Source organism: Lactuca virosa, chromosome 8 (assembly GCF_052849685.1).
Source record: "Lactuca virosa cultivar CGN04683 chromosome 8, Lactuca_virosa_CGN04683_v6, whole genome shotgun sequence".
NCBI classification, from domain to species: domain Eukaryota; kingdom Viridiplantae; phylum Streptophyta; class Magnoliopsida; order Asterales; family Asteraceae; genus Lactuca; species Lactuca virosa.
The window spans coordinates 152,085,597-152,157,685 of NC_136433.1; the positions used below are offsets into that span (position 1 = coordinate 152,085,597).

The following is a 72,089-nucleotide window of genomic DNA, read 5'->3' on the forward strand; positions in this document are numbered from 1 at the left end:
AATGGATTCAAGGGCAATTTTTGCATTTAATTGGTTAAGGGATCTTGGGATGGATACAGGTTTTTGTGGTGTGAAGCTGGTCATAGGTTTTTGTGGTGTTAGGAGAACTGTTTTTGAACATTCTACGTTATCTTTTATTACTGCTTTGTATGCTTCGTTGTATGCGGCTTCTGCTTCATTTTTTGTTTTGTAACTTTTGTGAATAATATTTCTTCCAAGAATATATGAAGTGGCAATTCCCCAATTTTCATATACTCCTTTGTTTTCTCCGTTGAAAATTACGTACCATTTCTTTATATTTTGATCTGCTTGAAGTGGTGGATATTCTTCTGGATTTTGTATTATAGGTTGTTTTTCTGACTTGAGCATTGTTTGTGGCTGACTATCATCGGATGAAATTTCTTGAATGTCTTCTTTTGGTTGCTTCGTTGTTGAACTGCTAGCTGCTTCTTCTTTTGGTACTGATTGGGATGATAGAATTTGTATTGTTTGTCGTAGTTGTTCTTTTTCTCGTCTGACTGCTTCGAGTTGTCTGACTAATGATGCTTCTTGCTCTTCTTTTTGTTTGAACTGGTGTTTGATTTGCTTCATGATTGCTTCCATTTCAATGTATCTGTGGTTTGAATATTTGCGTCTCTTGGGTACCTGAATAATTGCTGATTTTTGTTTGTTTCAAATGATGATATGAAAATTTTCATATCAATGTATGCTTTTGGTGATATATTCATATCACTGTATGCTTTTGGTGATATATTCATATCACTGTATGCTTTTGGTGATATATTCATATCACTGTATACTTTATCATTGTTTACTTCAGATGGTACTTTCATACCATTGTATGCTTTAGCAATGTATATTCCAGATAGGTTAGATATGAGGTTTCCCTCAAGTTCTATTAATACTTTTTCCATAGGATTATGTACCTGCATCTGAATCAGAATCAGTTGTATATGCATAAATATCTATGTCTGAATCTATATATGAATCTTCTATATCTGTGTTTTTATTTTTTTTTTCTTGCAAAGTTTCCATATTAACAAGTTGTGTTTGTTAGAGTGGTTGAAACATTGCGTATTGTTTTTAAATTACGGTTTTGTGATTTTTTGTATTTCTTAATTCCTTCTTGTAATCTAGATATCTTTTTTAATTGATTATTATATTCTTCATTTACTGATTGTAATTTTAATAAATAATTTTTTTTCATATGATAAAGCATTTTCTAAATGTTGAATGGTATTAGAGATATTAGAATTTATTTTCCAATGGTTTTTTAATATATTAGTCCAAAGCATGTTATCTTTTGAAGAATTAATTTGTACTTTTGAACTCATTTTAACAAATTACTAAGGTATCTGAAAGAAAATTAATTGAATTGTTAATATTTTTTATTACTATTTTTAAATGATTAATTTCAATTTTTAATCTTCCAATTTTAACTAATTGATATGCAGTATGATTTTTGTTTTTATAAATTAGTTCGTGTACTTCAGATTCTTTTTCTTTTAAATGTTTTGTGGATTTTTCTAAATCTTTCCATAATTTTTTAAGTAGATCAACTTTATATTTATTATCGTAGCTACAATATATTTTGAGTTTTATTACTCATAATTTTTATTTTACCATGTGAAAGGTCGTTTAATAGTAAGTGGTTTTTCTTTAAGTAGCTGTTTTTTATTAAGTGGTTCTTCTTTAATAGTTTTTATTTTTAAATATTTTTCAAGTAGATTTTTCTGTTGAGTTAAATTCTGTAATAATTCAGGAATTTGTTTTAATACAATTAAACTTTCTATTTCTATAATATTGTTTAATTTTTGACTAATTATATTTAGTTTTTCTCCTACTGATTTATCTTCTTCAGGATTAAGACCGATGTTATATATTGTTCCTTGTGGTAAATTTTGTGGTATTTCTATAATCATTTCTTTATCTGGTATACATGGTTTTGTATTTTGATATGATCCTTCAAGTGTTTTAGAATATTTTAGGGAATTACTAGATGATTCTGTCATATTCTTAAACTTAATGATCTAATCATTTCTTTAATATCTTCTAGCTTTTCATCGTTATTTTCATTAGATGTTGAAGGCTGACATTCTGAAATAGAAGATCTACCTATTATAGTTGAAAATGGAGGTTCTATAATTGGACTTCTTTTTATTAACGGAGTAGTTATTATTGGTTGAAAATTAGTTTCATTGAATATTCTATTATTAGTCATATTTGGTGATTCAAGGGATAATAAAGGGGTAAATAATTTATCTATATAAATTCTATCTTCTGTTTTAAATGTAATACTATGATGAGAATTTGTTAATGCATAATTTATTTGATATGTAATAGTAAATGGATGATTACCTTTTATCATAAAATTTTGTCTTAATAATTTATATCGTACAGTAATACTATTACTTAAATTTTTATCTTTAAGACTTAATCCTAATTAAGTATTGCTTGAGTTAATTTATTAAGACAAAATTTTTATCTTTAAGACTTAATCCTAATTAAGTATTGCTTGAGTTAATTTATTAAGATAAAAATTTAAGTAATAGTATTACTGTACGATATAAATTATTAAGACAAAATTTTATGATAAAAGGTAATCATCCATTTACTATTACATATCAAATAAATTATGCATTAACAAATTCTCATCATAGTATTACATTTAAAACAGAAGATAGAATTTATATAGATAAATTATTTACCCCTTTATTATCCCTTGAATCACCAAATATGACTAATAATAGAATATTCAATGAAACTAATTTTCAACCAATAATAACTACTCCGTTAATAAAAAGAAGTCCAATTATAGAACATCCATTTTCAACTATAATAGGTAGATCTTCTATTTCAGAATGTCAGCCTTCAACATCTAATGAAAATAACGATGAAAAGTTAGAAGATATTAACGAAATGATTAGATCATTAAGTTTAAGAATATGACAGAATCATCTAGTAATTCTCTAAAATATTTTAAAGCACTTGAAGGATCATATCAAAATACAAAACCATGTATACCAGATAAAGAAATGATTATAGAAATACCACAAAATTTACCACAAGGAACAATATATAACATCGGTCTTAATCCTGAAGAAGATAAATCAGTAGGAGAAAAATTAAACATAATTAATCAAAAATTAAATAATATTATAGAAGTAGAAAGTTTAATTGTATTAAAACAAATTCCTGAATTATTACAGAATTTAACTCAACAGAAAAATATACTTGAAAAATATTTAAAAATAAAAACTATTAAAGAAGAACCACATAATAAAAAACAGCTACTTAAAGAAAAACCACTTACTATTAAACGACCTTTCACATGGTAAAATAAAAATTATGAGTAATAAAACTCAAGTATATTGTAGTTACGATAATAAATATAAAGTTGATCTACTTAAAAAATTATGGAAAGATTTAGAAAAATCCACAAAACATTTAAAAGAAATTTATAAACTAATCCTAAAATGAGTAAAAGAAAAACAAATATTAACCCAAATAGTACCTTTATTACAACCAAAATACAAGAAAAAGAATTAGTTTCATATATAGATACAGGAGCTACTTTATGTTTTGGAAGAAAAAAGATATTAAAAAATTGGGAAAAATTAGAAAAACCATTAAAAATAACAATTGCTGATAAATCAATTCACAAAATTTGGTTCGTAGGAAGAGATATAGATATAGTAATTGAAAAGGCACCATTTAAAACTCCAACTATATATCATTTAGTTATAAGAAATAATTTCCTTAAATTATATCAACCATTTATACAAACAAATGACGATATAAGTCTCAATCATCCAACAAAAGGTATTATAAAAACTGCAATTATCAAACATTATGATCTTATTAAAATAATCAAACAAGAGGTTGGCTTTCAATTACGAATATTACTAACATTTGCTAAAGAAATTGCTGAAAAACAACTCGAAGAAGTATGTAGCGAAAACCCGCTAGATCATTTAAAAAATAAAAATAATCAAGAAATAATAATATTATTAAAAAACCCTAATGATGAAGTTAATGTTCCAAATAAAATTCCATACAGCATAAAAGATGTTTCTGAATTCAAACAGGAATGCATTGAACTATTAGAAAAAGGAATCATTCGACCTAGCAAGAGTCCTCATTCAGCACCTGCATTTTATGTAGAAAATAATAATGAAATAAAACGAGGCAAACGAAGAATGGTAATCAATTATAAAAAAATGAATGATGCTACTATAGGAGACTCATATAAATTACCACGAAAAGAATATATTTTAGAAAAAATAAAAGGAAATACACATTTTAGTACATTTGATGCAAAATCTGGATATTGGCAGTTACGTTTACATGAAAATACGAAACCACTAACCGCTTTCTCATGTCCTCCTCAGAAGCATTATGAATGGAATGTCCTTCCATTCGGTTTAAAACAGGCACCAGCAATATATCAGCGATTCATGGATGAAACCTTAAATGGTTTAGATCATATTTGTCTTGCATATATTGATGATATAATTGTTTTTACAAAAGGAAACGAACAAACACACATTGATGCAGTCATCAAGGTTTTACAAAGAATTAAAGAAAAGGGTTTAGTTTTATAAAAAAAGAAATCAAAACTTTTTCAAACTACAGTTGAATATCTCGGTTTAAAAATTGGAGAAAATGGTCAATTATCATTAACAGACAATATACGAGAAAAATTAAATATGTTTCCTAATAAACTTGAAAATAGAAAACAAATACAACGATTTCTTGGTTGTTTAAATTATATTGCAGAACAAGGATTTTTAAAAAATTTAGCAAAAGAAAGAAAAGTTTTACAAAAGAAAATATCAGAAAAAATACCTTGGTCTTGGACCAATACAGATACTATTTTAGTACAAAATATAAAACAAAACATTCAAGTTCTCCCTACTTTATATAATGCAAAAATAGATGATTTCTTAATTGTAGAAACAGATGCATCACAAGACACTTGGGCAGGATGCCTAAAAGCAATTATACATGGAAAAGTATTATTGGGACTAGATAACGAGGGAAACCTCATATCTGACCCATCAAAAGTATACAGTGATATGAAAGTATCACCAAAAGCATACATTGGTATGAAAATACCATCTGAAGTAAACAATGATAAAGTATACAGTTATATGAAAATATCACCAAAAGCATACATTGATACAAATGTATCATCTGAAGTATTAAAAACAGATAAATATGAGCAAAAATTATGCAAGTATATATCGGGAACATTTTCCCAAACGGAGCAAAATTATAGCACACATGAACGAGAAACACTAGCTTGTCTAAGAACGTTGAAGAAATGGAAGGTCGAGCTTCTACAAACAAGATTCGAGTTACGAACAGATTCCAAGTATCTACTTGGATTTTGGCGCTATAAATTACAAGAAGATTATTGCCGTGGACGATTGATTCGTTGGCAATTACAATTACATCAATTTCATCCTTATCTCAGATACATCAAAAGCGCAAACAATCATATAGCAGACACTTTGACAAGAGAATGGAAGCCATCATGAAGCAAGAACAACAACAGTTCAAAAAATCCATTCATGAAAGAAACATTGTGAACACCATTCATGGAGGATTAACATCAGCCATGACATAAGCAAACATTTTCAAAAAATATCTGTCCTTTCGAAGGCGGGAGGAATGGTGTAAGCAATGACGTATAAAGCCATTATTTATTGAAGACATTATTGAAGACACGTGTCCTTTCGTTGTGGAAGGATATATTTTATAATTTGTATATTATTTGTATTTATTGGTATTTGTCATTATCAGTAGATTAAGTGTCATATGTCGATAGGTTATATGTCACTATCGAATATGATGTCTAGTTTGTAGGATATGATTTAAAGTGTGTAACCCTCAATAGTCTAGGGGGCTATAATGTAAATAGGTTTGTCATATTGCAATCAAACGATTGCGACTCAATTATTGTACTCAGCTCCTTTGAGCCTATAAATAGGGCCTTTGCCCATATGGAATAAACAAGCTAAGTTTGAGTGTTTAAGATTTGAGTTGATCTCAATCTTCTTCTGTTGAAATAGCTCGTCTATTTCTGAATAGCAGAACCCTATCCAAACGCCTCGATAGAGAAAGACATAAATTTCTCTGGAAGGGATCTATCGATAGAGAAATCAAATATCCTCCTACTATTTCTTTATACCATCTTCCTACACATTTAAGATTGTGACATTTGTCATATTTAATAAAATTAATAAATATTTATTACATTTGTTATCATCTAAAAATGGTAGGAGGATGAATAGGAAGAAAAAGTAAGAGGATGAATATGAAGAAAAAGTAGGAGGATATTTAATTTCTCCTATCGATAATATATACAACAATCAATCAAGAATAAATATTTATTATGACGGAATTCACTATGCTCCCATCTTGATTCCAGAATACGAAAATATGAAGAAGAATATGTATTTTTCTCTAACCCTCAAATCTGTTTATGGTGATGTATATATAGGCTGCCAAATGGCAGTTAATAACCGTCTTCCCTCGACTAATTGCTAAAAACCTAAATAACCTAAAAATAATTGTTTTAACAGTTAAAACAAATTTAACAGATTTAATTATTAATATAACAACCTTTGACAAATAATTATATATTAATTTAAGCTATTCATTTTATTAAGACCAGCAAAAAGCTTTACATTGAAAGAAAATGTTTATTAAGACTAGCATAAAGCTTTATATTGAAAATGTTTCATTTTGTTTCCGATCGTCCCACAATGGTAATTTTCATATATAAACTTTCAAAAAAAATACTTTTTTGTAAACTAATATTTTAGGCAAGGTTTTTAAAGCATTTAAACTAACGAGTCAGTAAAAAATCCACCTCTCATGTTATATTTGTAACCGTGTTTTAACAAGACCTGTTGTTAAGATGACTTATACTTTTATATCAGTAGAAACTTAAAGAGTAGGAATTAGACTAAACTCGATAAATAAGATCAGACTTGGCTGTTCTCTAGTCTTTATCAAACATCAATGCAATTATGAAATGGATGCTAATTGTTTATAATATGCATGTTGAACAACAATGATGAAGTTGCATCTTCACAAGTATTTTTCTTTTAGTTGTTAAAAATGTTAGGATAAATTTTTATACTAGTTGACACACATCACCACTTCAAAAAGTTCATTAACACTTATGTAATCTAAAAGTTGTTGAAAGATGAAGCATTTACATCGAGAAATCATTGAACTGATGATCTAGTTCCTTTAACCGACGATTAATTGCTTCATACAAAATACCTACTTGATAGTGTTGTTCATGTGCATGGTCATTATTCCTCATACGAGCTTGAGCCCATCTACTAAATTTAAATGAAGATAAATGAAACATCCCAAAAATACGGTCCAAAAATTTCGTTTTAAAATCATTTAAGAAAACCATAATTCATCAACATCATAATAAAATCACAAGTCATGTATTCCTAAAACATCATATCAAGGTACTGTATCAAAAACCATGTGTCAAAACATCAGAGTCTAAAACATCCCAGACTATAAACTGTGGTGTGTGTCATGCAGTCATCCTGAAACCAAAACTGAAAACTGTAAGCACGAAGCTTAGTGAGTCCCCCCAACTACCACATACCATACACATAACATGCAACTATGAGATACGGGCCCCCCGCCCACTCTCATGGAGATTCGGGCCCCGCCCACACTCCGTTGTCTAGCATGCATACAAGTATCACACAGACAACAAGTATATCTATTTCTATCAAGCAGTCAAATATCTATGCTCAAATAATACTACGAGATTCGGGCCCCGTCCATACTCGGCTACTATGAGATTCGGGCCCCACCCACACTCACCTACTAACATATCACATATACGGGCCGACCTTGGTGCTGTAGACCCGTTCCTACTAAAGGAAACTCACCTCGCAAGGCTAACTGCTGAAATCTCGAGTGAGGAATCTCCGGCGGCTGCTCTAACGACTCCCCGACTATTATTATCACAATAACACTTAGTCAAAACCTAATAATCCTCTTTAGGGTAAAATAACCATTTTACCCCTGGTTAAAGTCAACACTTTGGTCAACGTCAACCTTCTGTTTGACCCAACTCGCCGAGTTGCTCCATCAACTCGTCGAGTCCTAGAATCCTGGAATCGCGATCTAACTCGTCGAGTCTCCCCCGACTCGTCGCGTTTCCAGGCTACTCATAATCACGATTTATCGAATCAACTCTTCTAGTCCTTTCACGGACTCGTCGAGTTCTACCTTAAGCTAAAAACGGGACAACACGATCCAACTCGTCGATTTCTTCTATGGACTCGACGAGTTCCTCTGTCTGTTTGGCCATCTTAACAGATTAAGCCTCTACTCTCCAAATCCAAAGTCCATACTTCATCTACATACTGGAAATGCCCTTTTAACGGTAAAGTTTCCAACTTTACCCGTTGATAACCCTTCTTAATGGGTTTAGCTAAAACCCTAGTTCTTTTAGGACATAGATCTTTGTCCAAAAGCCTTATCACTCCAAACCAAAGCATGAAAACCCAGATCTAGGTCCTAGATACCAAAAGGACGCGTAAAGCCTCAGACTTTCCTTCCATGCATGGCGTTTTGGGTCTAAAAAGGCCACATCAACACCTTAGAGTTTGCATGGGGGCTTCAATGGCATAAAGTTTACACCTTTATGCCTTAACAACCCTTAATGATCCCAGATCTGAAAGGATCCTGGCTTGGGACGTCCAAATCCCAAGGGTCAAGCTTCTTAGACCAAAACTCTCAAAAAGTGGAAATAAGAAGATCTAATGAACTAATAGCCAAGCTAGAAACTTGATTACTAGAAAATGAAGAGGATGGAAGGAAGTCTCTGGATCTACTATCTTCTCCTTTAATCCTCTAGCTCCTTCCTCTTCTTCAAGCTTCAATATCACACAAAAGTTACTCAAGAATGGCTCACACACTCACAAAATGCTCTAGGGTTTCAAGGATTAGGGTTTGGGACTTGGAGGCTAGAAATGAGGCCAAAAAGTGGGCATTAAGATGCTTAAATATGGTGCAAAACCCCGAAATTAGGGTTTCCCTCAGGCAAACCTACTCGCCGAGTCGAGGGCTCTCGACTCGTCGAGTAGCTCTAATAAAATGAATAATTTATGAATAAAAGCGTACCAGAAACCAGACATTACAATAAATCGAGGATATATATATATATATATATATATATATATATATATATATATATATATATATATATATATATATATATATATATATATATATATATATATAGGGGAAGGCTCATGCAAAAATGCAAAGAATATACGAAAATGAAAAGAACCAATCAGGAGATTACACATCATTGCTCATTTCTTTTAATTATAAATCATATTAATTATGTAAAAAGGTTATATATGTAATTTACATGAAAACTGGTATCCCCTCTTTAATCGGTTTTCATGTATTAATTGTACAAGAATAACTTCTTTCATAATCAACAATCAATAACTTTTGAACGTTCATGAATTCAATAAATAACTGAATCAATTTCTAATCGATATCTTTTCCTAATATAATACATTTGAATACCAATGTTATAGAATTCAATTAAAATAACTTATTAGCTATTAAATATGTAATTTCCATTCAAATATAATGAAAAACGGCATCAACGCCAACATACAAAATCTTTAACAACACTGGTAGTTGATGTTGATATTTGGAAATTAATTATGATTAATTAAATGCCATAAAGTAGCTTCTAGTTTACAAAAAATGCATGTTTTCTTGGTTATTTATCGAATATCTAACAATAAGTAGATTCAAAACTAAAGATGATAAGGTACCTAGTGTTGACCATATCCATTTATACATCAAAAACTCTTTCTATATCGGAGATATCACTCTCATCAAAACTCCCAAGGGGCTCTCACATATGTTATAAGAGAGAAAACCAAGTAATATACTATAAAAACACAATTTCTTTGGCATATCTTCCAAAGGATATCGTCACCACCATTATTGGCCAACAGCAACAACTTGCTTCTTATTTTCACCGTTTTCTTATTTTGCAAATTCATCCATTAATTCACGTTGTCTCTCTGTTAAACTTCTGAATAACACATCAATAAAAATAAATCAACAACATATAAAGCAATGAAATTCAACCATGTACATGGTTAAGCAAGAAAACTTACGTTGGGATGCTAACATTGAAGTGCACATATTGATCTCCATACGAATAAAAGGTTTTAGATTTAATGCCTAATATAGAAACAAATCAACAATACAAGTTTGTTTCAACACACTAACTATTAAAAAAATAAACACATTATTTCAAATATAATTCCAAATGAAACAACATTTTAAAAAAAAAAAAAAGTGACGTTATGATTAAGTATCATGATGACCCACATAGTATCCATTTATGTTATCAAATCTCGATCCATAATTTCAACAAGTATGTTATTTGTTTACGATATATTTATGAAATTATGATCCACTTGTTTTACAAAAGTTGTGTTTTGAAGATCATTTTGTTGTTTACTTTCAAAACACATGTTATCATTTTCAGCAAAAGGATCATAACTATAATTTCAAAAAAAGATTAGCATTGATTCTTGACACTTATAATTTCTGGTTTTTTAACCGGGTTTTCATGGACCGACTGTCATAGTAATTCCGGTTCGGCTCCAGTCCGGTTCCGGTTCTAAAGATCATCCCTATGCACAAACATGATGACAAATCAAGGTAAAATACAACTAAACATGCAGAATCTAAAAAAAAGAAAAAAAAAACTAGACAATATATGATCATTACCTTTTGTACATGGTGGGATGTCAAGTCCACCAAGCAAATTACACCATTTGTTTGCAAATAAAACGTAATATAATGGTAAAAAGGGGTATCGATCCTCGGGGAAATGGTTGTATTCAATCACCAATGCAATCTAATAGAACCGGTGAAAATAAACTAACTAACTACAATTAAACTAAAAGGGGGGGGGGGTGTTATGATTGCTTGAAAACTAAAAGACTTGAATAACTAAAAACTTGCAATTAAGCCAGAAAGTGAGATGCTCAAATATTGGAGAGAATTGGTAAACCAAGGCAGTTTAACACAATGAACATTTGTGTGTTTATCATTAGGATTTAACATGAAGCTTATCATTCACCCCAAATTGGTTATACCAATCATGAAGCATGATATGCCAAGATTTCTCATAGGTAGTATGGAGGTTGGGGAAGCCCACAACACACCTTCTTAATCAAAATCAAAGATCCAATTGAAGAAATTGAACCCAAGAAGTTGATTAGTGTTAAGAATGAAGAAATCCCTAATTCCTAGAGGATGTAAATGCTTACACATCCATAAAGGAGTTATGATTCATAAGCTAGAGATGATTTCTACCATCATAAAGCCTTTGTTCTAAGTAAATTCAATGATTCAATGCTAAACCAAAGAAATAAACCAACAACTTCTTATTAAAGTACCAAGCTCATGATCAAAGCACTAAACAAGCATAGGAAATATGAACTAGAATCATAGACATAAGATAAATGATAAATAAACATAAATCCTTCAAAAACCCACAAATATTCAGAGGTTTTAGCCAAGGTCTACCAAAATAGAGAGTTTAGCCACTCATGGCAATTGAACAACAATCACAAAAGTCTAATTGCATAAAGAAACTACCAATAACTTGGAAATATGAAAAGAAATGAGTCTTGAGCTTCAAAATCGCCTTCTTCAGCTCTCCAATGGTGTAAAATCGAGAGTCTGGCTGCTAGATCTGATCCCTCAAGGTTATGGTGTGCCAAATGACCAAAATGCCCAAACTGGGCAGTTGAGCGGGTACCCGCGCGACGAAAATTCCACCCGCGCAAGTGTTGTTGTATTGCTATTGGCTCCTCATTCCTCCACTCCACCCTTCCACTACAAAAGATTCCTTTGGTCCCCTCCATATCCATGTGATTTAAACCAACCAGTCATCATTTAGCTACAAAAATGGATACTCCAAGCCCAAAATAAAAGTTTATGACCTATGTTCACAAGCCCAAAATATCCAAGTCTTTAACTCTTAAGGCTCAAATCTCCTTTTATGGATCCGCCAAGCCCAACAATGCATCAGAAAGTCCACTAAGCCCAACTCCAGTCAAACCACAACCGCAATGAGCTCCAAAACCTTGCAAAATTCCTCATGCAAAATAAAAAAGTCTCTGATACGATCCATGATAAAGAAAATAAAGAATATACAATGCAATACTAATAAAAAGAGCTAAAAATCTAAAATAAACTAATAAAAATAAGGAAATAAAATAAGCTATCAAATCACCCCAAGCTTAAACCTAACTTGTCCTCAAGTTAGAACAAGACTAAAATGAGCTCGGGATGAGCTAAACTAAAAAGGAAAAAGAAATATACCATAGAACTTGGTCAACATCAGTCAACATGGTCAGAATTAGTCCTTCATGGACCCTACGCATCTTCAAAATGTTCTCCGCTTTAGAACCATAAACCACATTGTCAACCACTTGATGGGCGAATAGATCACGGCTGGATGTAGTCGCAGTGTGCAAGACAAAGGAAACAAAGGATGCGCCCAGTGGGGGCACTTTAAATCACCAATGTAGACCATAGTACATGAAGGAAAGGCGCCTCTTCACACACTATGATTCCTACATTTGTCAGACTAAAGTGTATAGTACGAAATAGGGTTTTGCAGCGCGGCCTCCGGGCAAACATCCGGTTTCAGAGGCTTCTCCCTTGTACTATCCTTTACAATCCACCATCTCATCGTCATAGCCTTTTCTCACCAAAAATCAAAAATAAAATAAAATAATAAAAATTCTACTCATCCTAAACCTAAACCTAACAACTTAAATCTTCAATCTTGAGCTTCCGTTATTTGGATTTCAGCCTCTTTGTAGCTCGATCTTTTTTTTTTTGAAGAAAGTCTTGAACTTGGATTTTTGTTCTTCTTTTTGTGTTGCTCTTTTTCTTCATTTTTCTTCTTTGTTTTTGCTGCTTTTCTTTAATCTTCTTGATTGTTTCTTTTTGTCTTCACTTTTCCAATTTCTTCATTTTTTTGTGTTTTCTTCTTGGAAGGTTTAAGGAATTTCACCATGTAACATAGGATGGAGGCTAACATGAACACCTAATGATCATTGACAATGTGTCAAGATCAACTAAAAAGAGTGGGATATGACTCAAAAATGGGTGTTACCGAAAAAACTTGGTCCCAAAAGATGTGAATTGGGGGACCCACTTCAAAGTTCATCAAGCACCTCAATGCAAGGTGTGATAAACAAAATCTATCTAACTATCTACTCTAGACCCCTAGAAAAATGATAACCTATCCTAGAAAGGTGGTGAGAATCTAACTAAGCAAGGCTCAGACGAGACTCGGGAGTACTAAGGGGTACTCACCCCAAAACCAAGATGCGAGTCTTCAATATCTTCCAAATACCTTACCGGGCTAATCTTTGCTCGCACACATCGGTTTGACCAACCACATCCCTCCGCACCTAGACCCAATCAAGCTACCTGCATCTGACCCCCACACAAGCGGTCTCAAAATGGTCTGTGAGGCTCAAAACGTGTCCCATTTATCCAATACAAGGAATTCCATATCAAGATCCGGGACCAATATATGATTCAATACTTATGACTCGGTGATATGGTACCTGTAGGGATGAGAAGACAAGAGATAACAAAAATGCATGAACTTAAACTAGAATGCATCTAAAAAGTATGAAAATTAGAAAAGAAAGAAAGAAAATATGCAATATTTTTTGGATTTTTTTATGCAATTTTTATGAATGTCCTAAATGACTTACTCTAAATGCAACAATATACAACCTAAATGCAATCAAAAATAAAATATAAGAATACCTCACCCCAAGCTTAAAATTAAGCGTTGTCCTCAATGCTTAAGATGAGAGTAAGGAAGGATCATAGCAGGATCAGGGTGGAGGAGCCCCACGAGGGGGGTAACCGCATTCGGGCCGAAAATGATACCAAATATCCTCCATGTAGTTGTTGGCGCGAGCTTGCTGCTCCTTGATGCGGCGAATGGCTGATGTATTCTGGTTGCCCTGGAGGCGCAATGAAGCAAGCTGACTATAGATATCAAGAGGGAGTTCGTGCTCGGGATCGGGCTCATTGTGTTGCTGATAAGAGTTGTTGGTGCATGGAAATGCTCCACAAATAATGAGTGTTTATTTGGTTGTATTTTCCCTTTATTGTATTTATGGTGTAAATACTCTCCCTCCTATATAAAGGGAGAGTTGGTCATGTATTACTATAGCTAGCTTATCTTTTCCTTAGTTAGAGTTACTTTTCTCACAATGTAATTCTAGAGAGAGAGAAAGTTGGTGGTTCTCCCACCCAGGGAGAGTTTCTCTCCCACCATGTTCTTCATGAAATATATTATTCTCTCTTTGTTCTTAGTCTTTTCTTATGAACTCATAATATGTTCTTCGTGTTCATACTTCCAAAAACACGATTAATCTCGAGATATCTTTCTTCCGCACTCACCGTTCGTTATAAAAATGGGTCTCTACAATTGGTATCAGAGTCGTACCTTGAAGATCTCACGATTATTTCAAGGGAACGACTCCCTTTCGGTGATTATCTTGTGATTTTTCCGTGTTTCTGCAAGAAAATTTTTTCGGGTTTCTTAACGGAATTTTTTTTATGAAGTTCGTTCTTAGTTCTATTTTCTGGGTGATTCTATCTTAATAAATAAATTGTTGCTGCTGCTGCTCGTTCTATTTATTGCTGGAAGAAGATGTTCTTAAAAGTTTATTATTTTTGCTGTTGAAGAAATGAAGAAATGGGAGAAGAAATTAATTTTGTGGTCTCCAAATTGTTGAAGAATTTGCTCCAGAAGTTCTTTTATTCTTGGATGAGAAGACACAATTAATGAGCTTATTTTCTTTGAAGTGGTGCTCTTTTTTTACCCAGCAGCTTGAAAATCTTCTTGAGGTATGAAGTTCTTTATTCCTCATTTTCTTGCTGTGAATCTTAAATTGAAGGAAAAATGAACGTAATATGTGTTTGCATAAAGCACTTTGTCCTTTTTGCTCTTTTGGGTAAAGAGTAATTCATTCTTATTTGCCTTCCCAAGCAAAAACCATGTGACATTGTCCTTTCCCATCACCTTTTGTCCCCTAAAAACCTCCTGCACACTCTTCCTTTTGCCTTCCCAAGACCACATGTTGACTTAGAATGCTTTATAAAAAGATTCCCTCATTAAAATATGAATAAATGGCCTTTGCGGTACCAATTTTCATGAAAAAATAGCATTTTTCGTCACCTGTTCAGCCCTTCTCAGCCCCCCGGACCGCAGCCAAAAACTGCTTACCGGAGTCCCCTTAGAAGCCTACCCGCAGCCATTTTTTAGCCTTGATCTGAGGTCCTCTCAGGTCCTATCCGCAGCCTCGGATGACTGCTGATGGACCGCATCCATCTCCCTTGCTGATGAACCGGAGTCAGACCGCAGCCATCCTTCTCTTGCTCGGACCGCAGTCTCGGACCGCAGCCTCGGTCCGCAGGCATTCCCTTCAGGTTCGCACCACAGTCAGCCCCTTTGCACTGTAGCTCGCATCCGCAGTTAGCTGCTCCATCCGCAACTCCTTGCTTTGACTTCGGTACCTGACTACCCCATCAGCGCCCAACTCACCATCCGCACCCAACCCTTCTTCGACCGCAACCACCTCCAACCCTATCCACCCTCTCTCATCCGCAACCACCCTAGAACCCTTCCATCCGCACCCACCTCCTGACCCGCAACCTTCAGCTTCCCTCCTCCATCAGCAGCCTTCAACCCCCTTCCCCCTTCCTCCTTTTCTTCCTTCAGCCCCTCCCCTCCTCCTTCCTTCTTCCTTCTTCCTAGGGATGTCAACGGGACCAAACGGGAGCGGAAATGGTTGCCCCCACCCCCGCTCCCGAAATCCCTTGTTGCCCCCGCTCCCGGTCCCGCCCCCGGATCCCCCGCTTACATAGCCCCCGGTCCCGCCCCCGGTTACCTCCATCGCCCCCGGTCCCGCCCCCGTTCCCCCGGTACTCCCGGTTTATAGTCTTAAAAATGGATTTTTTTTGCTAAAAAATTGCTTTGTTTTAGGCTAAAAATACTATTTTTAATAACTTTTGTATATAAACAAACATGTAAGCCCTTGATAAATCAAGAATTGATCAAACATAAAACATCACTAAAGTTATAAACACATATATATTTTTTATATAAATATAAACGGGGCCCCCGCGGGAGTACGGGACAGAAATACTCACTCCCGCCCCCGGTCCCGAAAATAGACGGGAGTTAATATCGCCCCCGCCCCCGCTCCCGCTCCCGAATTTTTTAAAAAACTAGTCCCGTACGGTATCGGAGTCCCACGGGAACGGGGTCCCGCGGGGGTTTTTGACATCCCTACTTCTTCCTCCTTATTCCTTCCCCCTCCCCCCCTCCTTTTTTTTCCTTCTCATCAGCCCTCCCCTTTCTTTTTAGCCCTCTTATTTTTTTTAAGCCCCCCTTTTTTTATTCAGTTTTTTTTTGTATTATTATTTTTTTTTCAGTTATTTTTTTAACGACAATTATTTTTTTTTAACACCAATTTTTTTTAACGCCAATTATTTTTATTCAGCTAATTTATTTTTTAACACCAATTTTTTTTTTATTTTAGCCAATTATTTTTATTTAGCCATTTTTTTTATTAAAACCAATTTTTATTATTACGCCAATTATTTTTTAACACCAATTTTTGCCACAACCGAACCTTGGATTGTCACATTGGTTCATTTCATGCCGGTTATTATTGGAAGAATACTCCTACCGCAGTCGGACTTCATATTATTTTTGTGATGCTTGCACCGCAACGGCGATTGATCAACAAAGTTGTTTTCGCATTCTTCACATTATGGGATTTTATGACTTGTCGCTCTTGATTTTTGGTTGACGAATCATGTATCTTGAGCATGTGGACTTTATTCTCTATTGAAGACCACTTCAAGTGTTCCGACACCGCAGTTTGGATATATTTTTGGCACAACAGATTATTCTCAGCACAGTTTCAGCAACTATGTCACCCGCCTCCTCATGACCGCAAGAGTATCTCTTTTACTCTGTCTCGTTTCTTATCGAGACCCTTCATACATCTAGGGAGAGCTTCTCTATTAGCTCTTGGTATCCGACACTCTCCATCCGATGATTTGTTGATTTTTGATATCCTGTCATTGGTTATCAAAAATAGGGAGATAATATCATCCGGATTTGGTTATTATGATTGTTTGAGTTTGGATTTTTGAAGATTTCTGAAGACGATTATTTATTTAGTGATGCGATGTGGCACTTCTTTTTGGTCTTTACGGATCAAAATTTTGGCATTACTCGATGTTTTCCGATTCAGATTATTTATTATTTGGACTCTACCACAGGATGATTTTGTGTTCGCATCCGGTTCAGATCTTATGGTTTCACGAGTTTGGATTTGTGATATGTTGAAGACGAAGATTATTTTGGCAATGTGACGTGGCACTTATTTTTGGTCCTTGGATCAAATTTTCGGCATTGCTAGACCATGTTTTTGGACTCACATTATTTTTATCCGGACTTCATTTTATGGATGCTTCATATTTTTAGCAGGTTATTCTTTGAAGAATTTCGGTGTATTATGATTCGAGAACTCGAGATGTTTTTCAGACTTTTGAAGCCGAAGTGTTTCTTTTATTGGATCTTCTACTTGCTCATGGTGACCTCCTTCTTCGGGTGATTATGACTGGTTTGAAGATTTGGATCTTATTTTTTCTACTTCATTGGTTGTGCTTTGAAGCCGAAGACCTTCATTTCAGAGATTCATGACCAGTTTCAGACTGCACAGACACTTCAGAGTTTCAGAGACATTTCAGCACTTGGTTTCATTTTATTACCACACTTGCTAGTCAGATTACTGTATTATAGCCTTATATCACTTATTGGATCTCTCATCATTTGTAAGCATTTAGGGAGAGAATGTTGGTGCATGGAAATGCTCCACAAATAATGAGTGTTTATTTGGTTGTATTTTCCCTTTATGTATTTATGGTGTAAATACTCTCCCTCCTATATAAAGGGAGAGTTGGTCATGTATTACTAAAGCTAGCTTATCTTTTCTTAGTTAGAGTTACTTTTCTCACAATGTAATTCTAGAGAGAGAGAAAGTTGGTGGGTTCTCCCACCCAGGGAGAGTTTCTCTCCCACCATGTTCTTCATGAAATATATTATTCTCTCTTTGTTCTTAGTCTTTTTTATGAACTCATAATATGTTCTTCGTGTTCATACTTCCAAAAACACGATTAATCTCGAGATATCTTTCTTCCGCACTCACCGTTCATTATAAAAATGGGTCTCTACAAGAGTGGTACTCATGTTGTGGCTGAAAGTGTGATCCCGAGGGCTGATCATAATAAGGTGGTGGCAATTGTCGGATCGGGAGGTCATAATGGTCTTCGGCCTCAAATGGACTACCAGCATTGGAATTGTCGACTTGCATTTCATCATCATCTCCTGCATCATCATCGTGTGAATCTTCAGGCAAGAACCAAGTTTCGGGGTCGCTGGTGGAAAAGGCGGAGATGCTAGGATTAGGCAAGATGTAAACTGGTTCCTTGACATGATTGAGCCAAGAAAAATGGTTATGACGGGTAGGATGAGGTATCAGTAATTCCATCTGGGTGAGAGCTATGCAGTCAAGGAGGTAGAGAGGTGGGTCATCCACTGGCACATACTCAGACTCGAGAAATTGAAGGCCCACACCCAAACGAATTAGGGTAATGAAACCTCCGATGCAAATATCGCCAGTAGTCTTTGTGCGGATGCTGTCACATTTATCCAAGAAAAAAGTGGCGAAACCGGGACAAGACCAACGCCGATTGCTCATGCAATAGAGGAAATAGAGCTCGACTGTGTTGATTTGTTCCGGCTCATGACGAGCAAAGATGGAAGTTGAAAGGATTCAAATAAGCTATCAGTACATGTTGAATGAGGGGCAGAAATTTGAGTTTTCCAACAACAAATGCCACTCCTGCTGCTAGAAGGTTTAAATTCCAAACAAGTCAATCCCTACATGATAATTTACCATTTTAGCCCTCTTTTTCATCAACTCAAATACTTAATCATGTCACAACACATGACATAACATATTAGACAAAATGCAACTTATGATTACCCTTAGTTAAGCATAATATGAGTTGGGTTGATCTCAAAATTAAATATATTGAAATAGGTTGATCATAATTAAGTTTCCCAATGAAAGAAAACGGAGTCATTGTTTGCAATTTGCATAATACATTTCAATTCATTCAACATAAGAAGCTCCATTTTTTTTGAATGGTTTTTTCTTCAAATACAAATTTGGATTCACGCACCTACAAATTCATTCAAATACTAAACATCAAAATCCATTTTAAAATGACACCACAAAAAAATCAACATCTTTATCATGAAAACAAGTTGGACCTGCAAATCTGCAATTACATCATCCAAGCTTTGTCTTTTTGTTCATTAAATAACTTAGTATTGAGTTATAAACCATGATAAAATAAATAGTAAGCTTACAGGGAATTCATAGATAACAAGAAATATATCCAAGTAGTTGATTGATAGATATGCATACAAGTGTCCAAAGTTGAAATGAGCCTGATCCTGCTCAAAGTCAAAAGCAACAACAAAAACTGTTAGCACCATAAAGATTGTAAAATTTTATAAATTATTAATGATTTTTTGTAATTTTCTTTGGAATGTTTATAAACATAGGGGTTACAATTGTTGTCCAGGTCCGCCAAAAAAAGTTCAGTAAATTTTAAAACTTATCAAATTTTCATATTTCATTTTAATATGAATTATAACATATTAAGACACCTTTGAACTAAAATTCAGATTTCAATAAATTGATTCTAACATATTTCATGAAATTGATTGCTGGTATTTTGAATTTTGTAAATAAACTCAACTATTCATGCTACTGGTACTTTAAATCACATCCACTTTCTCCAAAAACTCATAGAAATATCACTAGTGGAAACAAATTAATAATATTAGAATTAAAATTGCATTTTTTTTTACAAATTCTGCCATATACACATTTGTCACCAATGGAAACAAACTAATATGTTCTACTTGGCATTTTATTGAACACAAGGTGCGCAGGAAGGAAAAAATTCAAAGTGGACGGTACCACTTCTAGTTATATGAAATTGCTATAAGGAACATCAAATAAACTTTAACTTCACCACGATTAGAACTTCCAATAATGATTATTTCGGATTAAAACTGTGATAACCTTGAACAATATAGTCAAGAAGGGAACAGTTTTTATATGGAAGTAATTCTTTTAATCAACAATCGAGGGAATATCTAGAATGAATGAATAAAACCCGTAGAGAGAACCTATGGAGGCATGCACGACGGTGGCTTGGACAATGGTGGAAATCGATGATGGTGTAGAGAACCGAGAGAGAAAAAGACACAAAATGATCATTGATGAGGGTTTTAGACAGAGAAACTAGACCGGGGATAGCGGATGATCGGCGTTACTAATGTTGTTCTTTGATGGCCGTGCGGTCTAGTTGCAGTTGTAATGAGTCTGTGGTAGTCCGGTTCTTAATGGTGGCAACGTTAATGTCCATGGATAGGGGTGCCAACAGTGCTGAGAGGAGAAAATGATCATCGGAGGCAGTGATGGAAACGCTGGTGGTAACGTTGTGGCGGCTCGAGTGTTAATGGTTACGATGTTAGCGAAGGATGTGGTGTCGGCGGTAGCTTATTCTCCTGTTTTAAAAAAATCCATTTGATAGATTAGGGTTGCTTAAGAGCGGGGAGAGGGTTTCTACGAAGAGAGATAGAGTGCGTGAAAAAAATGTTTGATCAAGTCAAGGTTACAACCGTATGGAATGTTAGTGATTTTGTATCATCAATGTGTATTTAAGTGTAATGGATTGACTTGTTGACCAAAATTCAATCTTGATAAATATTAAAAAAGTAAGGAAGGTGTGGAGTGCACACTTGTTTAAGTTTATTCAAGATTCAAAGTAGACTGTCATTTAGGGGCGAAGCCCCTAAACGAACGGGGGTTCGGGGGCAACGCCCCTAGGAGCGGGGTCCAAGGGGTGGCAGCCCCTGGCCGGGTCCAAGGGGCAGAGCCCCTGGCTGTGGTCGAGCAATATTAAAAATGCATTAGAAAATGCATTAGAAATCTGAATTTTGGAAATAAACCCGGTTTTTGACTTTGTTTTGACCCTTATATAAATAACCCGGATTAGTGACAGGTTTCAGACATCAAACTGTTTTTGTAACAGTTTTCAGACATACAACTGTCTGGTGACAGTTTTCTGATGGAAAGGTTACTTGACTAATTTTTGGTCTTCATTTTGATGGTACACATGAAATTCATAACACCTAGATTCTCTGTTCTTGCTCTAATTTCTGAGTCTTATCGATTAAAGGTTGGGAGTACCACCCAAATATTTTAATCTGAAAGTGTATACACAATTCTCATAATTTCCAAGCCTTTTTCTATACCCCAATTTCTTACATGGAAAACTAAAATTACTGAAAAGCCCATAACTGTTTAAATGCATTGCAAAATGATAGTATTAATTAATAAAATTAAATAATATTAGGTGGCACACTCCTATAGGTTCTTTTCATTTTCACATATCATTTATATTTTCACGTGAACCTACTTATATATATATATATATATATATATATATATATATAGAGAGAGAGAGAGAGAGAGAGAGAGCTAGGTTCAAATGTTTATAGCAACTATTGTGTGCATGTGTACACCAATGAGAATTGAGGAAATAATAAATCATCAAATAAATCATTTAAGGGTATTATAGTAATCTTTGCATATTTAAATATGGTAGATAATTATTATGTTTATTATCCCTTTAAATATGGGATGTCAAAGTCAAAACCAGAAAAAACCCTACAATTGTCGTCTTCAATTTTCTTCCTCCATATCTTTTCAATTGTCGTCTGCAATACTTCAAATACTTCATCGTCGTAACCCTAATTTGTTTTCACGTCTCTGATTCTTCGAAATGTACAGAGCAATCGACTTCCTCATGTTTCGAACACCAAGAAGTCTGTTTATCGGTGGTAAGTTTCTTGCTTATTTTAATATATATCTGTGGCTAGTAGCAGAACAATCTTAGTAATTCCTTTTCTACGTTTTTGATTTAGTGCTTTCATCCACATCTTCACACAATTCCAAGTTTTGGTGTCTTTAATTTCTTCTTAGAAGGTGAAAAAGCATCTGGTGTTGAAGGTTTTGATTCGGGGGTAGGTAAGGGTATAATAGGCCCTGTAGCACAACCTGTAAGTGGAGTCCTTGATTTATTACAAAAACAACGGAAGGTGCAAATGCAATGAGAATGAAAATAGCAGCTGCCATAAATTCAGAAGACCTCCTTCTTCGCAGAAGAGTCATGCTCTTACAAGTATTATTTGTTATTAGTAATTCATGGCCAGCAGCTAAACAATCTTAGCAATTCATTTTCTATGTTTCTGATTTAGTGCTTTCATCCATATCTTCACACAATTCCAAGTTTTGGTGTCTTTAATTTATTCTTAGATATAACTAGTCGACTCAATTATTATATAAATGTAGAAAATAGCTGCAGAAAAAAAATATATGAACTTATAGTCATTAAACCTATAAACAATAGAAATTAAATTTCATTATAATTCTTGAATTGTGTTTCTATTTTCTAATCTTGGTGATATACTTAACCAAACAATTGTTTATTCTCCTTTTACCTTTTTACTAAGTTTAACAATCACAAATAAATGAAAATCTTACTTTCCTTTTCCTCTTAATTTTCCTCTTAATCGGTGACAGTATAACACCAAGAATAAGTCATTTTCAATTTTCATAGAAAACAATGTTTTTTTATTTGTTTTTCTAATGGGAGAAACAATTCACACAAAATCAAAGACAAACAATTAAAGTATGTTTTTTATTCATTTGTATATGTAAGTGATGGTATTTGCTTCAAAATTATTTTTTGTAAATCAATTTTTCTAATGCGTTTACTCTTGAATTTTTGTAATTGTTAATAATGGTGATGGGTCATTCTGCTAGAATTGAATCCAGTTCTATCAGAATGGAATCACGAATTTCAATTTTGTCGGAATGGAATCATGATATTTAATCACTAATTTATGCATTTTCTGCAATTCTTGGTTATGGATTTTGGTGCAATTCACACGTAAATCTAGGGTTTCAAATTTCATTCTTCTTACAAGTTAGATCTGTTTACATCACTAATTCATACCATATTGTGTATATACTGATGGGATTGATTTCATATGCCAACACAGTGAATTATCTTTTTTTTATTTCATATACCAACATAGTAAAGGTTTGATATCATATGCCAACATAGATTGGTGAAAGCTACTCATCTTGCTCGAGAAAATTGTTTAAAAAGGTAATTAATTTGTTTGTGTATTATTTTGGTTCAATTTGTGATTTTGAATTTCAATTTCTATTGTCCCTCGTTATTGTATATTTGGAATCTAAAATTATATTAGCAGTAAGTACGATACTTTTGAATGTATTCTATGTATTCTGTCAGAATATATTCTGCCAGAATAAAATCTATGTATTCTGCCGGAATGTATTCTATGTATTCTGTCATATTCTATGTATTCTACAAGAATATATAAAGTGATAGTTAATTGCAAGTAACATGCTTTTAACCATTATTAATTTTTGTTGTATTTGTGATAGGAATGGCAGGAAGAATGTGTTGAAGACCTAATAGGAATAACTTGAAGAATGAATAAAGTTTAATCATACTCACATTTTAAGAATGTTGTTATTTTTTAAAAATTTTATTCATTTTTTTTATATTCTTTTAGAATATGTATAATTATATTAAAATGTATAAGACTTTTAGTCTATAAAAATATGTATGAATTTGTAATTAAGTTCGGATGTATAAGAATATATTAGGATGTTGTTATTTTTCAACATTGGGTTCAAGAATTTTGTTATTCTTCAATAATATTCTAATAGAATAAAAATTTGAAAGAACATCATTCTAACAAAAAAATATTCTGACAGAATAAAATCGGTTATGTTTACAAATTACGTTAAAATTAAAATTGAATTAATTAAAAAAAATTCAGATTTTTAAAATTAGGAGAATTAATTATCCCTAAAAATCCGAAAATTTCTTTTTATAAATGTAGTTAATTGTCCAAAATACTCTTTTGCTAAAATTTGTGTGATTATATGGTACATGTTATCCCATTGTAATATCATACACTCTCAAATCATGTCCATTGATTAATTCCATCCGTTGGTCCAGATCTGTGAATTCTGGCACACAATAGTTACTAAAAACAAAATAACCTAAGCATATATATATATATATATATATATATATATATATATATATATATATATATATATATAATGACTTAATAAGATAAAACAAATCACCTCATCTTTTACTTTTTCACTTTTTTTTTTACAATAGCACTTTGGTGGATGCAACTAACCTAACACACTGAAGATATCTTGAGGTTGTATTTGTAAATCTTGAGAAAGTAGATTAGTGATATCCATTATTTTTTTCTCCATAATTCAAACGTAGTCATAGTCTCACAGTAACCGATCCAACCATATTCATAAGTGGGGTGCGTGAGTAAGGCTACTATAATCTCCTTGGGTCAATGAATTAAAAATAAAAAATATTTACAAATGATCTACATGAATTTTAGGGTAATTGTATGTCAAAGTGGGGTGCATGCACCCCACTAACACCCTCTGCATCCGCCAAGTCTCATAAGTCGAATCCACGTTTTTTTTTAATTGAGGAGGGCCATAATTAATAATTTTAAATAGAACTTCACACATCGAACTAAGCAATTGAGATTAAAACTGATTAAAATGAGAACACAACTGGTAGCCTACCTTAGCTTCTTGTAATGCTATAATTTACCAACCCAATTGAGATCTCTAACTCATTAGTAGAGATCAAATATGCAATTTGCTCGGTTTATGCAACTCTTACTTTGTACGTACACTTGAAGAAGCAGAAGCACGAATAACATTTATAACAAAATATAACTTAGTAAAAAACTTATACAATGCAATGACTCTTTGTAAAGCATCTATTAATGGTATATGCAATCAATGAACAAAACATTAAACATGCATACATATAGACATATGGAATTGTTAGCATATGTCAAGGGAAAGTAGATGACTTGATGATGTCGATTGTCGCATGTTCAATTTATAAAGTTTTAATTAATATCGATCGAATTGAGACCCAACATCCTAGGCCCTAGCTAGCTATTCATCATGCGTCTGGGTTGGTTCATGGTTGTGGGCTTGTGGCTCATCGGTCATCAGTCATTACCCAATCACTCATGGCACCGGTTCAAGGCTAATATAGCAGGCCACATGCTGGGTGTTGGGATTACGAGTTAGGAAACATATGCGGCCCAAATACTTTTCTCTAATGTACATAATCATCAGCCCAAAAAATTCTATTAGCCCTTTTAATCATATTTATATAATTTTGTATTGATTTAATAGTTTATATATATTTTATAAATAAAATTAGGTTTAACTATTTATTGAAAGAAAATACTACCCAAATATAATAAAATAAGTAAGTAAAGCAATTACAAAAACTTATAAAACTAAATGACTTAGAGTTTTTATATTTTAAAATTATTATTTTTTTTTTTTGTAAAATCGGAAAGTTTTATCTTTTATGTAAACCATTCAACGGAAATAATTTTAATTTATTAAGTAAATTTCATATTTTGGCTAAGTGTATATTTCTCTATATTTTAGGTAATTATTATATAGTTTATCGTGGATTATTATCAAAATGTAATTGTTACTTTGACACTTTAACACGATATGTATGTTATGAATTTACAATATTTACATACTGGACGTAGTTTGTACGTTACATTTAGTACGAGAATCTGTTTTGGGTTGTGAGTTTTGTATTTTTTTTTATCATTTAAGATAGAATTTAACTATGTTTGTCTAAAATATACATCATGGATATAAACTATAATATATATGTATGGTATTTTCTGCATACATTTCATTCGTTTATCATGTTTTATTCCCAATTTGCATTGGCTTTCATGCATACATTCCATTCATTAGACCATATTTCGGGACTTTGTGCATCTTGGTGCATTTGTTGCAATCTCTCGTTGTTTTAACGATGATCACTCAAAAAATAAGAGAAAAATCACCATCTATTCCTACTTGAAAGATTAATAAAAAAGATGGTCAAACAGAAAATATTGCATCTGCTTAAAAAGATGTTGCATTTGTTGTTGCGGCGAAGTCCTAGAACTTATTACTCCAAACATCATGAAAATAATGTTTCACTAGATATTCATGAAATATCAAGTCAAGATTATTATAAAATATTTTCAAACGTATTAAAAATAAGAATTTTTTATTAATAATACCAAAGCCCACTTCTTGTATTTTACAAAAAAAATGCAAGTTTTAAATTAAAACTATTTGTTCTTAAAATAAAAAAGGGTTTGACGGAAATGCTATATCCCTTATGTTATGTATTTTTGAAAAAAAAAATCTCGTAAAAAAGTTTGTTAATTAAGGGCACCTCACTTTATTTTATATAATTATAAGTTTTTATAAAATATAAAATTTTGTGTCGAGCTTTAAGGATGAGACAAAAGAATTAGACTTTGGAATATCATTTTAGAATATATTAAATAAAATCCCATACAAACAACTTTTTATCTTGCACTAATTAAAACAATCTAAGCTTTTTTTTTTTCTCGAGTTATGAGACTAATGTGATGTCCATTGATCATGTCTAGAAAATACAAAAATGCACCCAGTCACCTTTTTTTTTGTACGATCAATCCATTTCTTAAAATATACGATCATGATTAGTGAATGTTGGTGGTTCCAGTATATAAACAATGTTAACTTATTTCATAGGTTTTACTTGAAACTTTTTGACAGAATTGCTATCTGAACTCCATAGGCAAGCTTCCAAGTTGTAATATCAATATCTTCTACTTCATCACGCAAATTGTTTAATTCCCTCAACCTAAATACATAATTTTGTAGTATCTAGTTGAGTGGTAGCTTCTAGATGACCATTTTAACTGCAAGAGGGTGTGAGTTTGATCCCATTATACTAAGACAAGGTTTCAAGTCTATCATAAAGGCTTTTGGTGTTTCTTGTAGATTATAATTGAAAGATAAATCGATTAAACAAAGTAATCCATCGAAATAAAGTAAGCTCTCGATGTGGAGCTCAACCGTTATACATCTTTGTGTTTGTAATATGTTTACTTTATCTTTGTATCTTGACAGTTTTAAACATTTTAAATGTTAACAACTTGACTATTGGGACCTATTTTGGCAAATTGTTTTCTTAAAAATGTACTGTTTTCCAAAATACTTCAAATTATTATTTTAAATGACTATTTCAAATAACACACAAGAGGTGTTTGAGTAGCATGTGACTTATTGTTGAATGATATATACTTTTATTTAATTTTTTATTCTATAACACCATTGTTGGATGCATCGAAAAAAAAAAAAACTTAGGAGTTTTTATTAAGCTTAAAAGGAGTAATAGGGCTCATATGGTTTACCTACTGTTTTGGAAATAGTTTTTGTGAGATTATGTGTATATATATATATATATATATATATATATATATATATATATATATATATATATATATATATATATATATATATATATATATATATATAATGCATTTATGTGATTTTCATGTGTATTGTGAAATCTTCCAACATACTAACATATAATAGCTTAAAATGCAATCTAAACATGAGATTAGTTCACTTTTATGAAAACATAATAATGTTAAAACGTGGTTTGTAACATTGCATGCATGCACATAAGTTATACATGTTCCCGTCATGTCATTTACTCATGTTACATGTTTTAGATGATGAAATATATTGTTGGAAAAATATGTTTAGTATTTCATTATAGATGCAAGGTATGAAAATAAATGATATCAAACAGATACATGAATTATTTATTTTATCTTCAATTTAATGATCGGTTCACCCTTCATTTTGTCAATAATAACTATTTTAACACGTAAAAGTTGATTTTATGTCCTTAGAGTACTTAAAAGAAGGTAAAAAACCTTTTAAAACAAAATATAAGTTTGTAGGCTATATATAGCTTCATTTTCTGTTAAAAAAATACCATAAATAGATAGTCGTTAAAGGATGTGAAATGCTTGTTAAGAAATAGGTACATCAAAAAATATCCATGAAGCTGAGATAAAACACATTTGACATTTATATTTTTAGAAACTTTTAAATATTATTCCTTTCCAAAAATTATAATAGAATTTTCATTCAATATTTTTTGAGGGCCCCTAAACGGTGGAATTAACGGTAACGTCCCAATTCCGTAACGGGAAGTTAACGTTCCAACAAACTACTACCAGAAAAGGGTATGGTCCCGTCTGAGCAAAGTCACCCGATCACTACCAACATCATCTTCCACTACACAATACTATAATAATATCTATATCTATATATGTAACTTCTCCTCGGTGCTTTCAATCAATATTCATCTTCCTCCCGATTCCAGATTAAACCCTAAATCAAAATGCCAATTAGGAACTGGGGGTTTCTTCTTTTCGTTTTTGTTTCGGTTAGTAGCGTAGCTTTGTCTGTTTCAGACCCGATTACTCAACAGAAGTTGGATCAGGTTCTGAACTTGCCTGGTCAGAGTTTTAATGTCGACTTTGCACACTATGCTGGGTATGTTACTGTTAATGACGAATCCGGGAGAGCTCTGTTTTACTGGTTGACGGAAGCTGTTGAGGATCCTGCTTCCAAACCTCTTGTTCTTTGGCTCAATGGAGGTTAGCTACTTGATTTGATGTATTTATTTCAGGTATTCCTGTTTTAAATTCAGATTCTGCGTGATCATTGTAAATCTGGATTTGTATGATGTTAGGGCTTTGGATCAGCAATATTTATTGGTTAAAAAATTACAATAGGAATTCGTATTGATTGGAAGTGTAATATATGTGCTTATTTTAATATTCCTCTGATAATACGAACTGAGTTGCTGATCTAGATTGTTTCTATAGGGCCTGGATGTTCATCAATTGCATATGGGATGGCTGAAGAGGTCGGGCCATTTCATGTCAATAAAGATGGAAAGTCGGTTTACTTGAACCCGTATTCTTGGAACACTGGTGAGAGTTTACAAACTTTTTTACCAAATTTAGTATTAGTTTATTATTGAAAACTTACTTTTAATAATCGTTAACTATTTGCAGTGGCAAATTTGTTGTTTCTTGATTCCCCTGCTGGAGTTGGATATTCTTACTCAAATACCACTTCAGATATCTTGAACAATGGAGATAAAAGAACTGGTATAACTTCAAACCTTTAAGTCACGTTTGGTTTGCAGAGAAGGAATTGGAATGTGAGATTCCATTCCATGAGAGAAATGAATGGAATTGAACTCATATACTGTTGTGTTACAGCTGCAGATTCACTTCAATTTCTCTTGAATTGGCTTGAAAGATTTCCTCAATTTAAAGGAAGGGATTTCTATATAGCAGGCGAAAGCTATGCAGGTAACTTATTGTAACGTATAAGAATAAAAATTATTCATTATAATCTGAATTTGAGATTAAATAGCTACTTAGTTTGACCTCAAAAGTCAATAATATTGTTTCTTCTAGGACATTATGTTCCTCAACTAAGCCAAGCCATCGTGAGATACAACAAAGAAAATACAAAAAGTCCAATTAATCTCAAGGGTTACATGGTAATTTCTCTCTGACCAAATCTTGTTACAAAAGATATTGAAGTTAATCGTGCACAATTTAAAATCTTTTATTTTTGTTGTTGAAGGTGGGAAATGCCCTAACAGATGATTATAGTGATCATGTTGGACTTTTCCAATTTATGTGGGCAGCTGGCTTAATTTCAGATCAAACTTACAAGAAATCAAACGAATTATGTGACAGGGAATCTTTTATTCACCCATCACGTGAATGTGACCAAATAGTTGATATTGCTTATGAAGAAATGGGTAATATCGACGCGTATTCCATCTTTACCCCTCCTTGCACTGCAACTGGTGTCACTAAACGCCTTTTAAGAAGATGGCATGTGAGTATTTCCTTCAATTTGCCTTATAATTTGTGAGAAGGGTATTAATGGAAACATTTTGTTGTACTACAGAAAGTCGGGCATATTGGGCAGAGTTATGATCCTTGTACTGAACAACACTCCACAATTTACTTCAATTTACCCGAGGTCCAAAATGCCCTTCATGTTTTCCACAGCAACACATCAAGAAAATGGGAAACTTGCAAGTACTACTTTTACATAAAGATCATATCTTGAAAAATAACTTATTGAATATGATATCTTACATTTTTATGATTGTTTGTTAATAAGTTGAATTTTGTTTCGCAGCAATGTTGTAAACTTGAATTGGAAAGATTCTCCTATATCTGTTCTCGATGTTCATCAAGAACTTATAAGCTCAGGACTCCGCGTTTGGATATTCAGGTTCTTGATCGTTTTGAAATTTTAAAAAAGTACAAAATCCCACCAATTTTGTTTTCGATTTTTAATTTAATTTTTTGTTATAGTGGTGATACGGATGCGGTGATTCCCGTCACTTCTACTCGTTACAGCATAGACGCTCTCAAGCTTCCGACGGTTAGCCCATGGCGTGCATGGTACGATGATGGCCAGGTAATTCCCTTCATCATCAACAAACCTGTACGAAGATTTGTAGGTCCCACATGTTGGGACCCTGGATGTTTGGCCCATTGATATAAGCCAAACATCCAGGATATATGTGGTCCCACTTTTTGGGACACACATAACATATGTAGGCCATACAGGATCACATGATTATGATATGGGATGTGTGGCCCACATGAGAAGGTCTGATTGGTTTTGAATAATATATAGGTTGGAGGGTGGACACAGGGGTATGAAGGGTTAACTTTTGTATCGGTCAGGGGAGCAGGGCATGAGGTGCCTTTGCATAAACCGAAGCTAGCGCTTGTGCTCATTAAGAATTTCTTAGCGGGAACTTCCATGGCATCATTTGATCAAGTGATTGAGTCCAAAACTTCTGCTTCAGAACAAGTTAGCGGCTTCTAGAACCTTCTCTAAACTTTGACTCTTGTTGACAATATAAAACACGAATAAATGTTGTGACCATTTCCTTTTGGTCTTGAAAGAGCATCTAGTGTTGTTGTTTTTAGGCAAAGAAGTAGTTGATGTAGTTTGTTGAATATATATGCCATAAATTTGATGTTGTGGTGGCTTTTTTCAGAAAGAAAGAAAGATGACTAGCAAAATACCAAATTGTCATTGCAAAGTCTTTTATTAATACAGGATCGCAATTATCAAATAATTTAACTCCCGTATCCCATTCATGATTCATCAACTATTGACCTCTGAAACAATGGCGACGAGAAAAGCTGCATTCCATGCTGTTTCAAACACTAAACTTTGTTATGTTGCTACAATTTGCCGAATCTAACACTAAACTTTCAAGAATCTTGATCTTTTGGTGAAAGGTTCTTCTTTTTCCCCTACATTATTAATTGGTTGTTCAAGATTGCATTTTCGATAATATAAACATCAATTTGTATTCTCAATGTTCATCAAACTAAAGCGATAAAAAGCTTCACTTCAATCAGATCAACAGAAAGTGATGCACTCATAAATCATAATATTAATGTAGCAACACGAATGAAAACAATATTATAATAACTATAAATGCAAGATCAGACGATCAAAGACAAAGTCTGATCTTGGATTTATAAACTGTCGTGATTCTTGGATGAGTAGAAAAGATGTTGTAAGTTGGGATTTGGATCTTGAATTTGTGACTCTAAATTTTGTGAGTCGGTTACTATGGAGGTGATTTTTGAGTTGTAATATCTAAAAATAAAATAATTGTAACTGTTAATTAAGTTGATGTTTGAGCTGTAACTTCTGGAACTATTGGGTTGATGTTTGATCTTTGAGTTGATTAGTTGGAATGTAATAGGGTTTCTTGTCTTCAGTGTGAACTGTTGTATAACTTTTTAGACATAAGTTTTGTATATTATAGATTTTCATCTCCTCTTCTGCAAAGGGACACTTCATATTCATATAATTGAATTCTTCAACTAGAATTATAGATTGTTACAAGATAATACAAAATCCTTCACGATTTGAAATGATTCACATGCACCAATTCCTAAAAGACCTAATCCAAAACTAGTTAAAAATGATTGACGATTCAAATAACAAAAGTAACGAGTATGGCTACACCAAGAAACCAAACAACATTTTTTTTATTAGCAAGACTTCGATAAAAGAAAAAAAAAAGTAACAAACAAGGAGTATATATTACATCAAGGGAGAGCATTATATGCATGCTTCTTTTTTTTAATCTGTTTTGATAATATACGCTGCTTCTTCATTATGCGACTTGGTATTTCTATGGTTGGCATGTGAAGAAATTTAGCAAAATCTTGTCCTGTAACGAGAGCAGTAGGAGTAACAGGTCGACGACACTCATAATGAACAGCGTACTTGCATTTCAAGCACTTAAAGATCATTCTGTATTGCAATTTTTCACCACAGTGATTGCATTTACCATGGCACTCGATCCCTTGAGCAAATGTTAGACGATGTCGGTGACCTTTTATCACAATCGTCCCTCCAAACTTAACATTGACGAAATAGAAGATACATCTCTTATAGTGGGTATATACGGCTTGCTCACACTGAAAGATTAAGGGTGCACATGCAGTATGCATCGACTGAACACAAAAACTACAATGATAGAACCAAGATTCTGGGTTAAATTCGTCCTCACAAATTTCACAAAAGTAGTCGTTAGGATGGTTCTCGACTGGATCGTATCTTAGGGTCAAAGGATGGTCATCGTACTTGTGTCTAATCATTCTAGGCAACATAAAAGCACACTCTATATCCAAGTAGAAATCGCAAGAAGGGCAATAGAATGCGATGCAATTTATTAGGTAATAACCACATGCATTGCATGGTGTTTCCGATAGACTGGATGAAGCATCTATTCTTAAGAGAAGATGGTCAGGGTGAGCTTCATGCGTGATTTCTTTGGGTAAGAATGCACAATTCACATCTACATAATACTCACAAGTCTTGCATCCATATGCGAAACCATTGGAAGGTAACATGCAAATCTTACACCCAAATACACCAAAGAACTTTCTAGTAACATTTGGCATGAGAAAAAGTGTATGGTTTGGATGGCCAGGGTGGTCTTTTATTTTACCGGGTAGCCTAGCACACCACTCATGAAGAACAAACCCACGACATGGATGTCGAACACACATGTAAAATGGTATTTTTGTGATCGGTTTCACACATCCATCACATAATAGTTGAATTTTCTTCAAGGGGTTGTGAAGTAAAATCGAATTCTTATTGAGTGATGTTTGCTTGTCTAAAAGAACCAGTGGGTGATTATGAGTAAGATGTTTGAGCTTTTCACCATGGTTTTCCTTAGCTACAAAGTCCTTGTCATTCTTGATAAAATGGTGCTTGAGAAGGTTGTAACTTTCATCAGGAAATGGACAACGGAGAAGATTAGGATGGTCATCATCTTTGAAATTTTTACAAATCTTTCCACGACCTGATAAATATGACATACTGAAATTTTATCTAATAATCATGAGACCATGAAAAAAGTATATATATATATATATATATATATATATATATATATATATATATATATATATATATATATATATATATGTTACCTGGGTGCAAAAATTGGACGTACTTTGAAGTTGCACAATGAATATGGACATAGTATCGACATTTATCACACTTGTAAACCCAAAAGTAAATATAGAAACCCGTATCACAAATTCTACATCTGGGATAGAACTTGGCTTCTTGATCAATGTCCGGAAATGAATATGTAAGGGTAAGTGGATGAGAATGAGTAAAATTGTCATTAGTAGGCTGTTGGATAAGTAATTTTGTAGGCAACAAAGCGCAATCCTGATGGATCCAAAACCAATAACAAGTGGTGCAATGGTAGAAAGTCCCATCATGTTCATGACCACATGCATTACAACTAGATACCAATTTCTTTAAGTTACGTTGCAGTCGGTGATGGTGGCTTGGGTGGTCCATCTTCTGTTGAGACATGGTAGCACAAATTATATCCATATTGAATTTGCAAATGGAACAATGGTAATTGAAGAAGTTCTTCCGCTTCCGATTGCAAACACCACATGTCCATTCTTGATCAGAATGAAAAGAAGGATGTGGATCTTGAAATCTCTCAGACAAGGTAAGGTTGTGGTTAGGATCATGTAATGGATGGTCTTGTAGGGTTTTGGGGATTTCTGCACAAAATTTGTGTAAAGAGTAGTTGCAATTCTTGCAGGTGTAGTAACACAAATGAAATGAACAGATGTCTTCCTTACACATGTTGCATTGGCCAACATGGTGGTCTTCAACCACAAAATCATCTACATCTTCTTCTTCTTCATTATGGTTTGGTTGTAGTTGAACAAGGTTGAGTGGATGATTGTGACTGAAGTGCACAAATTGTTCCATTGCAGCTATCGATGAAATGTCTAGCTACACAAATAGATATAGCTAGCTGGAAACGTGAATCTATATTTCATCATCAGAAAACAAAATAATCATAGACAAATCTTACTAGCTGTCCTAAGTTTATAAAGTAAAAACTATGAGATTGAGGATCACAACTTGCACATTTAGTCAAGTGGTTTCAACATCCAAATATTCAAAAACCCTTTCGAAATATATATATATATATATATAGTTTGAAAATTAAGATAAGTGAAAGAAAATGAATCTGAATACTATACAAACTTGACCCAAGTCATTCAATTTAAAGCTGATAAATAACACCATTTTCCTATCAAATTAATTTAAAATCTTATACATCATATCAATCATGTGACAAAATACTCATCTAAGGCAACCAGATGATCAATTTCCTCTTGCTTATTGAATATCATGGATAAACATTCAAAAGACATACTTTTACCTAGTTAATAGTTATTCAAACTCAATTTCTCCGGACTTTCTTAAAATCGATAACTAAATATCACAATGCCCGTTCTAATAAAAAAAACAATAGAATCGCATATATATATATATATATATATATATATATATATATATATATATATATATATATATATATATATATATATATATATATATATATATATATACCATCTTATAAAGAGTATATGTTTGTGGGTCCTCAACTTTTAAGACATTTATCTTAAAAAACAAGGAGGCTAAAATTGGACCATTGGATCTAAGATGAATGATTATGATGTTGTTATTGGTAATCCATGAGAAATGATTTCAACCAATCACAATAGAGAGTGTAATATTTACTCTCAAACAAACACAGATAATGGAAAAAATGAAACCCGGTTGCCCTAATTTACATTTACCTCTCAATCCGCCGTCACACACATTCAGCCCCAATCTCCTTCTCCTCCTCTCGGAAGGCATTGAACCCAGATAACCCACAGAAATCGGAACTCGAAATCGACTGAATCCATCGTTCGCTCACCCTTCCTCACGACAGCCACCACAGCCAGCCACCTACAAACTCCTTTTGTCGAATCGTCAAATCATAGTTCCCATTGTCGTGTGTGTCCATCGATTTTAGCATGGCTTTCGATTTCATCTACTAGGGATCAAAACAATCTTGAAGTCTTCTAAGAGTGTACCGATTAAACAAGAGAAAGGTTTGGTTTTATGACTTCGTTTGATTTACATTTCAGAAAATCTGGAACGTAACATCCCAAGAACCTTGAACGAACCATCGTTGCTTTTGTGTCTTGGTGTTTTAGATCTTTAACAGGTTATAATTCTGTTAATTGTGTTTTAACTGTTAAGAACCCTAGACCATCTGACCATGTCCCATATGCTTTTTGCTGTGAGTTTCTTTTGTGTTTATGCATAGAAAAAAAATTCTCCGAAAGAAAACAAATCGTCACCATGAAACCAATTACCATATGCTTGCTGTGAGTTTTTTCTTTGAGTTCTGATGTTGATGAGTTTCTTTTGTGGTTATGTATATGATTTTTACAGATCTAACACCACCAATCGCTTGAAAATTCGTAGGAACCCCTAAATGCATTCTTCACTATAGAGGTCTCTCTCTCTCTCTCTCTCTCTCTCTCTGATTTTGATTTCTTTAGTTTTGATGGCAATCTTGGTGGTGGCTCATAGTGTGAAAAACCGCCAACAGTTCAGAGTTGGAGATCTGGATCTAAATTCATTGGTTAAAGGGATGGAGATTAGGTATCCTTTGGGGGCGTGGGTGGTATAAAATGCATCGACCTGGTTGAGCTCGATTGTTCGACTTCTTTACACGTAAACAAAAATAAAAAAATAATAACAATCTTTTTTTAATTTAATTTTATGTTCTTTAGTTTTTTTATGAAGTGAATGACAGTTGTTAACCGCTTCATTAGAACTGTGTTTGGAGGTGGAGATTAGACAACGCCGACATTATGTGAGAACGAGATGGAGACGAAAGTTGCAACAGGGTACTATGGTTTATGCAAGGCCATGAGTTCAGTTTATCACACCTCTTCTCCTTCTCTTCGTCTCTTTCAAACCAGATGAAGGTAAATCTCCACCTAAAGCTTCCATTTCCTAAATAGTGTCTACAAATCAGAAAATGGTGGCGTTTTCAAAAACACTTTAATTTGCTCATTTTTAAGTTAATTTGGTTTATGTATACGACATTTTAGTTTTAAACAATGACTTAAACTGTTATTTTGCAGCTGTTAGAGATATTGCATCAAGGAAAGGCTTCAAGTAAAGACATCATTTTATATCTTAACACATCTTAAGTCTTTTTGTTTCCTCTTGAACCCATTGATTTGTAATGTTATGATGAAGTTGAGTCTTATTTTGACATTTTGTTTGTAGGATTGTTTTCGACATATGTTATTTGACTGGATTTAGGTAGATTTTAAGGGAAATTTGGAAGGAAGACGAAACACACTATGAAGATAGACAAATGGGCTGGATGTATAACTGGAGGAATCATTTTGTGATGTAGGTTTTTTAATATAATCAGGTGATACAATGGCTCAAATGCTTGATTTTATATACTTTTTGTTGTTTTTCCATGGAAATAAAGTTGGGCACTTTGTAGAATCTTATTTTTCTATTATGTTTTGCAGGATGTGATGGTTACTGATTCAATATTATCATTTTTGTAGGGAAAAGTTATCTCATGGAGGATTTTAGCTTTAACCGGTATGTAGACTTATGGAAAATCAACGAATGTTTTAGTAGAGGTGCAATTTGTTTGTTGCTTGGTTGCAGGTATTGTATGAAGGGTTATTTGGGCAGAACTGAAAAGTGTATTGATTGTTGAATGAGTATTGGGTATGGGGAGGAGCTCCTGTGTGCAGGATGATTTTGTTTGCCGGGGCTTTTAAAGGTAGAATTCATGTTCCACATATTTATGATGGGGATGAAAATTTGAATAATAGGATTTAGTGAAATTGAAAAGAGTAATCATAGAATGAATTTCTTTATCAACGAGTGTTTTAATGGATGTGGAATTTGTTTATGTTGTTTTATTATTTATTATTAGATAGACAAGTTATGAAAAATCAGAAGGCTTTGTAATATGGAAAGTATTTGTTTAAGATAATTTTATTATAAAATGATTTGGTTTATATAATGATTTTAGAGTTTTGAATTTGACCATGAAATATATTTTTTTTTCTTTTTGTTATTTCTGTTTATATTATAATGATTATAGAGTTTTGAATTTTTTTATGTTATTTCAGTTACATGTTTTGACAATAAAAAATAATTTTTACTATTATCTTAACTTGTAACTTTTGCAATAAAGGTCATACACTACAATGAATTTGACTATGAAATTGTTTATAACATCCATAAAAAACTTGCAAAATCGTAATTTAGAAGATGAATATAATAGTCAATAATAAACTAAGTTGGAGATGAACAATGTAAACACAGTGGTGAATTAGATTGGCAAATGTTGAATAATATTTTAGATATAAAGCAATTTATAATTTATATAAGAATCGTTTAAATTTTTTGATTTTTGTATTTCATATAATATATACCGTCCGATCCGATGCTTTTATTATTTTAATTTATTTAAAGCATTAATAAATTCCTTTGTTTTCTAATATTTGAGGAAATAAGATAAAAAGAAATAAGGTATTTAATAGTAATATTTTAGATCTGAAAAGCAATAAAGAAATAAAAAACTAAGAAATGATAATATGGAAAAAGACATGTTTTAGTACGAAGAAGCCTGGTAATTGAAATGCCTTTATAGCGGGTTATGTGACACGAAACAACACACCAAAATACTGAAACGAACAATCTGACATGAAAAGGAAACTAATCACCACATGAAACTATGAGTCATAAGGAACTATCTGGCGTCGCCGCATCGCGCGGGTACCCTACTAGTATATATATATATATATATATATATATATATATATATATATATATATATATATATATATATAAGCTTAGGTTATTGTATTCTAATTAATTATTGTGTAGATGTAGGGATGAATGTAGGGGTGAGCACCGGAACAGGGTACCCGCTTCCGAAACCGAAACCGCCTCGGAACCGCCGGTTCCGGTTCCTAAATTATTGGAACCGCCTTAAGCGGTTCCGGTTCCGGTTCTCATTTTTTCAGAACCGCTACCCGCCGGGTAACCGTCGGAACCGGTTATATATATATATATATATATATATATATATATATATATATATATATATATATATATATATATTGGAAACTGTCAATTATCTTTGTATAAACAGAATTTGTTTATTGTTTTTAGAATCTGCAACAATTAGTGGATACACATAGTATTTATTTTACCTTCTGTGGTTTGCCTCCTCACAATATTGGCATAAAAAAAGTCGATTATTCTCCTTCACTTCAAATGAATTTATAATATGGGCCATGTCCAGGCCTACACTACATATAATGATACAAACAATAATACATGGGATAAAATGCATGTACACAATAAGTAGAACTCAGTAGAAGCTAAAATGATTACTTGTTCTCTAATTGTCTTAAGAAAGCGATTTGTGAAACTGTGGAGTCGCAAATAATTACTCCACAAAATCTCACTAGTTTTTAGTTACACCATTTACAACAATAATGAAATTTATTTAATGTTAGAATGCATGGAATTTTCGGAACGTGTCAATTTTTTCTAATTGCAACAAAACATCCTTATTTTATTTAAAATATACCAAAAGTCTCTAAAAATAGTTTTATAATATAATTTTTGTGATTCTTACTTTTCAAAAATTAGATGCCGGGTACCCGGAACCAGAACCGGTTCCGGGAGCGGTTCCAAAATCTTAAGAACCGATGTAACCGGTTCCGGTTCCGGTTCCGGTTCCAACATCCTAGGAACCGCCGGTTCCGGTTCCGGTTCCAGCAAATTCGGTCGGGTACCCGCCTATGCTCACCCCTAGATGAATGTAGACCAATGGTTTTAGTTATTTTAAGTAAAGATTTACCTATCTTTAAATTAGGAGACACAAATTTAAAGTAGGAAACACATGTTTAATTAATGAAAATTTCGGATTTTAAGAGATATTGATTCTTTTAATTTTGAATTCTGATTTTTTTAATTAATTTATTTTTAATTCTAACATAATTTTTAATTTTACTCGATTTTATTCTTTTACAATTCAATTCTGTTAGAACGATATTCTATGAAAATGCCAGAATATATTCTGATAGAGTACATATATTGATTGAAGTAACTTCTTGTAGAAAAACAACATTCTTGAACCTTCAGTTGAAATATAACATGATCCTTATATATTCAAACATTGTAATGCAAATATAGATTCATACATATTCTTATAGAATAATAGTCTAAATACCATCCTTAAATATACAATTATTGAACAAATAGATTTGATTACTAAAATTAATTAATAGATAACATTAAAAATTTACCTTATTTAATTAATTCTTAAACTATCTTGCCTAAATTAAAGGGATTAATTAAATATTTATTTAATTACTAAAATTAATTAATAGATAACATTAAAAATTTACCTTATTTAGGTTTTGAAATGATTGACTCATATTGATTCCTACATCCACATAATAATTAGTTAGAATATTTGAACTTAGCTCTCTCTCTCTCTCTCTCTCTCTCTCTCTATATATATATATATATATATATATATATATATATATATATATATATATATAAGGCTGAGTTATTGTGATAACTTAAAGATTTGTGAGAACTTGAGAATTCCTAATCTGCACATCATTTTTCAAAACAAGACCACAAATATTAACGAAATGCAACGTCTAAGTCATATCTAGACTAAAAAAAATATTTGATGATATATATATATATATATATATATATATATATATATATATATATATATATATGAAAAATATTCATATATATGCATGCATGCATATCCGTCCCCGCAGTTCATATAAGTACTGATTCATATATATATATATATATATATATATATATATATATATATTTATATGTATATGTATATATGAAAAATATTCATATATATGCATGCATGCATATCCATCTCCGCAGTTCATATACCTACTGATTCATATATATATATATATATATATATATATATATATATATATGTGTGTGTGTGTGTGTGTGTGTGTGTGTGTGTGTCCGCAGTCAATGTAACTGCTGATTATCAAACATTACTGTGGATAATTATGCGTCTGCAGTCCATATAACTGTTGATTGTCAATATTACTACGGATAATCATATATGTGTCCACAGTTCAAAAATGCATGTATGCATATTTATGAGAACATTTTTCAAAGACAAAATCGTCAAATCTTTTTTTTGAGCCTATATATGACTTAGACGCTGCATTTCGTTAATATCGATGGTTTTGATTTTGAAAAATGATGAGCGGATTAGGAGTTCTCAAGTTCTCACAAATCTTTAAGTTCTCAAAAGAACTTCCGCGCGCGCGTGTGTGTCTATATATATATATATATATATATATATATATATATATATATATATATATATATATATATATATATATATGTATATATATATATATATATATATAATTCTTAAAAAAGCCCCTTAACAGTACTTTGTGGTTCATGATTCTCAAGCAATGATTTCACAACAAATTCACAAGAAAAGATCTCTTAAAGTCATATTTGAATCAAACATTTGAATGAAATCCAACTTATGTTGTAGTTTTTTTTATCATAACTTGCAAAACCATAGTTCTCTTTGATGTTTTATTATATTTCTACATATATAATAAACTCAGAATGAAATAGAAAAAGACGTACATGTTGTATTGCAGATGAAATTTGATCCTTAAAATAACATATCACATAAAAAGTTGAAAACAAACAATTGTGTTGGCGATAAATATGGTATATGAACCAACCCTTTTGAAGGACTGGAGAAGAATATGTTTGGTTACACGTAAGGAACTGATTATTTATAAAGAAATCTAGACTTTGATGTGTTGGAAATAATTAAGGGAATAACAAACTGATTATTTTCTTTGATCCCACATTTGAGAGAGAGAGAGAGAGAGAGAGAGAGAGAGGGGGGGGGGGGTTAAATAGGTTTAGAAGGCTTCCTTTGCCTTTTAGTCTTTAAAGGCTTTAGTGAAGGTAAATGGATGAGCCAAGCCCAAACGCGTGCGTAGCAGGTCGTGGACACGAGTTTGTAAAATAACACGATTTATGCGCACTTCGCGCTGCGGTGTTGACCAAATGTTGACTTCATGGATAAACTCCAGGAATATTAGAGAACTCTCCAAAAATAGGATAAACACTAGGTTTGAGTTTGGATAGCCTCTAGGGTTTTTTGAATTCAAACTGTGATAGGATCATTGTTTAATTTTCCCTGGGGGGGGGGGGGGGGAGGGGGCACTAGGGTTTTTAAGTTTAGTATAAATAAGGGCTCTCAGGTCCCATTTATTATGTACTTGGTCATTCAATCCCTTTGCTCCCCTTAGCGAATTTTAAACATCAAATACTAGTTCTTTTAGGTTCTAAGTAATCAACTTTGTGTTTATCGGTTCTTCCATAGTTGTTGAAATAGGTAACCTGCATTAAATCCTAAGGTTGTACACCGAAGGTTACAACATTTGAGCGACGTAAATACTTTAAGGACATGAGTCATTTCGTACAGCTGCCAACAGTCAAGATCAAATATCATATTGGTTTTAATATTATGTTACACATTTTATTTCATCCCGTAATGGGACATATTGCTTTTACCCTTCCTTACAACCAAATCTGATCATATAAGATCAATCTGATATCTGGACGAAACTCGGTAACAACAATAATAATAACTGGATTTATTATTTACGACAAAGTGACATATATTTCTCAATATTATTTGTTGGTTTGTTTGTGATGTATATTATAACGATTCGATATTAGTTCTTAATACTAATCGTTGGATTGTTCATTATCTTCGTTGAAGTATAACATGAAGTTGCAATAGAAAGCCATACTTAATTCCATTCTTAAATTGAATCCAAAGCAAACTACACTTACAATTGTAATATTCTCTCATTTTATTTTGAGAATAATTATAAAAAAACATTTATAACAAGATACTTATAAGGGAGTCGAGGAAATAGCTAGGAGGACATAGCAACAACTAATAATCTATAATTTATTGATAAAATATCAATTAAATTGGTTATGCTTATAAAGTATACAAAGTTGAAATGAAGTAGGCGACAAGAAAAGTATATGTTGAAAAGATATAGAGGAATGCATTTCATAAAAACAGAAAAAATGAAAATAAGATTTTATAACAATAGTTTAAGCCTTTTATTTATGGAACTTTTGCTCAAGTTAAATAACAAGTAACACATGCATAGTAATACGGTATTTGCTTATTGAAAATACTATATTAACACCCGTAGAAACCACAGCTAAAAAAAACATTATATATAGTTCGGAATATCCGATCTATGTTTTGTATGTGTAAACATTTGATAAAATTATGATATTATATGATGCAATATAAATTTGAATATAATAAAAAAAACAAAATAAATAATAGAAATGACATTGTTATACAATAAATTATAAATAACGGTAATGTAATAAATATATTACGTACTTATCATTTTATAATTTGATTTATTCTTAAAACATAATCGATGTAGATTTTAAGGGTGAATTGTAAAAAAAGAGATTTTATGTTGCTGGAATTAATAAAAATCTGGAGGGCATAAAGATTGGAGTAATAACGTAATTTAACTTTCTTATGTATAGATATGTTTTGTGATTGAATTTTTAAAAACATGTTTTTTTTTTCCTTTTATATCGCTGGCACAAAGATTTAATTTTCACGTGGCTTTATAAAATTTCATGAATTAATATGTTTCTAAAATTAAGTTAGCCGCTAAAAAAAGTGTAAGTGAGTTTTTTCATTACTAGAAATAATTGTTTCCAAAACTAAGATACAGAAATTTAGGTGAATTATCGGATTTAAATTAATAAGGATGAACTACAGCCCCGCGGCCGCAGCTATCAGGTGGTGTCCTCCCTCTTTGAGGTTGAGGGTTCAAGTCTCATCATGAACATATGTGAAATTAAGTGTTAGTTTAGGAGTAGATTGTATATTTATATCTGCCGGTCAAAAAAAATAAATAACTAAAAAGGATGAAGGATAAAATAGTAATTCAATTTTGATAGAAAAATAAATGTAGGAGATGTCATGTGAAAAAAAATTGTAGATAAGGTGCAAATTTGTTAATACTGTAAGTAGCTTATCCATATGAGCATTATGTTTTTTTCATAAACATTTTAATAAATTGATCTGTTGTGTTGTAAAATTTAATCTCAATTTTAATGAATCATTTTCAAAGCTTATTGTATTTGTTTCCGATAACCTATTAATTCAACATTTTGACTATGTACATATGGAATATAACCAAGTATATTAATTTTATATAAATAAATTGAAATTGTGTATGCTAATTAAATTATTATTAATACTAAGCACGGTACGTCGATAACCACCGTTATGATCGCTTCAACTTTTCATCACAACCGTTCTAAATCGCTATTTACAGTTATTATGCGGTTCGTTTATACCCAGCTTTGCAGAACACGGTCGTCTCCTTCCAACGTTCTTCAACCTCCATAAAGATTGATGCAAGAAACTACAGAAGCCACGACTTAATTGCGTGTTGTGGCTTCTTTGATAGGAGTGTGCTCCCATCTAAACCGGTAATTGCACATGATTTCCATTCCCACCTATATAAATCGTATGATCAATCATGGAGCACAGTCGACTGAATACGTTTTTTCCTTTGAAGAAAATCCACCCAAGGTAAATTTCTTGAACATATGTATGTTTTAATTCCTGTGTGCAAATTTCAAGGTTTTTTTTACATCTGAATTATAATTCTCGGAACTCTGTAAATTGATTGTATCGTTATATAAATCAGCCATATAATCTGTAATTCCCATGGAATTGGAATAAAGTTTGGTTGTGATTGTAGTACATCAATACAGGTTAGCCTTGTATCACTATAGGAGAGTCCTGAGAAAGAATACACAAGAAAGAGGTATTACTATTTTCATTTGAACGTAGTTTGATGAAGTTATGTAATGGGTCAAACCAAATTAGGTATTTAACATCCTATATTTGACTTCATTTTATTAGTTATATACAAAATTCTTGATGCTTTTGGGTATTTTTGCGATTCGTATCTGTTAGATGTCTTACCATCATTTTTATGTTAATCAAACACTCAAAGCCATCAGGATGGTGGACAAAGGACACTATCGTCATCATGTTCATTAACAACTTCAAGACTTACAAGAAAAGTAATCACCAAAACAAATCAATCACCTGTGAGAGCACGTGGTCTATGCTCAAAGGTAAAAAGAGACATTCCTGTTTGTGAAACAGCTCTAACAAATCCCATGTTAGCAGTTAATGTTGGAGAATGCCAATAATCTCCTGTCCCAAAAACAATCTTATTCTTCAATGCCAGTTTTCTAGTGGTTGGAAGACTCATCATTCGTGTTGAAGGACTATCTTTAACAACCACCACATGTTTTAACAACTCACCTGCCCTTAACTTCTCATTAACCCCTCCACACATCAAAACCAAATCCTTAAACTCCTCAAAAACACTCTCGCATACAATACCTTTTCTCCCAAACATAACCTTACATATATTCACATGTATCGGATCCTTAATCTCAGACATAACCTGGGAGATCACAAACTCGGTGTTCCCTTTAAACCGGGATCTTAACTCGTCTTCAGGTGTATCCAAAAGCTTTTGTGTTCCACCATTGCTGATACCCGATACAATAGCAATCAAAGCTGTTGTATCAAAGTTTATGTAGTTTTCATTATCTGGTGAACTCATTTGTGAAACAAGATCGCCAAAAGAGCCTTGAAATTTGACATCACTAGGTTTTACCAAAGGGTTAGTTACAAAAGGCTCTTTTATGACAGGTGGAGAATCGAGCTTTATTTCAAGAACAGATGCATGCTGATATGATCTTGAAAGAACATCTATCCATCCATCTTCTAGTTCTTTGGAGAAATTAATGTCAAATTTTGAAAATGATGATTCGAGGTTAACCGGTTGAAATTCGTTAAGAAAATTCTCGAGTGTGAATCTGTCAAGTCCGTTTGAGAAGAAAAAGATTATGGAAGTAGGTTTTAATGCTACAGAGGCGTGAGCTGCTTCAAGAAGAAGATGGATTTTAGCCTGTAAACCCTTGTTTTTTAAAGATTCGTGATGGGTGTTCCATGATATATACTTTGGGTTTCTATCGGATACAATAAACCAAACTGGGTTCCCATTGAAAGTGCAAACTATATCAACATGCGCACCTTTATGAAGCTCGTTGTGTCTTGTGGGTTGGAATTTGATTGTTTTGCAGACACGTGTCACGCCAGATATATCTGGATGTTGAAGGACGTGAACTACTGCTTCAAAATGGCCGATGTTGACAGAAATCGATGGGTCGGAATTTGGAGTGAAGTCATTTGATGAAACGCGAGAGAGGAAAGAGAGCTCTGATTGGGTCAATCTGAGGAGAGTATGCTTGCAGGATGGATTCAAGGATAAGGTTTCTAGTGTACTCATCACAGCCTCGCATCTCTTTTTTGCTTCTTCGACCATTGCGCCTAGAACCCTAAAAGCCCCATGAAAATGTTGTAATCAGATTTAGGATCTTACATTAATCTCCGCCAAAAAAAGGACTTGACTTGTTGATTTTATTTCCAACACGAATGAAAGCTAATTAACTAGGTCATCAAATTCTGATTGATTTCGAATTTTAGGGTTCCACAAAATGAGCTGCTATAAGTAAATTGAATCTCTAATATTTGCGACACGAATGAAAACAAACTTCTGATAAGTAGATCATCAATTTGGTGTTAAGATCAGATGTTTGAACTCACCGGAGGTCAATCAAGAAGATTCGGTCCCTTCACTAATTTTCCCTGAAACAAAATAACACAGAAACTCTAATCCGGATTTCATCAATGTACACATGGATGGAGGACAGGGTTCATATATTTTTTAATTCGATTTTTTCTATAATTAAAAATTAAAATCTCTCAAAAAATATTTACCAAACACACCTTTGAATATCAATAATAAATTTTATAGATTTGATTTGGTTAATAAAATTCTGTTTTTCAATTTTATGGTAAAAATACCAAAATTGAAAAAAAATAGTGTAACAAAATTGATTTTTATAAATAGATATGAATTTACTTAAATATATTTTAATACCACCATAATTCTTTTTATTAGCTTATTTTAGTTTTCAAACTTGGTACTAATTTGTTTACTTAAACAACCTGTAATAACTCTAACTCTGTAATATTAGAACTTTGGTGGTGGAAATATAATAACTAGACCATGTTGGACTATTATAAAAAAGAGTCTCTGAAAATGCCATAAAAATCTTTAAGTTTGTTAGTTTTTATCGGTTTTTATCTAAAGTTGTATTTTAGGTTTATTAATGTCTCAGATTTGTAAATTTTTTTTTTCAATTTTACTATTTTTGTAAATTTATCCCATAAAACTGAAAAATTATGTCAAACTTAAGAGCTTTAATGAAACAAAAATCAAACTTAAGGGCTTTTATGAACCAAACCAGAAAAAAAAATAAAACCCAACAATTCTGTCAAACGTAGGAGCTTTAATAAACCAGAAGGTAAAATTCAAAAAAAGAAAAAAAAATTACAAACATCCACTTTTAATAAACTTAAAATCCACAAAAAGATAAAACCCATAAAAACTTGACAAAACTGCACAAATGGTCCATGTGGTTAGCTGAAAATTGTCACTTTGGTTCAAAAAGGTTTGGACTAGCACCAGAGGTCCAAACTTTTCATTTTGTTGCGAGTTTGATCTAGTTTTCTATAAACTTTTTCATAATGACTATTTTGCCCTTATTTTTTTCTTTTTCAGTTTTTTTATTATATTAAATACTTTTTTTTATTAAAAGAAATAATAAAAAAGAAAATTTGCATTTCCTATTTTATTTTTATATTTTTTATAACAAAATAAAAAAAATAAAAATGAAATCTCTCTCTCTCTCTCTCTCTCTCTCTCTCTCTCTCTCTTATTTTCCAACACCACACAACCCTCCAACCTGCTGCCTTACCTCTTCCCTCTTCCCCTCCGACGACCACTGCCGACATAAGCAAAAAAAAAAAGCAGTCGCTAGGCTGCTGGGCAGCCTCCTGCCACCATAGAGTTGCTCTTAGTCACCACCATCGACCACCTCTGTTATGCTGCTGCTGCTACTACGTAAGTCCCCATTGACATTTTTTTGTGTGAATCGCAAAGGGCCAAACCGAGGAATCAAATGACCCGTCATTTTTTTTCTTTCATCATCTTCACTGGAGAGGATGTTCAGTGGCGATGATAGCAATGAAGGGCATGTTGCAGGTACGCTATCATTGTTGCTCCAATTGAGGGTTTTCGAGCCCTAATCACACCTAAATCAAAGTTTTCGGGGCAAGCTTCAATATCTGGTAAAATCACACCGCAAAGAGAGGGTAATTCAAACCCTAGAATGTAGAATGCTTTAATGGAGAAAGATGGAGGGCGCATTGCTTCTATCTGTTTGTTGAACATAGTCCTAAACCCTGAAGATTCTTGAAGTAGGAGTGGAATTGGAGAAAATCGAAAGAACAGAAGTTGGAGATGGTGGCTGTGACTGGTGATGACGGAGTGGGTGACGAAGGCAGGAGCTGCAGCGACAGCTTGTTGTATGGTTTTTTCTTGTGTCCGACCATTTACCACGATGAGGGAGGCAGCAGATCAATACAAGCTTCATTTGATAGAAGAAGAGGGAGAACAGGGGTGGTGACAGAGTTGTGGTGGTTGCACGGTGGCCACACAGTCGGTGGTTTTTAGTGGAGGGTGATGGCAGGTGAATGCTGGAACGAAGGCAACAGGTGCAAGGCAGCAACGACATTGGGTTGTTTGATGGCAATGGGTCACGAGAGAGAGAGAGAAAGAGAAAGAGAGAGATTCTTTTTTATTTTTCTTCTAATCATAAAAAACATTTAAATAAATAAAAAAATAGAAAAAGAAAGTACCAAGGGTAAATCCGTCATTTTAAATATTTCTAAATCAAATTGGACCAAAATCGCAACAAAATGAAAACTTTGAACCTATGGTGATAGTCAAAACCATTTTAGACAAAAATGACAATTTTGAGCGAACCATATGGACCATTTGTGCAGTTTAGTCTAAAAACTTACAAACTTTTTAAAGTGGAGGAGGTGCACAAAGAAAAGTCGAATACGACAGCGTATGGCTAAACTATTGAATTTGCAGAGCACACACAGGTATATATAGACACGTATATATAGACGCTCTCCCCAAATTAAATCATTCACACCGGTAAAGCCCTAGAAATTTCAAGAAGGCGAAAATGGCGAGACCTGCAAGGCAATTGGCAACGACCACCACTACCATAACCTTAGAGAACCCATCTCCGCCGCAGACAACAACCCTAACATTGACGCTCAATCCAAGGAAGAAGAAGGTGACATGGAAAGAAGGCACCGTCGATAACGAGTTTCTCCAAAAGAAGAGCTCAAAAAAATGCTGCATCTTCCATAAACAAAAACCTTTCGATGAAGATTCCAGCGAAGACGAGGATTGTCACGATGATCATCATGACCATGATTGCGGCGGATCGAAGAAGGATGACGACGGAGCATCGACGAGCTAGGTTATTTCTATCCGCTTTTGATACTATACGGTTTGTAAAATCTATGGGTTTTTGCGAGGGCTAAAACTTCTCGAGAAAATTTTGTGTATATAGAAACCTAATCATGATTCCAATATATTGAATCGGATGCTCTAGATCTGATTACGTATTGGAGTTCGATTTGTGTGATGTTCCAGCATATTGATTGGATTTTGTATTCTATGTTGCTGTTGAATGAATTTTGATTTCTAGATGCTCGATTCTACTGTTTTTTACGAATTGGTATTCTAGAAGCCTTCATTAACATTTATATCATATGAACAAATTATCTCTGTTTTGGGTTTTCTTCTATGTAAGCGGATATGGGTGCGAGGGTTTCAATTGTCTCTATAATTTGTTATATATGGAAGAATGTGGTATATGATGTTCGTATTGATGATAACTTGATTACTTGGTATTGATTTTCTTTTAGATTTATGATATTGCTTGATCTTAATCTGCAAATCACTGAATTTAAAGATCTAGAGAAGACTGTAAATACTACTATAGTAGTAAGACAAACTATGGATTATAAGCAGGAAAAAAATGAAAATAATTTTAAGGAAATAACAACATACTTTTTCACTATAATGTTAACTGTAATAGCAATGTATTTGTAATTTTCTATGGATTATAGCATTTTTTTCTTTCAATTTTTTGCTTATGTGGCATACTGGCATCATTTCAATGTTATGTGACATCCAATAATGCTTACGTGGCAGATGAAGGGGAATAACCCATGTCAAGATCTCACGTTTCATATTGCCCAAGCTAGATAATTAAAAAACATTTTAATTTATCATAGGTGAAAGTTAAAATATAGTGTGCATATTGATGGAACAGGCAAACTACGTTGCTATTTTTTCTTTTTGGAATTTGTCTTTTATATATTTAAAACCAGCTTTTAGCTTTTAGGTCAGCTAGTTGGGGATTATTATGATGTTGACCAATAAGATTAAAATCAGTATAGATAGTCATTTTGAATAAAAAAAGAATGTATAAAATAAGGAAAAAAAAAGTGTCCCAATGCAGTTTTTACATAGGAAAGCAATGAGATGGGGTGGAACGAATATTGGTGATCACAGTCACATAACTGACTATAAATTGTAATCTTAAACCTGTTTTCATTCCACTGTGTATTCGGTTAGTAAATAGATACCGAGTTTGCAGGTATATTTGGGGGTATTAGGTATCCCATTTTTATTTTGAATGATTATGTAATCATACCAAGCCTATGACAATAAATATAAATTATTTTTTTATTTATATGTAACAAGAATTTTGATCTCTTAATTTGGAGAGAAAGGGACGAAACGGCAATAGTTTTATAATATTGCCATTGTTGTGTAAATATATGATAATTACAAGCATATCAATAAAAGTAAAGTAGAGGGGGGAACATTATTGTAATCAAATTTTATAAAAAATTTCACACCTTTGCTTTTCAAATAGGGAAAATGACATAAAAGCCCTTAAGTTTTCACAAAAATGTCGGTTTTACCCTTGGACGTGTTTTATGTCCAGTAAAGCCCGAAGTTTTGTTTAATTTGTTCATTTTTACCCTTATAGCCGGTTTCCAGGTAACCTACCGGTTACCTAGGTTACCTAATGCCAGTAAAGCCCTTGAATTTTAAAAAATGTTCGGATTTACCCTTACATTGATTGTTATTATTATTATTATTATTATTATTATTATTATTATTATTACATTTTTAATTGTATAAAAATACTTTATACATACATTTTTAAATGTATAAAAATATTTCATACGTTTTTAATACATTTTTATACATATTATTATCATTATTATTATTCTTATTATTATTATTATTATTATTACATTTTTAAATGTATAAAAATATTTTATACACACATTTTTAAATGTATAAAAATATTTTTACTAATATAAATATATTTTTAAAAATATATATACTTGTATTTAATATTTATATATACATTTGAAAGCCCGTGTATTCCTATAGAAATGTATTTATATATTAAAAATGTATTTATTTGTATTTAGTAAGTATAAGTATATATATATATATATATATATATATATATTTCATATAAAAATATATTATATACATATAAATATAAAAATATGTATTTATATGGTTTATATTATATAAAAGATATAATTATATGTATTTGTACATATTACCAAGTATAAATATATATTTATTATCAAACATCATACTAAATAGATAAGCAAAATAAATAATCATTAATTAAAAACATAACGTAACAATTATAAAACCCTCGTAATTAGAAAACCTCAATAAAAACAGTCGATTACAGATAAGATTTACTATAAAATTTGAAAAAACCTCTCTTATTCAACTATATTAGGTTAATAGTTAGTAGATAACAATAAATGATCAACAAATAACACTCGTAAATGGAAAATATACAGAATATAATTCAAAAAAACCTCGACAAAAACACTTGATCACTGTAAAAATTAAGTATTATCAACTTAAAATCATTCATTAACTGTTTTTATCTCAAAAATTGATAACGAAATGTCAAATACGAGTGTAAACTTCATTTATGATTGTTGTAAGTTCACAAAAAAGATCACGAAATGCATCAATTTTTATATTGATCTGAAGCATTTGTTTTTGCAAAATCAGTCATTGACGACATTTTTTACTTTATCAAGCTTTTTCTGTTCGATTCAACAATTATAGATGAAGATTTAGGGTTTTCAAATGTATATAAATACTAAATACAAGTACATATATTTTTAAAAATATATTTATATTAGTAAAAATATTTTTATACATTTAAAAATGTGTGTATAAAATATTTTTATACATTTAAAAATGTATTAAAATGTATTAAAATGTATAAAATATTTTTATACATTTAAAAATGTATGTATAAAATATTTTTATACAATTAAAAATGTAATAATAATAATAATAATAATAATAATAATAATAATAATAACAACAATCAATGTAAGGGTAAATCCGAACATTTTTGAAAAATTTAAGGGTAAATTCAAACATTTTTGAAAATTCAAGGGCTTTAATGGCATTAGGTAACCGGTAGGTTACCTGGAAACCGGCTACAAGGGTAAAAATGAACAAATTAAACAAAACTTCGGGCTTTACTGGACATAAAACACGTCCAAGGGTAAAACCGACATTTTTGTGAAAACTTAAGGGCTTTTATGTTATTTTCCCTTTCAAATATCATAAGTAAAGATTAAAAAGAACAAACAACATAGAATCTACCTACCCTTTTCCACATACAACAAAATCAGAATCACAACTTTTTCTTTGTTTTCTTTCTTTTTTACTTCTTTTTCTTTATCTTTGCCTCCCTTTTTATCCCCAAAAAACCATGAGAACATCGTGTAAAGGTTGGTTGGAAGTCACTAATATAGGTGCCAATCAAATCATATGAAAACAAACTAATCTGAATTGTAATTTATTTACAACAGTCAAACCCACGATAGAAAAATAAAATAAATAAATAATACCAACTATAAAAATTATACTTCAAGTATCTTAAACAGAATCAACAATTACACTGCAAGAATTCATTTAGTGTTATCTCAAAATACAATTCCACCACTATCGAGTCAACTTTCACTGCAACTGCGACTTCAAAAATACAGTATGATATGTACAAGTATATATGCCATAGGTACAAACAAATCTAAAAAGCCACCAACCAATCAAATCACAAGAACCACTCTCACTTTACACACCAAACCTCGTAGTTAGAAACATAAACACTTACATGGTAATGGTAGCAGCAATTAGGAAGATTGTTAAATCACATTACAGCCAAAAGTGCAGCATTGCCTGTGCATATATATATATATATATATATATATATATATATATATATATATATATATATATATATATTTCAACAAAAACATACTTATTAGTTATTCCCAATAAAGACCAAAATTACAAGAGAAATCTTTTAGGGACCAAAAATGTAATTAACTCAAATTTCCCATCAACCAAACACACACAAGTGAAAGTGAAAGTGAAAGTGAAAGATAATAATACCTCTGAAAGTTGAAGCATTTGCAAGTCATAGCTCTGAGACAATTTTTCATTTTTCTTGTTTCCATTTCTGATCTCAAATTGTATCGAATCCAATTTCTGATTTATCTCATTTAACAATCTCAACACTTCTTCTTTTCCTGTAATCCCAATTTGTTCATCTTCTATATCATCCTCTCTTCTTTCCATTCTTCTCTTCACTTGTTGAGATGACCCTTCAACTGGAAAATCAATCGCCATGTGGCAATCCACAACAATATTCTCTCTAGGCAAAAATACCTCCTTTTCTTTCTGTTTCAAAAGTAGCATTTTTTCGTATGATTTTATAGCCTCTTCAGGAAAAATCAAAACTTTTTCCAACTTATTTTCACTTTCCAAGATCAATTTCCCATTATCTTCCACCTCATTAATTTCAGGTACTTCAAAAACATCATGCACACTTAAAGAACAAGTATCCGAAGGCATCTCATCGTTTTCCAACTTTTTGACACTTTGATTTTCATCTAATTCATTTATTTGAGGAAACCCAGATGAAGATTTTGAAGATTTGATCCTTAAATTCACATATTCATCATCTGCCATCTCTTCAACTATCTTATCCAACTTTCGAATCTGATCCCAATAACTTTGTTTCTCTAAATCAAGACTTTCATCTTCCCCTACATTTTCATCCAATGTTCTTGAATTTATATCAGAATCTGGACTTATGGATCGATTTTTTTTCAAATAAGCAAGTCTCAGAAGTTTTGGGGGTGCAGAGTTTCTTCTCAAAAGACTTTCATGGCTTGTTTCATTGGCTCCAATATCTTCAAACCCTAAGCTTGCTAGCTTGTATCTGTAGGCTTGAAGTTGACAATCTAATGAAGCAATTTCCATTTCTTTTTGGTGAATTTGTTCTTCGAATATTTCAATGGATTCCTCTGCGTGACACATTTTTTCTTCTGCTAATCTTTTGTAGTGCTCGGACTCCATTTTTACAGAAGCTTTTTCTCCTTGAAGACGAAGAATCATTGCTAATGCTTCACTAGCTGCTGAAGAAGAGGCTTCTCTTTCTACATCTAATTCATTGTAAAGTTTTTGAAGGAGTTGTTGTTGAGCACGAAGAGTTTCTTTTAAAGATTTGCCAGTTTCTTCTATTCCCATTATTGAATCTGTGTTGTTTTCTGTCATTTTAAGATTGATATTCACTATCCCATAACATCAAGCCTCTAATATATACCAAAGATTCTGCAAAATAAGCATGAAAGGTTTATATTATTAGTATAAATATGGGTAGTTGAAGAACTTGAAAGATTTACCATTATCATTTTTAAGGTTTCTTGTGATTTAATATGGAATATAGATGCGGATTTAAGCCCTTCTTTAGAAAAGTCGACTTGAAAGTGTTTTGGACTGAAAATTAGGAACCTCGAACAGCCCAGGTCCAAGAACATAATTATTAATTAAAGATAATGAAAAAACAACTCAAGAACAACGCCAAAAGGCAAAATATATTTTACCCAAACATGAGAAAGGAGAAGAACAGATGCAAAAACTTCTCACAGACACTTCCACAAACAGTTTGTATGCATTCGAAATAGTTTACCTTTGCACGTCAAAGAACATCCAAATGTAAAATCCACGCAAACACTTCGCTGATCGGAAAGCCACAGCGACTCATCAACGTCCAATACTTCAAATTTGAAAATGAATCAGTAGATGTTCAGATAAGAACCCTGGGGAAGATTCGATCATGGAATCCGATCAAAATTGTAAAGAAGAAACCGATTCTAGTAAACTGTATACAAAAAGAAAAAGAAAAAGAAGGTGAATCACAAGATTAATCCCACAAATCGATGCGTCTCGTAACTGTTTGCTGTTTTGTCTTATCGAAACGAGAAACAGATACCGATTTTGGGGTTTAGGTTGTTTGGATGAATAAATTTGTTTGTTAGTCTCAAAGCCTAACTATATGGGTGTTCAATACGACTTTTGAACTGTAGTCATAATTGAAGTACATATAAATACATATTTAAGCATTATATTCATATTTATTATGGCTATAATCGCTTTAATTAAGTTTAATATTTTCAAACATGCCGCTTTTTGAATTTTAACATCATGAAATCTAATAATACCAGATAAAATAATTAATATTAGTCGGTAGGATTTAATTGTATGATTATGATGGTCAGACCTCTTAACATTTTCTTAAAATAACTTATATTAATCGATCGTGAAACTTGGTTGATGTTCTTTTATAATGTATTTAAAATACAATTTATTTGATTTTATGACACATGGGGCCACATTAATGAAAAGGTGGCAGAAGAAAATAAAATAAAGGATTTAAGAAGTCGTTGGATCCCATATTTCCCGGCCGTTCTGCTTAAATATGATCATATGCTTTTTCTTTCACAGTTCACACCTCCAACATAATGATCCTTTAAGCAGAAAGATCTTTTGAAATAAATGTGAGATTTATTTATAATATATAATTCTTCGAAAAATATATGTTCCTTTTCGAAAATTTGCTTTAAAGTTCAAATTAAAGGTAAGATTTTGACGAGTGAACTATTTTTACATGCTAAATCATTGTTTTTACTTTTTATATTGGGGTTTTGTATAAGTATCCCCTTCCTATTCCAATTCCACCCTCCTTGATTTGACTTTTTGTCTTTTATTGTTTTTTTTTTGTTTTTTTCCTATTTTGTTTTTAAGTCTTTATTATTATTATTATTATTATTATTATTATTATTATTATATTTTGATTATTATTATTATTATTATAAATTTCACACAAAATTTTAACATTCGGAAGACATTATAAATTCAAACGGCTATATAAAATCGGTTTTTAAATATTTTTTATATATTTTTTAATTACGGACAAAAAAGTCGTTCGAATTTTATAATGTCGTGCGAATTTATAATGTTTACCGAATTTTAAAATGTCATCCGAATTTAATAGTAATAATATTAAAATATAAAATAAAAGGAAAAAAATCAAAAACAAAAAGGAAAAAAATAATAATAATGTCAAATCAAAAGTAAAAAATTGATTTGATTGATGTTAGGGGGGTAAAATTGGTTAAGGGGGTACTTATAGCACAACCCTTATTTTATACTAGTTTTAAGATTTATTACCCTTATTAATTCACAGAGCCCATTTGCTTCCAAGTAAAATCCATTTTCAACAAATAGGGTTTCAGCAAACACGAAGTTGCTTTCGGCTGGAAAAATCCTATTTTTTGTATCCTGAGTGTTGAGGGGCTTAATAGCTCGATCAAACCGGAGATGTGAACGACGGCAGCGGAAACGCAGACAGAGAAGAAAGAAGAGGAGGTGAACTAAGTCAAAACTCAATAGCCAATCAAATCATTGCAGCCCTTTCTCTCTCTTCTCGCTTAGCCGGTAGTGACAATCCCTTAGCGAACCTCCTGGCGAGGGCCAAGGGGCGGTGTACAGCGACTGTAGTGAGCCATAGCGAGGGTCGCGTAGCGCACGACTCCGTCCAGCCTAAGTAGGAGAAGATGATTATTATTTAAATGCTAAACTATTTAATACAATAATTTGATAATAATACCCCAACACAAATTTTAAAAAATCTTAAGTCCATATATAATACATTAATACTAGAATTGATTCAATGGCAATCTATTTGAATAGTAATCTATTTAATATGCTTGTCGTTGTTTAAGTTTTTTCATATAAAAAAATTTAACTTCTATCATTGGTTAGGCTTCATTGGCGATTAATTTGTCTTCTGTGCTAGTTTTATTTTACTTTTCTTTGATTGCATTGTGACTCTTTTTAGCCCTTTTTCTGATATAAATTCTTCAGTCAATCAACTAAAACATCAATGAGTTAAAAATTAAATATCTTATTATGTAATAGATTACATATAAAAATATTCATATCACTTTTTAGAACAATGTATTTTTCGTTGCTTACATTTTATAAAGATGCATTGTATTTATCAATAAATTCTAATATTTATAGTTAACCAATATTAACCGATAACTATAATCATAACTGACTTAACCATTAACCAAAAGCAATTTTAACCACCATCCACTGCTTAAGAAATGTCTTAACCGAATGCTTAGGTTATGATTCGATTTCGGCTATTAACCACCTCAAACCATCCCATACACACCCCTATGCCATATGGTCGTACAAGCAATCATTGACAAAGTAATCACATACTAGAAGTTTGTGTGCAGCGTTACAGTTCGTATTTATTGATGTTCTAGTCTTCTTGATGACAGTTGATTTTAGCTTCTTGAGCTAACATGATGATTGTCCTTTTAAGGAATGTATGCAAAACATATCATTATCATCTGAAGATGAATATGAATATGAAAAATAGTTCATCTTTTAGTTGTGTTTGTCTAGGATGTTTAGAAATGTAAAATTGTCTTGATTCGAGAACAATATTCGGTGACAGATGAATCTCCCATGACAATGTTGCGGAACTCATTGTCGAGTCCAATCACTTTAGCATCCTTGTTGTCCCAGAAAAGGTCATCAATGCTCTTCCAAATATGGCTTGTGATTGCACTCTTCTTTAAGATCATTTGAAGTAACTGTTGTGATAGGGTTCATAGATCCAAGAACTGACAATAAAAGTTGATTTGAGTCTGTTTCATATGTTTGTCATTAGCAATCACACGGTGGTCACACGCCCCATATCCAATGCAATGCAATGCAATGAGTATTGAACAATTCACGCCAGACATCATAGTTCGACCGTTCAAGATCAAGTGTTAATGGGGCGGCTGATTTGATATTAGTAATCTCATACGGTTTTTTGATAGGAGCAACTATTGATGGATAATGAAGAGAAAGAAGGTAGAAGAAGACAAGAGGAATCATATTGTCAATAGAAAGGAACCAAATGAAAGGGATGATCAACGGCTAGCTAGGGTTGGAGCCAATGCTCTGATACCATGTTACAAGATATTTTCCCATAATCAGGATTTGCACTATACTTAGAAATATATACAAAATAGCAAGGTCATGGGCCAATTCATACCAAAAATATACATGGGCTAACTAATAACAACATACAAATATAATTAAATACAAGAGACGGCTAATATGAGCAATGTTAGAAAATAAGGTAGAAATAGAATTGGTAATCACTAGATTCTTCAATGACCGTGTTGGTTCACTTTCCGAATTAATATTTTTCCTCTATGTTTGGGTTACGAAAAAATCGCATTGGATAATCCTTAAATGAACAATCAAGAATCTAGGCACAAAAAATTGATCAAGAACAAGAGAGAATACGGTGCGTGTAATTTTCATATGTTTCAAAAAGAACCAGGAATTAGATAATACATGATTCTAACCCCATAAAGGGGTGCGCCCCCCTTGGTCACCACTCTTTTGGTAGCAGACTAATACAAGTGTGTACTCTGCACCTCCAACCTTGTATTAAAACTAACATATAAACCCCTATGAAACATATATAAATCTCATTACATAAAATGAACCGGTGATAGTAACATCACCAAAAAGTAAAACATAATCTAAATCAGCGTATCGAATCAAGAACCGGTATACATTGTGCCTCCATTGTTATACCCCAACTCATTCATCAATATCATCTGACTTGTGGTATGAGAATACACCCACATCCACAAAATCAACATAGTTCACCCTTTCATCCATATAACACCTTCTAGGACACTTGGTGAACATTCCACCACACACAATATTTGTAATTTTGTCTTGAAAATATGATCACATAAACCTGTTTTAATGTTTTCAATACATGATTTTGACTCAACAAAGGTGAACCAAATCAGTAAAACTCAAAAAAGACGATCATTATATATCATCCAAAAAGATAGTCATTATATATCATCCAAACAAACAAAGTGTTAAAATTCTTTATAACATTAATGTATAAATACTTTGAGTTTGAGCTATCATTTTTCAGTTTTGACTTCAGCAAGAGACTCAATGGGCTTGTTGTTGAGTTCAGCAAGAGACTGGATGGGCTTGACGTAGACTCCAATAGCATACACTAAACCATACCAAACGGTTCCATAAAAACCTGCAAAAGAGGACCTCGTTCCAAGTTTATAGTTGAATTCGCCTTCTGTAGATGTGGATGTCTGTCCAAAGGGTCCATATTTACGTTTGTTTGTGCCAAACACAATAGAAGTCAATCGATCATCATCATTATAGCGACCACTTACAGAAGTTAAATACTCAGACGGATAATCAAATGTCACCTATATTGTTCAATGCAAATAAAACTGGAACACTTAAAAGAAGTTAAATGTGGAGCTAGCAAGATAGTATGTACCACCTTAATTATATGTGGTATATTTTATAAATAGAGAATGTAAATTTAGAAAAACAGTCATTCAAAGTCGTATGATAACGATAATTAGATTCTTGTAACAAGGCAAGTAACATTTAAATGAGCAAATAACTTTAGATTCTTGTAACAAGGCAAGATTCTTATGAAAAAAACTTTTTATGTACTTGTATGCATCCATGTGCACACAAAGACATGCATATTTTACACAAATACACAAATACAAATAAAGAACTTTGATACAACAGAATATAATAACTAGTTTATTCATCCAAACAAACATATAGTTAGGCTTTGAGACTAACAAACAAATTTATTCATCCAAACAACCTAAACCCCAAAATCGGTATCTGTTTCTCGTTTCGATAAGACAAAATATATATATATATATATATATATATATATATATATATATAATAACTAGTTACAAAATATATTTTTTTGAACAGCAATGAGTTACAAAATAATGATGTTATAACTTATAACATTCATGTTTACACTAAAACTGTATGATGAAGTAATCTCTTTGAAAGATGTTTTACGACAATCAAATACTTGAAAGTAACTGGAAGCATTTAGCATTTGAAACAAGTAAAGAATTGAAAACAATCGTACTTACTGCATCAAATCCCACGCGACAGTCTTGTCCATATTTTTTTGAATGCCGCACGCCACCATTTTGAACGTATGTGAACTGGATCGAACAGATCCTGTCGCTGTCATATGAAATTAATATTTGCACAATTTCACTCATCCCACTTTCCTCCCAATTATTTCCTGATCGCAATGGTCGTGGACCCAATTTCATCATTGTTTCCAATTTGTCAGTGGGGGAAAGCTACTTCAAATATGTATGTCAAAACAATAAGGAACCAAACAACCTGCACACAAATATATATATATATATATATATATATATATATATATATATATATATATATATATATATATATATATATATGGAAAAAGTTCAATAGAGAACCATAATTATTATTCTTCAAGGAACCAAATCTTTTTTTCAATTTCTAGAGCTTATTCTTTATCGAAAAAAAAATCTAAAAATATCTAAATTCATATATTAAATTGTGAATGTGAAAAATATTTTTCGGATTCACCGTGTTAATCCGGATTCACATTGTGAATTTTCAAAGATTCACATTGTGAATTTTCAAAGATTCACATTGTGAATTTGACGTAAAAAAAAAATCGAATTTGATATCATTGGAAAAAGGATAAAAAGTTATGAATTTCTGTATTTTTAGTTTTTTTTTTTATAAAAAATAAGTTCTAAAAGTTGAAAAAAAGATTGGTTCCTTGGTCAATTATGGTTCTCTATTGAACCTCACCATATATATATATATATATATATATATATATATATATATATATATATATATATATAGTGCATAAACTTTATATATATATATATATATATATATATATATATATATATAGTGCATAAACTTATCGGAAGCTTAGGGAACGTAAGGGAATTGAAACGGTGCTTGGTTAAGAATATTGGGAGTCACGCTCCACGCATATTATAAAAAGAAAAACCCCTTTATTTTATTTTTGTTTTTTCCTAACATCAACCGAATTTTATAAAAATTTACCAAGCAAAGCTATGCCGTAAATAAAAAAGAAAAAAATAATAATAACACTTGATTATTTGAAAGATGGGAAAATGATTCATGACGGTTACAAACTCTTGATTTTGTTCGGGTTTAGTTATTTTTTTTATTTTTATTTTCTTTACATCATATACTATCAAATTTGTTGAAGTTATCATATTTATTTTTATGACCAATTGCAAGTTACAAAGGTAATATATGAACAGTTTCTACTAGTTAAATAATAATATATAATATACAAAAAAATGTATTGAATGTGAACAAAAAATCATTTCATAACCAATATTTGTGTGATAATTTTTTTTGGGCCAATTTTTTTCAAAACCAATATCACCACATCACCCATAGTGCATTGTCTAAGTCAATCCCATCATGATAAAAAAAAATACGTTTTTTGTACTGTGCATATATGCACATTTATGGTTTTCATCAGATTTTTTTTATATTGTTTAACCTACAACTGCCTAGGCGGTGTTTGTTAAGTTATTTTTTGACAGATCAATATTTCATAATACACTTGTAATGTTGGTTTTTGTTATTCTGATTCAACCAAGAACCAAACAAATTCAACCAAGAACCAAACAAAATAACCTTACAACCGATATATCCAAACGTAATTTGGTTTGGTTTCTGTTAATATTTTAGAAGTAAAGAAAAATAAAAAAAAACTGATTAAACCGAATTGAATAAACTGATAATCAATTAAACGGATGAATAAAACTCATACATACAATGATAACCTAGTCTAATAATTAGACTTGTCAATCGAGCAAGATTTGATCCTTATTCGTTCGAAACCCGTAAGAAGTTTACGGGTTTTGATTTTAATTTTCGCTTCGTTATTTGTTTACAACCATAAACGTTTACCATTTTATTAAATGGGTTGGATATAGATCATTGTCGATTTGACTCATTTATAACCCGCCCTATATATATATATATATATATATATATATATATATATATATATATATATATATATATATATATATATATATATATATAACACCAAAGTATACAACTCTATGTCTAAGTAAAATGTAATTCTTATTGTATTGGATTTGGAGTATTAAGTAATGTATATACTCTATATTATTTAAGTAGACATTTTATCTTTTTGATAAATATTACTTTGTGGCACACATCAAAATTGTGGAATTATAATATTGAAAAAAGTTCGGGTTAATGAGTCGGGTATTAGTTGATTCGGTGGATACAAGTATGGATTCGATTATTTAAAACCCTGAGGGTTATTGGGGCGGGGCTGGTCATATTTTTAAATTTTTTAAAGAATTTGGTTCAATGATGATTCGCTCCAAAGCTATCTCATTGACAGGTCTACTAACAACAAGAAGATGACCCCCTTTAATAATTTGCTACCCTTTTTAGTTTATTTCTGTATGATAAAATAAATTAGAGCAAAAATTAAAAAAGTTTGTATTCTTTTATGATTTATGTGTTAAACGAACCATTTAATTCTAAACTATGAAATAAGAAAAACAGATAAAAACTATAAATGTATGTATATGAAAACCACAAAAAAAATCGTTTTTTTCGTTATAGTGTGATTGATTTAGACGATGGGCTAGGGGTAACGGGTGTTGGTTTTGAAATATGCTGGTCGGAAAAAATTTTCTCAAGTTCTCATGTAATTATCGGTTATGATTTTTTTTTTGTCTTTACATTTGGTCCCTTCTTTTTGTACATTATATACCCTTTAACTTGTTGAAATTGTTCGCATATTACCCTTGTAACCTGCATCATACATTTGCAATGGTAAAATGTGAACAACTTCAACAAGTTGGATGGGTATATAATGTGCAAAAAGAAGGGACCAAATGTAAGAGTTTGAACTCATATTTTTTTGTTCATTATTGTTTGAACATAATCTTATTCACTTGCCCTAATATATATATATATATATATATATATATATATATATATATATATATATATATATATATATATATATATATATATATATATATATATGTGTGTGTGTGTGTGTGTGCGCGCGCGCGCGCGCAAAACATAGAACATATTTTCAGGAACAAAATCTTCTTTAGCATGGATAGCCCCATTGATATCTCTTTTAAAAATAAATGTGATCGTTTTATTAAACACATCTCTTAAGACGATGTGACATCCCTATTTTCAGGAACAAAAGAAAAAAGAAACTTTTCTTAATGCTTTTAAAATCATAATATCTTTGTTTGCAAAAAATCTCAATGTATTAAAACATTTTGAGTACAGATGATTGTTTCAATATATTAAAACCCTAAGTTTGTCATCATAAATACGCAACATAAGTTACAACGTAAAGACCTAATGTTCATGATTACTCTTGCATGCCTTTTCTTCAATCATTCAACATCATATTCAAGTCTCTAACAGTATTAACACTGCTACTTGTGATGCATATAAATTGAGTGAGTTAGGTTGAGAAGCCTGATGAGATACACAGAATTTTCAATCACACAGTATTATTCATGATAATAATTCATAATTAAAAAACCTGCAAAACAAACTGTTACCAAGCACTATATAATTCAACGAAGATATTTATAAAAAATATATCTTCCATACCCTGCCCAGTTGATTCTCACGAATCCTTATCATCGATCATCTGGGAAAATCACCTTACCTGACGAATCATTTAAAACAAAATTTTGACTACATAGTTAGGGGATTCGTTGGCCAGTGTGAGTAATAAAAGGCAACCCTGAGGGGGGATGGACTACAAAGAATGAACACACAATCCTTTCTCATGGATAATATGATTCATTAACACTTACAGGTAGCGAGCATGCTAGTGTTCCACCAGACTGTCTAGAATGGTTAGTGGTCGTCATCTTACTCCGGCAGATGAGTCGTACGAAACCTGCACTCGGGCTCGTGATAGTGGCACGGAAACAAAACTCTACTCTCTGTTCCAATCTCACACACACCCCAAAAATCTCGCACTACCCAATATCCAAGTTATTAGATAACTCTAGTATGTAACATGTACCCTGACACGTGATAGCGCCATAGAACATAGCTCTACTCTTCGTTCCAATCTCACATACACCCATTGTATGATTACTACTTATTTATTCAACTTACTTTGAACTAAGCATCCTTTATAAGTCTTACTTTATCACTAGATGAGATTATGATGCATGTAATTAACTATTGGAAAATTGGTGTTAACCAATTTATAAAAATGGGGTTTCCCCATTTTTGAACACGTCCGAAATAGATTTAAGATGAATGAAAATTTAATCCTTAAAGTAAGGATGTTGGAAGAATTAAATAAAAGAGTTTAATGGGTGGAAGAAAGAAAAGAAAAGTTCAGGGACCTTTCTTGCAAATATTTCTTTCTTTCGTAACTGAAATTATAATTAATATTGCAGTTTAATTACATATTAATCTTGTGATTAATAGAGGTGTTTAAATGGGAGGTTATAGAATGTGTAGTATACATATCACTACTCTAGAGCCATTTGAAGATCCAAAATATTGGAACAAACTCTCTTCTTCCCCACTTCATCTTCTTTTTTTCTAGCTACATTGAATGTTAATACATAAAAAGTGAACCTCTAGCAATCCGAGCCAAACCAAGATCCGAAGTCAATCCTCAGTCTGAGATGTGAAGAATTCTGAAATCAATCACTGTTCCGAGATGAAAACATTTCCAAAGTTAATCTTTTGATGTGATCGAGTCTGTACAAGCATTAAATGCTTTTTGTTTTTTTGTTGATTGAACAGTTCTCAGGACCAAATCAGTAAATCTTTTAAGTGTCAAATTTGTCAAACACTTAGTATTATCTAGTCCATAGAATGTTCTCGGTTTGTACTGTGTCTCTCATTTACTATTTAAGGAGATGATGTTTCATGGTTTGAAAGCAAGAAATAAAATTATTCTCTTCACATCAATTTAAAACTCTCTTGCAAGTCAAATCACATTCACTTACATTCTACTTGTTCTTAAATTGTCTTTACTTTTCTCATACTCATTTTACTTTACTTAAATATTTTGTTGAACACTTTGTTGAATATCATCTTCAAGTCTTGCCTGGTTTACCAAACTTCACTGGGCCAATATATTAGCAACAGACATTGATCTTAAAAGTTAATTCAATGTTTGAGTTTTTAAACCTTGTCCGCGCACTGAATTTTGGAACTCACGTTGAAGGTATAATGTATCCTGGGAAACAAACATTCGGTAGCGGGCGAATTTGTTTTAAGGACAATGTGTTAAACACATGCCTCAATTTTTCTGTTTTCTTGTTTGCTTTCGTATATTTTCGTAATATTTTTCCTACATTAACTTCTAAAACCTTTTACCTGTTTTATGAAATACTTTCCACCCTTAAGTATTCGCTATACCTTAAACCTTTTTAAGTAATAATGCTTGTAATATGACTGTCACGTTGTATAACCAAAAATACTTTTAGCACTTTTTTAATTATATCTGGATTGCACATAATGTTATATAGTATTTAAAGTTAACATGTATCATATATAAATTATATTATCAACATAGAATACAAATAACAAACTTTCAATATATATTTAATTCTTTAAGTATTCAATACTTATATTCAATCATGCTCATGAAAGTAACTATGTACTCACTTGATTAAGGTGGAAGATCCACGAGAAAGTTAGCTCATCGACTAACACTTCAGCTTTTCCCCTTTTAAACGACATAAATATGAATATTACTACACTTTAGTATTTGTTCGTATTTATAAAGTTATATCAAGTATTTTCGGATTATTCAATAATCCCAAGAAATACTGAGTTCTATCAAATAAGAAATATTCAGGTAAGATCATATCGGAGATAAGATCCGTTTGGTATACAGAGTATACTGGTTGAAAAATCTACTTTAAACACCTCACTAGATCTAACCTAGGCATCACTGTCGTAAGTAGATCGATTAGTATCATGACAGGAATTACAGACAAATCTTATTTATATGTTCATAATAATGACTATGAATATAATTATAAGTTACACTTAAAGTGTAGTAAGTGCATCTTAACTTACATAGTTTTCTAACAAAAGTTTGGAAAGTCGCGGGAAGAACATCAACTATGAATACTGCTTTTCTTCGGGATCTCGAAAGCTGCAATGCTTTGCTAAATTGACCGGAAGCTCGAAAATATCGAGCCTTGGGGTGTGGGAGAAGGCTCCATAGGATTTGGTGGAAAAGTTTTGAGAAATGGTTGATTTTCGAAACTATTTATAGGTTGGAAACGAGGACCGTCGCGCCATGGTCAGAGGTGCGCCGCGTCGCGGCGTGCTGGCTCCTCCAAGCTATTGAAACATGTCGTACGTTCATTGGTGCTACGTCGCTGAGTCGATGGAGAGATTCGTCCTTCATTGGCCACATTACACGCTCTCGAGCCTCCACGTCATTGCTAACAAGTAAAATCCCGAATCTTCGAAAAATCTTAACTTTTAGATATAAGCTCCGTTTTCGACGTTCTTTATATCCTTAATTTCATATCGACGAGTACTACAACTTTTATTTAAACTTCGTCGGCTAGTTCATATTCTATTTTTATTTTACAGTACATGAGGATTACACTGTAAAAGACTTTGCGAAATTAACAACTTCTTTATACGAACACCGTTTTTTATGTTCTTTATGTTGACATATTCGTATTTACGAGGACATCAACTTTCGTTTAGATTGTTTTGTCTAACAAGGAACCGATCTTCATTTCACTTTTTATGACACACATTGTTGTATCAGGTTGAAGGCGAAACTTTGAAAAATCGTAACTTATTCATATGAAAGCAGATTTAGGCGTTATTCATACTCATGGAATCGTCATCACGACTACTACAACTTCCGTTAAAACTATTTATCCTAAATAATCATTTATTTATAATGTTAATGTATCACTCGACGATAAATTAATAACAAGATTTTCTACAAATATTATATACTCATAATATTTGTCCACATAACGTGTATACAATAAATAAATATTTATATAACCTATAACAGGTATAACGAATAATTATCATATTCGAGGATTTAAATTATTCAATAAAATGAATAGTTATAACTCAAATCACTTAATCGTTTAGCCCCAACTTGCATTACAGACGGTATCATGCGGGTTTGAGCATATGACACACCATTGCCACATTCTACATTGCAAAAGATTGTAGTTGTGAAACCTATTCCACTATAGTTATCATTTCAACTCGTCTCTAATAAATTACGTTAAATGAGAACAAAGAAAGGCATAACCAAATGTGAAATACTTAAAACTCACAAAATACAATATTTGTTCTTTTAGGAATTAAACTTTAATTCTTGTGTAAGTTTACCAAAAGCTCAACTCAGACTAATTTATTATCCAACAACGAACTCTTATTTACAATGTAATAGGGTAGGGCCACCAATCCACATAAAACCGGGTCGGACGAGTAACCCGACTTGCCTGCCCGGAGCACAAGCATCTACTTAAGTGTCGAGCACTAAAGAAGAAATCAACCTATCACGTACATACATGAAACATGGGAAAAGCAATACTATTTTAATAGAAAAGGAGGCTCACTATCTGTGACAACCGTCAAATTCTGGTCAAGTCAAAGTCAAATAAAGTCAACAAGTCAAACCGGTCAACTCTAGTAACTCTTGTATACTAGGGTTTACATTATGTAATTACTGTACAACTCGCTATTCTAATGAGAAATCATCAAATGAAAAGTTCGTATATCTAGATTTCCTTAACCAAAAACTGTGGTAAGTAATGAACCAAAGCGATAAAACACTATTGCATACTCATCGGGAGTGTGTAAGATCCTTAAACATGGCTTAACGGGGTTTACGGACCTTGCGTTGCGAAGCCGGACACTCAAAAAGGTCACAAAAGAAGCCTCTCCCAATCTCTTTCACTCTATCGCTCCCTATCTCAAATCTCTCCTAAATCTCTCCAAGTATGTCGAATCTCTCCCAAATATCTCCAAGTATGCCAAATCTCTCCAAGTATGTCGAATCTCTCCCAAATCTCTCCAAGTATGCCAAATCTCTCCAAGTATGTCGAATCTCTCCCAAATCTCTCCAATTATGCCAAATCTCTCCAAGTATGTCAAATCTCTCTCAAATCTCTCTCAAAACCTCTTTTGGTTTTTCGTAATCATTTGGGGCGTCCCGACACTTGACTTGGTGAAAAACCATTCGAAACGGGATGATGTCTTGGAAAATAGCCTTTTAGGGCCGAAGTCCCTCTATAGGGGCCAAACCCTCCTTGATTCGAAGCCCCAAGAAGCAAGACCGGAGCCCCCTTGAGTAGCCGCAGCCATCTAGCCACAGCCACCGAACCGCAGCCACCGAACCGGAGCCATCGAACCTGGAGCACCGCATCCGAACTCGCCTACGGTCCCTCCTGACGAAACCGCCTGCGGTACCTGCTCGGACCGCAGTCCCCTCCCCCTCGGACCCAATTCAGCGACCAAGCCACCACTCCGGTTCTAAGGCTGCTAAGACCCGAAACCAAGCCTTGACTTCGGATTTGCCACTTTCCACCCGGTTTTCGACCACGACTTCGTTTTAGGCCCATTTTTCATCATTTTAACGCGGGATTTTCACCCAAAACTTTATTTTAACAACTAAAGCCCCATATTTCATTAATCCCCACGTTTTTAGTGCCAATCATATCCAGGATTTAGTGGGTGAAGTACAAGGGGGTGGAGTGTTGACTTTTCTTTGATTTATGACACAAGCAACCACCCATACCCACTCCATGACCAACCCACATCCCTCCCCACCATACCTAGTCACTTCCTTGTACTTTTCCATCAATCTCCAGCCATTCCCACGTCCTAAGAGCTGGACAACCCACCCTTTCTCCTCACACTTCCTTCATTCTCTCATTTTTCCTCCAAGGATCACACTCCAAATTCTCTCACCATTCTCTCTCAATTTCGAGACTTCCAAGGCTGATCATCAAGCTTTCTTCCACTCTTGGTAAGTATAATTCATTCTTCTTATGATTATTACACATCCTTCTACTCAAAATCATAGGAATCTTACACAAACATCGTCACCTTCATGTTAGGTTCTCGATTCATCAAGGCATCTTCTAAGTGTTCTTGAGTGGAACACTTCTCTTCTCCAACATCCATCCTCTGAGAACACATAAGGTGAGTTCATACCCCTATCTTTTCATGTTTTTCTTAAGTTTTAAGGGGGGGAATACAAGTTAAAACACCAAGAACACAACTAAACTCATTTAACAGCCTTCATTAGAAAAGTTCATCTCCATTCACGGACTGTTTTGGTCCACTTAAACATTTTAGTTTTCAAAACTGTATTAGGTGCAAATAGTTCATGTTCATACCTTTAAAATGACTATTTTCACATCTCCATAAGATTTTTCTACAATTTATGGTGATTTTTACAAAACTGCCTGTCATTTCAAGAATAAATCCGGACCAGTCTGTGATTAAAGACTTTTTCACACAAGTTGGAGGTCACTAAAAATCATAATAAAATTTATGAACAAACTAGACTCATTTTCCAAACTCTCTGAATTTACAGATTCTGATTTTGACCCTGGATGATTTTTCTATAAATTTTCTAAAAACAGTAATAGAAATGTTAATACTAGAAAAATGCTATCAATTTCATTTGCACCTTGTAACTTGTTGAGCAAGGTGTGTATCATTATGTGAATATATGTTTTTACATTATATGTCATTTCGTCTTAGTGTACTGACATACATCAGAAAACAAATGGATTTTTACCTCTACAAGTATGGTAATTAAATTATTGTTTAAACAAAGTTTATATCCATAGCATACAAACATTTTGATAAACTACTGTAAATATAGTTTATGTTCACTACTACCATTATTTGATAAACTATAATAGGTATAGTTTATGATACACTTACACAACAAAGTTCATTACTAAAGGTTTCATTTACACAAAGATAAAGAGTTTTCATTCACTACACGCAAATCCGTTAATGACTAAATCGTGAGACACTCGCTTCATGTTACTTAACAAGTAATACACTTTAAGTCCTGCATTGTAACCAGAGTCTCTTGTAGGGAGAGCGTGATAGTTGTATATAGATCTATATTGGGATTGACACCCCACACCTTGCTGTTAGCTATAGTGGGACCTCGAGGTCTACGGGTGACAAATGTCATCACGTTTCCGACGCTTGAAGAACGTCGTTTCAGGCCATCTAGGTCATAATATGGTTATAATAGCTCACAAAAAGTATTAACAACACTTAGGATTTACGGGGATTTCATTAAATCAAACGAGTTTATGACAAATTTAAACTTGCATTGTTCTACTATAACCATGGAAATTACTTGTACATTTTGGTCTTTGGATTTAAGGCTGAAATTCACATTTTAAGGAAAATATTGGATTTTTCTGGAACGAACATACTTTTAAAAAAAAGGCTTTCATCACTACATTCAAAAGCTTATGAACTCACCAACTTAATTGTTGACACTTTTTTTTTCAAAACTACTTGTATTCTCAGGAAATCAACAAACAGGTGAACGTGTACTTTTGAGGATGGGACGTTGAGGCGTCAACATAATGTAATTGATTTGGAAACATGTAAACTTATACAATGATGTAACTTTTTCAATTATATTTATGTTGGTTGTGCTTACTTTGATCACTATTGCATTTGTTGTTATGATACTATACATGAAGTCCTCCACCCCCGGACGTTTCCGCCATCCTTGGTTTGGGGGTGTGACACCATCGTGACCTGAAGATTAATGAAAAACCCAAAAGAAGAAGCCAAGAACTGTTCCAAACCTTTGCTATAAGAACGAGCCTTCGTTGAAAGATAAGGAGAAAACATTCTAAGCAATTCATATACACTTAAAGCTTTAAACATGACTTCTAACTTAGGCAACAGAGAGCAATATCGGGGGTCCGCCCTCGGTATGGCTTTCTAACCTATACTTGTCACGTACCATACAACATGCTACTTGGACTGCTCATTGGAGAAAGATCTAAGAGAGACTACCATGAGCATGCGAGAAGCTACGTAGCAACATTGGCTCCATCCGTATATAACTATGCAATAAAAAACACAATCAACTAGGCCAAGAAACGAAACACCATTTAGCCCAATCAATTTAATCCTTGCATTCACATCGACCGCGTTAACAGCCAAGGTCACTTAACCACAAGTACACATCACACCTTCACGCCAACCAAACACACTTATTGAGGCAGAAAAAAGTGAATGGGCGGCGGGACGAGAAAAGAAAGCCAGGCAGGATAATTCAATCACAATTGAAAATGGTCAGTGGCTCGAGTACGGCAGGCGCAAGCACACCCAGAGAACCAACCAAAATTACAACGAAAAATAAGGAAGCGACAACACAGTCATTGCCAACTTTGCTACAGCAACACTTCGTTGGAAGTATGATGGCCAACCACAACATACAACCATACACACCATTACTGCCACCTTTCCCATTTACACATTACCAGGCTTACTGGCCGCCCTAATACCAACAACTGTACACCTTGAAACCCGCCTTAGAGGGACAACCAACATCCCAACAACCACCGAACACACAGATTGAGCGAAACAGGAACAATGACACCTCTATCAGACGAGTTTTACGATAAGATAATTCACCATTAGTAAGAAGCATCAAGGAATATAAATTACCAGC

At 32.6% G+C, this 72,089-nt stretch overlaps 6 protein-coding genes and 1 long non-coding RNA gene across 12 annotated transcripts; 3 read left to right on the top strand and 4 right to left on the bottom strand.

Moving 5' to 3' along the window:
- Positions 1 to 28,573: 28,573 nt before the first annotated feature.
- Positions 28,574 to 31,452, top strand: SCPL29 (serine carboxypeptidase-like 29). The gene is made up of 10 exons (XM_079064789.1): positions 28,574 to 28,942; positions 29,174 to 29,281; positions 29,366 to 29,461; positions 29,576 to 29,668; positions 29,777 to 29,862; positions 29,949 to 30,209; positions 30,282 to 30,415; positions 30,519 to 30,614; positions 30,698 to 30,803; positions 31,026 to 31,452. Exons 1-10 carry the CDS (start codon positions 28,684 to 28,686, stop codon positions 31,218 to 31,220), a joined length of 1,434 nt encoding a protein of 477 aa, XP_078920915.1. The 5' UTR covers positions 28,574 to 28,683; the 3' UTR covers positions 31,221 to 31,452.
- A 1,015-nt stretch (positions 31,453 to 32,467) lies between these two features.
- On the bottom strand, positions 32,468 to 34,676 carry LOC145130966 (uncharacterized). Its single transcript, XM_079065713.1, has 2 exons — positions 33,866 to 34,676; positions 32,468 to 33,735 (listed from the first exon to the last, which is right to left on the bottom strand). Exons 1-2 carry the CDS (start codon positions 34,674 to 34,676, stop codon positions 32,468 to 32,470), a joined length of 2,079 nt encoding a protein of 692 aa, XP_078921839.1.
- Positions 34,677 to 36,276: 1,600 nt separating this feature from the next.
- LOC145134099 (uncharacterized) lies at positions 36,277 to 37,556 on the top strand. Of its 3 annotated transcripts, XR_013718916.1 has the most exons (5): positions 36,277 to 36,488; positions 36,590 to 36,745; positions 36,905 to 37,203; positions 37,349 to 37,385; positions 37,455 to 37,556. It is a non-coding gene; the product is annotated as an uncharacterized LOC145134099 (long non-coding RNA). The 3 variants fall into 3 exon arrangements; XR_013718915.1 differs by having other exon boundaries at positions 36,277 to 36,745; positions 37,310 to 37,385; XR_013718913.1 differs by having other exon boundaries at positions 36,277 to 36,745.
- A 6,639-nt stretch (positions 37,557 to 44,195) lies between these two features.
- Positions 44,196 to 46,702, bottom strand: LOC145133990 (uncharacterized). 3 transcript variants are annotated; one of them, XM_079068927.1, is made up of 3 exons: positions 46,612 to 46,702; positions 45,037 to 46,343; positions 44,198 to 44,724 (listed from the first exon to the last, which is right to left on the bottom strand). In XM_079068927.1, exons 2-3 carry the CDS (start codon positions 46,328 to 46,330, stop codon positions 44,570 to 44,572), a joined length of 1,449 nt encoding a protein of 482 aa, XP_078925053.1. In that variant the 5' UTR covers positions 46,331 to 46,343; positions 46,612 to 46,702; the 3' UTR covers positions 44,198 to 44,569. The 3 variants fall into 3 exon arrangements, with proteins under 3 accessions (XP_078925054.1, XP_078925053.1, XP_078925055.1); XM_079068928.1 differs by having other exon boundaries at positions 44,196 to 44,724; positions 45,037 to 46,689; XM_079068929.1 differs by lacking the exon at positions 44,198 to 44,724 and having other exon boundaries at positions 44,951 to 46,343.
- A 2,344-nt stretch (positions 46,703 to 49,046) lies between these two features.
- On the top strand, positions 49,047 to 49,644 carry INH3 (inhibitor-3). Its single transcript, XM_079067864.1, has one exon. The coding sequence runs from the start codon at positions 49,110 to 49,112 to the stop codon at positions 49,410 to 49,412; it is 303 nt and encodes a 100-aa protein (XP_078923990.1). The 5' UTR covers positions 49,047 to 49,109; the 3' UTR covers positions 49,413 to 49,644.
- Positions 49,645 to 52,927: 3,283 nt separating this feature from the next.
- Positions 52,928 to 55,440, bottom strand: LOC145134437 (uncharacterized). 2 transcript variants are annotated; one of them, XM_079069285.1, is made up of 3 exons: positions 55,050 to 55,440; positions 53,468 to 54,691; positions 52,928 to 53,251 (listed from the first exon to the last, which is right to left on the bottom strand). In XM_079069285.1, exons 2-3 carry the CDS (start codon positions 54,632 to 54,634, stop codon positions 53,228 to 53,230), a joined length of 1,191 nt encoding a protein of 396 aa, XP_078925411.1. In that variant the 5' UTR covers positions 54,635 to 54,691; positions 55,050 to 55,440; the 3' UTR covers positions 52,928 to 53,227. The 2 variants fall into 2 exon arrangements, with proteins under 2 accessions (XP_078925411.1, XP_078925412.1); XM_079069286.1 differs by lacking the exon at positions 55,050 to 55,440 and adding an exon at positions 54,763 to 55,009.
- Positions 55,441 to 59,382: 3,942 nt separating this feature from the next.
- LOC145130967 (inactive protein RESTRICTED TEV MOVEMENT 1-like) lies at positions 59,383 to 60,591 on the bottom strand. The gene is made up of 2 exons (XM_079065714.1): positions 60,400 to 60,591; positions 59,383 to 59,691 (listed from the first exon to the last, which is right to left on the bottom strand). Exons 1-2 carry the CDS (start codon positions 60,589 to 60,591, stop codon positions 59,383 to 59,385), a joined length of 501 nt encoding a protein of 166 aa, XP_078921840.1.
- Positions 60,592 to 72,089: the final 11,498 nt, after the last annotated feature.

What these genes read in the sequence shown, in the direction of transcription:
- SCPL29 (XM_079064789.1), top strand. Translation starts at nt 28,684, where the DNA reads ATGCCAATTAGGAACTGGGGGTTTCTTCTTTTCGTTTTTGTTTCGGTT. An exon ending in GCCTTTTAAGAAGATGGCAT is followed by an intron (nt 30,210 to 30,281) that starts GTGAGTATTTCC and finishes GTTGTACTACAG; the next exon opens with AAAGTCGGGCATATTGGGCA. An exon ending in CTCCGCGTTTGGATATTCAG is followed by an intron (nt 30,615 to 30,697) that starts GTTCTTGATCGT and finishes TTTTTGTTATAG; the next exon opens with TGGTGATACGGATGCGGTGA.
- LOC145130966 (XM_079065713.1), bottom strand. Translation starts at nt 34,676, where the DNA reads ATGGAACAATTTGTGCACTTCAGTCACAATCATCCACTCAACCTTGTT. An exon ending in CGTCCAATTTTTGCACCCAG is followed by an intron (nt 33,736 to 33,865) that starts GTAACATATATA and finishes CATATTTATCAG; the next exon opens with GTCGTGGAAAGATTTGTAAA.
- LOC145133990 (XM_079068928.1), bottom strand. Translation starts at nt 46,330, where the DNA reads ATGGTCGAAGAAGCAAAAAAGAGATGCGAGGCTGTGATGAGTACACTA. An exon ending in TAGACCACGTGCTCTCACAG is followed by an intron (nt 44,725 to 45,036) that starts GTGATTGATTTG and finishes ATTCTTTCTCAG; the next exon opens with GACTCTCCTATAGTGATACA.
- INH3 (XM_079067864.1), top strand. Translation starts at nt 49,110, where the DNA reads ATGGCGAGACCTGCAAGGCAATTGGCAACGACCACCACTACCATAACC.
- LOC145134437 (XM_079069285.1), bottom strand. Translation starts at nt 54,634, where the DNA reads ATGACAGAAAACAACACAGATTCAATAATGGGAATAGAAGAAACTGGC. An exon ending in AAATGCTTCAACTTTCAGAG is followed by an intron (nt 53,252 to 53,467) that starts GTATTATTATCT and finishes ATATATGCACAG; the next exon opens with GCAATGCTGCACTTTTGGCT.
- LOC145130967 (XM_079065714.1), bottom strand. Translation starts at nt 60,591, where the DNA reads ATGATGAAATTGGGTCCACGACCATTGCGATCAGGAAATAATTGGGAG. An exon ending in GTCGCGTGGGATTTGATGCA is followed by an intron (nt 59,692 to 60,399) that starts GTAAGTACGATT and finishes TGAACAATATAG; the next exon opens with GTGACATTTGATTATCCGTC.